A 72,089-nucleotide genomic window follows, 5' to 3' on the forward strand; every position below is an offset into this window, starting at 1 on the left:
AGTGTTTCATTACATCAATACAGTCCACATCCAACCAAGACGTTGTGTTCCACAGAGCATTATTGTATCATCACTAGGTAAATGTAACACTGTAAGCCTTGAGAAGCGTGATTATTTATTTTTATTATTTTTATGACTTCAAGTGCAAAAATGGCTCCCGACAGTCTTGGATTGGAACTAAGAAAAAAAATTATTGGCGATTACGTAAGTGGAATGTCACAAAAAAATATTTGTGATAAATATCGCTTGAAAAAATGCACCGTATCAAGACTATGTTCCAAATATCGTTCTACGGGGAAGTTGGCAGCAGATAACAAAGGTGGAAGACCGCGTTCCACCACTTCTAGAGAGGATTCTATGATCGTCAGATCTGTCAAGACGGATCCTTGGATATCATCAGTCGAGATACAAAAGCAATGCATGTATCGGACCGAATAATCAGACGACGTGCTGTTGAAGCCGGATTGTTTTCTCGACGCCCTGCGAAGAAACCGCTGATTTCACTAAAAAACCAGAAGAAAAGACTCCTGTTTGCTACATCTTATATTGACTGGAATGTGCAGATATTGCAAACTGTCCTGTTCAGTGATAAATTGAAGTTCAACATCATTGGGAGCGATGGCATTTGCCGTGTACGTCGACCGGCCGGAAAACGCCTCCATTTACGTTACTGCCATAATACCGTGAAGCATGGTGGAGGCAATGTAATGGTCTGGGGGTGTTTTTCTGCTAACGGTCTAGGTCCAATACATCGAAACAATGGAATAATGGACCGTTTCATGTATAAAAATATCCTGATTGATGTTATGTTACCTCATGCTGAATGGAATATGCCAATAAAATGGGTTTTTCAGCAAGACAACGATCCGAAACACACTGCAAAAGTAGTCAAGCAGTGATTTCAAGACAACCACCTATCGGTGATGGATTGGCCGCCTCAATCTCCGGATCTCAACCCTATCGAGAACCTGTGGGAGATTGTCAACCGCAGAATTTATCGTGAAGGTGTTCGTAATAAGGATCAGCTGTTTGAACAAATCCAAAAGGCCTGGGCAGCGATTCCACAAAGTTTCATTGATCACCTGATCGAATCTTTGCCTCGAAGATGCAAGGCTGTGATCGACAACAAAGGATTCGCCACGAATGATTGAAAGCGAAATACAGCTTGGTCAACATTTTGTCGAGTTGCACTTGTTTTGTCCAGAAGGAAATCAACTTTTTACAATACTTTAGATTAATTTATTAATTTTCGCGTACAAATAATGAACTTTGTGATGAATAAAACTTGAAGAACTTTGTCTCTAAACAGTTACAAAGTTATTTCTCTAAATTGAAAAAATGCAGCACTTTTATATAAAGAAACTAAATTAGCATTATTTGGTTGCACTCGTTTTGTCTGATACTGTATATATATGTATATATATATATATATATATATATATATATATATATATATATATATATATATATATATATATATATATATATATATATATATATATATATATATATATATATATATATATATATATATATATATATATATATATATATATATATATATGCATGGTATTATAGCAAATTACAATTGGTCATGCCCCATTCATAGAGGGTGCTTCCTGCTTATTGTGACATAGATTGCCACAAAAAATAAAATTATCTTTTTTGCAAAAATATTGATTTTTGCAATAAATTTAGTTATAAAGTAAAAAAATTAATTTATAAGAACAATTCTATTTAAATGTTTGTTTTTTGACTTTTAATAACTTATTAACCAATATTTTGAAAATTTATAAATAGCTTAAAACCAGAAATATTTATTTGAATTTAAAATATCTTGCCCTAATCTACCCTAATAATAAAAATATAAATTTTTTACGTTAAGTTTTAATTTTTTTGTTATACCCAACGCAATTATAGGTAGTTGTAAAAATCAATTATTTCGTGAGGTAATTTTTGGAACTATTGTTGACTATAGAGATTTGTAAAAAAGTATGTGGACAGCATCAAAAAACTTGTTTTTTTTTACAAAAAACTAGTTTAAATCACATTCTTTTAAATTATAAATGACATTTAACAATTTCCAATACTTGATTGTACTTTTCATAGTTGCAAATTATTCTTAACGAGTGCTTGATCAAGAATTTTTTCATACACAATGTCCTGCAGCTATCGCAGCATGTCCGAAATAATATTTGGTTGCATAACCCTACGCAGCTATTACACCAGCGATACGTCAAGGTATGCATTCAACCAAAGTGTGCAATGTCTCCAAGTTGACTGTGTGATGCCAGGCACGTATTATTGCCTCTATGAGAGTGACTCTGCTTTTTGGCTTGGTGTTGCTGATGTTCCTTTTCAAGATACACCACAGATTTTCAATTGGTTTTATGTCTGGTGACTGGCCTGGCCAATCATGCATCTGAGTCACGCTGTGTTGTTAAAGCCAGGCTTTTACCATCTTTGAGCGATAACAAGGAGCTCCGTTGTCTTGAAATATGAAGTCACCAGTTAGATACAGAGCTGATGCTCTGGGTAGCATTCATGTATTCAATATTTCGAAATACCTTTCTGAAGTGACCGTAGTGCCCTAAGGAACCACGTACAGACGCCCTGGTCCATAAAATAAAAAACAACCTTAAATCATTACGGTTTTGAAGTATTTAACTGTTGGAGCAATGCAACTTGAAAGCAGTCTCTCGTTAGCCCGACGTCTGACATGAGTCTTTTTAGTCTGGATGTTGAATGCGCTATTATCGGAAAAGATGACCAGCAGCTAAATGCTGCAGTAATAACAAAATGGAGAGTAAAAATAAAAATAACATATAAAAATGGCGCATGGATAAAGATATTCAAAACATACTCAATTAGTCGTGTTTAAAAATTGCATAGTAATACTGTACACTGTGCACCTTTTTCCAGTCATCCACAGTCCAGAGATTGTGTGCTCTTGCAAAATCCAGACGACTTTTTCTCTGAAACTTGGTCAGCATTGGTTTCTTTGCTGGACGATACAATTTCAGGCCATCTGCGATTAACCGTCTCCGTATTGTACTTAAGCAGGCTTTTGATCTTGTTGCTTCAAACAAATCGCTGGACAGTTCAGTTGAATTGCAACTCTAGGTCGATTCAGTTCCTTGAATCGACCTAGAGCTGCAAGGCGAGATAGAATACGATCAGCGCAACCAGAACTTATTATGAGACGTCCAGGTCGTTTCTTCGATGTGGTTTGACCAGTATTCGCAAAACGTTTAATCACATTCGCTATACCACTCTTCTTCCTATGACCTTTTGCAGCTGTTTCACGGATGCTAAGACCTACTTTATGCAAAGCAATTTATGCATGTACGCTTCCTAGGCGTATATTCAGGCCCACGTTGACCCATTTATATGTAAATACAGTATCTAATAATTTGGTAACTTTTGTTTACAATTTAAATTGTTGTTTACAATGGAAATAGAAAAGATGATGTCAATTTTTTTCTATTTACTTTTTTTGGTGTAGCTAGTGTAAATCCTTCAGTATTTGTAACAATTAAAATACAACAGATACATTAAGAAATATTTCTAGGATAAATTTATCGAAATACTCTACTTTTTTCATACTGTCCACATATTTTTTCACAGATCTGTATATGAGAAAAACTTACTTTAACCTTTACTTTGGCTATCGAAACTTTTGCATCGGTGGACTTGAGGATATTTTGAGAACAAAATAATTTTATTAGTCTATAATCATATACTTTTGCTAAGAATATAACGCGTTATAACAGCACTGTGCGCTAAATTTGTTTTTATAATACTGAATAAAACAAAAAAAACAAAAACAAAAAAAAGTAAAAATGAGAAAAGGTGATGGTTTTAATTGAGCAATCCATTTTTTTAGTTAACTTTTAAGTTTTTTTAAAAACTCTCTGAAAAAGGTTCACACAATTTTTTCAATAATTCCTTCCGACTCCTTCTACCTGTTGTTACTGCCCTGTTAAATATAACTTCAATTTAGTATACTACACTGTTTTATAATTAAAAATATATATTTTACTTAAAGAACATAATGTCAGTGATACCTGAGTTTTCTCATTTTCAGAAAAAAAAAAAGATTTAAGAACTATGTCTTGCAGTTTAGTATAAAGTTAATTTGATGTTTTTGTTAATGGTTTACTTTTGTGATAAAGCAGTAAGAATTTTATTATTTTTTATTTTTTTATTTTACTTCGGTGCCCCAAGAAGTCCTTACGGTCAATTCACAGAGCGCGATTGACCACAGAGCACAGAACAAGATTGCTTAGAGAATGCTAGGAGCATCCACTATAGCAATATTGCTATATCATTTCAAATGTTTATTTGGAAAAAATATGAAATCATGTAATCACTCTTTGCATTTTCTATCGCATTTTTGATTGTTGCATATATATTTCATTAAAATTTACGCTTTAACTGAATTTTTCCAATTAAAGTGAAAAATTTAAATGAAGTATAAAAAAATGAATTATTGTTTCTGTTTTCTGAAAGATTTTTCAATATCAAAGTGCTCGAAAAGTAAACATTTTCCTAAAATGTACAAGTTAGACATCCTTACTGCCATGTACTCATGCATTTTTTTATTATATTTTTTGTGAAAATAAATTTACAAAAATACAAAAATTTTGAGATCAATAAGTCATGCGTTTATGCTTAGTGTTGTGGTTTTTTCAATAAACATTTTCTTCTGATTAACAAAGAGAACACTTTCTGCTATTGGAAACTATTAGTCTTAATTATTTTTTTACGACCTATAGAAAATAAACAAAATAAGACCTCGTTGCGTATTATCTGCTCCTTATCTGCTTGTTTTTACAAAACAACTGATCAAACTAAAGAAATGTTACACAAAGCTTACAATAGAAAATATACACCGAAAAGAACAAAACTGTTTTAATAATAAATGGTTTTATAAGAAATTTGTTTAGATGAAGACAACATATGATTTTTCAACGTGTTCTAAAAAGAAACATGTTTTTTCAGATATATTTACCTTTATTAAGTCTTGAAGAAAAAATTATAAGGTGCTTTAACAAAACCATGTTTCAATACATAATTTAAGGGTTTTTATATATTATTCAATTAAATCAACCCTAAAAAATCGTTTTACAATCAAGTTGACGTAAAGCGTTTAACCAACATTAATATGACGTCGGATACCCATTCCGTAGATTTAGCATTTGTTTAACTTTTATGACAAGAACTAATGAAGAAGCTAGAAACTCTTTGACCTTACGTCTGGCTTTCTGTTATAGGTCTAACTTTTGTATTACGTTTGGTGGGCAATAGATTTAAATAATGTTTTTCCCCTGCTGTCACAAAGAATTGATAACAATAATTTATAAAAATGTTTTTTATTTCATTGCCAAATAATGCAAAAATAATAAGTAATAAGTTTTTCATATGTTTTATGGAAATGAAATTTAAAAAATTATTACTGTTTCAAATAAAGTAGGGCCGTGTATAGAAGAACGAAAAGAAAAATCACAATTACAAACAAGTAATAAATTAAATCAATAAGTTTCTAAAAATAGTTAAATAATGATTTCTGAACACTGTGCTCTTTTTTTAACAAAAGTTTTTATTTTTAAATCATCAAGAAGTAGCATTTTTTAACTTCCCAGAAAATTTAATAAAAAGTTTTGGATCATTTACTTTTTATCAAAACATTATCCGTACTGTGAAGAGCAGGTTAGAAATATGCACAATTACAAAAGTTCGTTGCTTGGTAGCATAATTACTTAACGAACCATAAAAATATTCTTCACTCGATTTATTCACATTATGCTAAAAAGAACTTTTTTGAACCCCTCGTCCTGTTAATTTGAAAAATATTAATGATTAGTGTTACAGCGTAAGAAAAAAAATAATCAAGTCAAAAAAAATAAAAAAAAATTTAAAAAGCAATTAAGTAAATTAGTTATTAATATATAAATCTTAATTGTATTTAGCGATAGGGCATATGATAAGGGGGTTAAAACCAACAATTTTTCCCTTACCCTTTACTTTTTATACAAAATTTTTATTAAAAAATTTTATTTAAAGAATGAATAGCATAGCAGTGTTTTTTTTTTTGCTTTTAAAATGTTTGACAACGTTTGACACTTTCGATAAAACCGTTATAGTATAAAGTTTCTTGAAAGGTATTCGTATTTATTTGAGGTAATGAAAAATAACTGGAATAGATGCACAAAGATACACAAAAAATGCTTTTAGCGCATGCTCCCTAAATTGTAACGCATAGTAGTTAAATTGTATTCCAAGTTTTCAATATATTTTTTTAAAAATATTATGGGTTTATAAATGAAATGTTTATACGTGCTTGGGATGATGGAAAATAAAAACTTTATTCTGTTTATAAGAATTAAAAACAAAATCATTTGTATTTATTTATATTTAATGGGTAACATTAAAAACAAGCATCTTTTGCCCTTTTTTCATTTTCCCGCGCGTTTTACATGAACAATAAAATTTTAACTAGCGGGAAAATTTAACCAATAGAATGAATTAAGCTGGCATTGTGTGCAATTAGACCGAGATCGATAACATTTGTTAAAAAAACGCGCGAAACTTGAAGATTACGCTACTTCTTAGCAAATATTTGTTTTGATGTGAGATATCTTAAAAAATCGTTTACATCTCTTAGAATGACTTAAAGTTTGATATGTTTTTGAATATCTTAGTTATTTATATTAATTTAGGAGATAATATTTTGCAAAATTTTTTCAATTAGTAGAATAATTCCTTATTTTAAAATTTATTTGTTAGGCTAAAAAGAAAAAACTTAATTCAAATTTTTATCTGCTTATCTAATTATAATGAACACAACATATCTTGATATTCCTGAGGTTTTCGAAGGTAAAAAATCTTCTAGGTCAATGTACGAGTTGACTCAATTTAATTCTTCTCCCGGAACACCTTCCGATAGTCAGTTTAAACAATCGTTTTCAACACCAGCCAACGACAGATCGAAAAGAAATCAACCAAGACCTCAGGTACCGAATTTTCCTACTATGTTATCCATTTTAAACGCACCGTAATGTTTTGACGTATATTAAAATATTATAAATAAATGATGTATATATAAAAAAAAAATTTGACGTATTTAAAAATAAGTTAATAATTACTAATCCTATTTTCATATAATCTCATCATTATAAAGTATGAAAATTTCGTTTTGGTTAAATCTCTCCCTTGATAATACGTTTTAATCAGTTTAATTTATTTCAGCAAAATTATAACTTGGTAAATTAAATAAAAAAAGTTAACATATGTATAGTTGTTTACATTACAGTTAAAGATAATATGTATGTTTGTACTTTTATTGTCTTCAATAAATAAGTAAATTGTGTACTTATAAACTTTTAATAAGAAGCAAAGTATATACAGTGGATTTCTGAGAAAGTTGCATTGGAATTTATATATATATATATATATATATATATATATATATATATATATATATATATATATAATTAAGTGTATATATAATTAATAGTCTTAGCAATACTTATTGGAAACATGTTGGTTTTCACAAATAGAGTTTTTCAGAAAAAAGCTTTTTTATGTGCTTCATTTAAAAGACGTTTCTATAATATTGTTAATATATAAAAAATTCCATTTAAATAAATTGATATTTGTATTCAGAGATATTTTTTAGGCTCTAGCAAAATCAATAAGTAACAATATTATTGTTACTAATAGATCTTGTAAGAGTTTTTATAATGAAGAAATAAGTTATCATAATTTTTTTTAATTAAGTTTTGTTAATCAATCTTATTAAACCATATTTTGTTACCAAGTATTTGTGGATCTTAATGCATGTTCTGAATGCTCTTAATTTCTCTGTTATATATATATATATATATATATATATATATATATATATATATATATATATATATATATATATATATATATATATATATATATATATATATATATATTCACACAATATTACTGTTCCAAGTCACCTAGACATAAGGTTGTTTAAGACTATTATAGCTTAAGAACTGTTAGATGATCAATAGATTTTTTTTTTTTTGTCTGCTAAGTGGATTTAAGGATATTTTTCAGATGCATTGCACAATGACATGTCTAATATAATGTACTCAGGAACAGCTATTTTGATAAAATTATATAAAGTTATGAGAAAAGTTAGATTTAAAATAAAAAGGAAAATACACATTTTATGTCATGGCTATGATAATGACATGATTTTTACATAGTTGTCAACAAGTTTGAAATAAAAACTAATTTAATATTATTTATTTTGAAATTAATGTGTGACAATGTTAAAATGTGTGCGTGCGTATAAATATGTGTGATATATACATGTGTATGTATATATATATACAACATGTATGTGTATATATATATATATAAGTATATATTTTGTGTTAACTCAATGCAGTTAAGGAGAGACTCGAAGAAAATTAAGGCAATTTTACTTTTTTGTTTTTAAAATACAATGAATTTTTTTTGTATGTTTTGATTGGTTCATTTTAAAACAAATTATTGAAGTTTATTGTTTTCTTTTGTTTATAATTGTTTAGTGATTTAAAGTCATACGAGTTTTAATTACTAGAGATATAAAATTTGAAGTTATACGAGTTTTAATTACTAGAGATATAAAAATATGTGAAAGCTGAAAGTTTTTTTATATTTATTTAAAATGACTAATATGAGATTTTGAATATAAATTATCTTAAGTCAAAATTAATGTTAAAATTTCGATTTCAAACTTTTTTACTTTTACGGGAAGGTTAAGTATGAAGTTTTCAGCCATTTATAGATTATTTTATTGTTGGACACAAAGACACTTTATTTTTTAAAATAGATATTTTTAAATTGTAAGTACTTAGGATCTTCCATATTATATTTGGTTTATAAAAAAATTAGATATAAACATAAGATATAAACATTTTTTATCTAATTTTTTTAATTTAAAATATTTGATCATTGCTAAATTCCTTTAGACTGTTGTGATTAGTTTTTGTTTTTATTTTATACTACATTGCACTGTTTTGGTGTATTTTTCTAGTTTAATCAGATGATTTATTTAATAAATTTAAATATTAAATTTTAGATAATTTTTAATAATGATAATAAAGATATTTGTTATAATAGTGATAACATTTGCTATAAAAAAAATTTTATATTGTAGTTTTCATATCATTTTTTTTATATCTTAGTTTTCGAGATCGATATAAACATTTTTTATTGAATAACAACTACTGAGTGATAACAACAGTTTACGGTTTTTTAAAATTAAAATTCGAAGACCAGAAGCGTTTCCAGATATCAGATATCACTTAATATAATAAGCTTACATGTGCATACAAAGGGGAGGGAGCCCCTAATCAGTGATTTTACTGTGTCTGAACTTTTTAGGTGTCTCTTTAAGGTGTTTGTTTTAACTGTTTTATAAATGTTGCCCCATCTCTTTTAATGTTTTTTATTTTTTATGATACTTGTTCTGAAAAATAATTATGTAAGAAGAGCTTTAACTCTACTTTCCAAAAATATATAATAGTTAAAAACACGTGTTAATCTTGAATAATTAAGGCAAAAACGTAAATTTTAATTTTTAAGAAATATGAAACCTTTAATCTCTTTAACTGCATTGAGTATTCAAATAAAAATTAAATTTAAATTATTTTCTGTAATTAAATTAAACCAATTTTGCTGTGGTTACTTTTTATATACTTATTGCTTTATTTTTATTTATAACAGAGCAGTAAATTTGTAGCTTTGTTTATAGAACAGCTTTTACACTAATAAAATAAGAAAAGAAGTTTTTGTTTAGTTATTTACTGTTTGTTTTTTAATTATTTTTACAGGTGAAACGAAAACTTGATCTTGAACACAAGGCTGTTTTACAACAGCAAAATCGTCAACAAGAACCGGTTGCCATGCAACCATTGCAACCTATTATTTTTACAACATTTAAAACACCTTCAAAGGTTTTTATGGCTAATTCTCAGACTAAACAAATAATCAGATCTGCTCCTCAACCAATTGCACCTGCAACATTTAAAACAAAAGTAAATTCTCCTGTATTAGAAGAAAAATTAGGTTTGTTGTACAATCATCGCTTGCTTTTTAATTTGAATTTTTTATTTGAGTTTGTTTATGTCAATACTAAATAGTGTGTGTGTATGTGTGTATGTAATAGTATTTGGTTATTAGGTTATTTCAAATTTTCAGCTGTAAATATATTTATTACTTGCTTGTAGCAGTTCAAAAGTCGCCAGCATGTGAGCGACGTTATGAAACGTCATTGGGTATTCTTACTAAGCGATTTGTTTCACTTCTTCGAAACTCAGTCAGTGGAATCCTTGACCTTAATCAGGCTGCTGAATTACTTGATGTTCAAAAAAGAAGAATTTACGACATCACAAATGTTTTGGAGGGTATTGGTGTTATTGAAAAGAATTCTAAAAATAATATTAAATGGGTGTAAGTCTTTGTAGATATAGTCCTCCTACATTTATTTTAAAAAATATTCTCCACTTGAGCATTGTATGTAAAAGAATTTAATTTAATGCAATAAAAATAGTTCACTGTTGCCTTTCAATATTTTAATCTCTACTGGATTATAATAGAATATAACCAGAAATATATTTTACAGGTTTATGTAAGTGCACATTGATATGTTGCAATTAATTCAATTTAAAATGATTTTGGTTAAATTTTTTTTTAATTTTTTTAAAATAAAGTGGTGCAAAGCATTTGGAAAATCAAAATGATAATATTGCTGATGTAGAAAATCAAGAGGAAGCAATCCTTGCTACTAATTTAGTAGATTTGCATCAAGATATAGAGGATTTAAAATTGTCTGAAGCAAAACTTGATGAACTCATTCAGCAATGTCAAAATGAAATGAAGCAATGCAGTGGTGCTAAACATTACAATAAGTATCTTTTCATTCATGTTTTGAACCAGCACATTTGATAATTTTGAACTATTTGCAAAAACAAAAAACTTATGCAATCAGCTAAAGCATTTTTTTTTCTTTTTTTTTGCCTTTATGCTCTTTGACAGTATTTAGACATTCGTATGTTACATACCAAGATATTCGTGGTATTAAAGATTTTAATAACAAAACTGTTATTGCTATTAAAGCTCCTCCAGAAACCAAGTTAGAAGTTCCTGATCCTAATGAGGTGTTTTTTATTTTATATTTATAAATGTATTTATAAATGTATATATATATGTGTGTGTGTGTGTGTGTGTGTGTGTGTGTGTGTGTGTGTGTGTGTGTGTGTATGTATATGTGTGTGTATGTATTGTTTATTGTCTACTAGATCACTAGATAGGTAATTGGTCTCTCCACTGCACTAATTTCTCAATCAATCAATAAACCAAGAATAAATAACTAATAAAATTGAATAGTAACTAGCTTTTTTTCTAAGCCTATTTCTAGAAAATGCTTTAAAGAGCTACAAAAATTATAACTTTTTAAAAATCATTTTTATTTTTAAAATGTAATAATAACTACATTTATCATAGACTGATTCATATATCATGTGAATATTATATGTGTGTCAAGTTATTATATATGTGTGTCAGACATGTGTATATATGTGTGTCAAGTTATATTATATGTGTGTCAGACATAAACCATGACATAGGCCCCATAAAATGTTTAACAATCTAATTGAAAATCAGAAAAAATTTTATCTTCTGTTTAGTTGGTTTACAGAAATATGTACACATGAAAATGTAAATTATTTCTATAGCAAATGTTATTGTCTCTGGTGCCATCCAAATGTGTTACAGGCTGTTAAAAGCATCTTAGAATAGCGTTAGTATATGTTAAGGCATATAATTTAAAGCTGTTATTGAAAACCTATACTATTAATGATATAAATTATAAAACATTGTAATATAAAACCTATAATATAAAGCGTAATTTTCAGTTTTTGATTCATAATATAAGGTTAATAAAAGCAATATATTTGATCTTGAAATATATGCAGGAAAAAAGATATATTTACAATTCAAGAAAAGGTAAAAGAAAATTATATTTAAAATGAGGTTATTTTATATTTTTATTACCATTAATGATGGAATCAATTAAGTTCCACAATAAGTGGAAATTTTGTTTAATAAACTCGAGTCAAAGATCTTTTTTTTACCTTCTAAAGGCTGATTTATTAGGTAGGACAGGTAGCTATCTGACTGAGGGTGACACCTTGCCCTACAATAATAACCCTACAATAATGACTGACAGGGGTCACTCTAGTTAGCTACCTGCCTTTTCTGCTGAATAAGAGTAATCATTTATATAACAACTATAAGTGCATACTAAACTATTACTGTGTTTTAGTAGGGTACTGATAATATTTTTCACTTGTATATCTCTGCACACTTCAAGTTTTAAAATTTTATTTCATTTAATATACCCAATTTGGGTACTTGTTTTAGGAAAATAGCAAAAATCCTCCTTTTTTTAATTATTCTGTAAAAAATAAGTGTAACCCATTGTCGATATATCGTCATTGTCAATGTAATCCATGTAAATCAATGTAACCCAATGTTGATGAATAGTCATATCAGTACAAAACATGTACTGATATAACTATTTCATCATGTAATAACTTCTTTTATTTTTTTAAAGTCGATTCAGATTTGGTTAAAAAGTTCAAATGGGCCCATTGACGTTTACTTATGTCCAGAAAATAAAGAGAATATACCACCTTCGAATGATAGACTTGATGAATGTGGTTACTCCGATTCTACAAGCTCCGTTTCTGAATTTTCACCATTCAATAATGAAAATCTTTGTTCTCCGGGTAATCTTAGTCAAAGTTCAGGATATTTTGATGAAAGTCGGTTTTCAAGCTACGAACCCAATACAACACTTTCTTCGATGAATTGCGATGCTCTCCACATGAATAAACTTGATTCAGAGGACTTTATTGCATATAATGAAAGCTGTTACCAAAATGAACTTTCTATATCTCCCCTTATTTCCCTTGAGCCCAACTTCAAAGCTGAAGATTATCTTTTTTCTCTTGACTGTAACGAAGGTATCAGTGACCTTTTTGATGTAGACACGTTTTTATAAATTATTTTTATCAGCATTAAAGACTATTTATATATTATATATATGTACATAAATCATTCTTACTGCGTCTATAAATCATTCTTCTCTCGCTAAAATTTTGTTTTATATTTAAATCAAGTAAAAATTTTGTATCAAAAAACTCGATTCAAATATCTTTTTTACCTTTAAAATTGTTACAAAAAACCTTTTAATTATGAATCTTCTTTTTGTTTTATTAACTCATCCTATAAATACTTGAATGTTTTTTCTGTATATAAGACGGTTTGCATATATATATATTACACACTTACTTTTATTTGTAAAATAAATTATTTTATAGTATAAATACTTAATCAATTATCTATTATTAAAATCTATTATTAAAGCTCCGCAAAGGAGATAAAGCCATAGTTTTATGCAATATATGATTGTGTTAAGTCAAATGATATATAACTTATTAAATCTTATTTATTAATCAATTGTATCTGTTAATTTATCTCATGTATCAATTGTAATAAAATTTTATGCGCCTCTTTTTAATTGGTTCATACTTCATTCACAGGCGTTTAGAGCAATTATTTACCCTTTAACAGTATCAGATTTTTTAATGTACAGAAAAATTAACACCCATGTAAGTTAATTTAGCGACGACGTTTATCCTTTATTTATCTAGTCCTTGTTGAAAGACGTTTATTTGGCGACCTAAATTTCATTATTTGTCCGCTCGAAATGTCTTTCAATTTGGCAATTCACTTCATCCCAAAGTTTAAAAAAAAAGTAAACAGCTAGTAGGGATCAGTATTTATTGTTAATAATTGCATTTATAAGATGTTTAATTAATGCGTATTAGCGTAACGACGAAACATGGTCGGCTAGGGTCCTTGATAACTCCTAGATCTAATCGCTGCTTCGGTAACTTCGCTACGTTACTGTTAATACAATGCGAAATTAATCATTAAAGATGGATTTGAAAAAGAATGAATATTTCGTGTTACTGTTAATACGATGCAAAATTAATCATTAAAGATGAGTTTGAAAAAGAATGAATATTTTGTGAGTAAAAATTCTAAACATTGTGATTCGATATTTCGGCGGCGGGTTAGGACGTTTCCGTGTCTAATCAAATGCTGGCGATAACTGTCTAACATTTATTCTTTTTCCCAGCAAACTCTCCATGCATGGCTCATGATCAGCAAACGAGCATAGTTCGAGTGTTACTCATTGCTTAATGGATGGCAGCCGTTTTTGGCCGGCATTTAACCATTGTTTCGCCGTTGCTAATTTTTGTTATTTTTACTTCATTTTTACTTCATTTTTATTTTTACTTCATTTTTCTTGCTTTTCACGTTTTTAATAATGACCAATACAAACCCTAGTGGAAATATTACTTACGAAAAAAAAAGTACACAAGAAACTGATTACATTTTCGAAACCACCGTACCTTGTTCTGTTATGACCTAAATTTTGCAAATATTCTGTCAACGCCTTTTATAAAAAACGGGTTAAACGGGTAGGTCATGAATTTTTGGTGCTCAAAATAGGTAACTTCCAGAGATGGTGCAAACTTTAAATTTTGTAATATTGATACTGGTATCAAATAAGAAAGTTTTTCAAAAAATTGCATTGATAGGAACCTGGGAACAATATTCATTTGAAAAACCACTGTCCCAAATGTGGAAACAAGACAAAAAATTTTTTTTTTTTTGCAGTATCTTAAAATAGATCAAATATCATCGGGAAAATTAATTTATCTTTAAAAAATTTCTTATCGTTCATAAATGGCGACAAATGAAAGTTTGAAACCCCCTCTATTTAAGGGGGTTGTCAACTTTACGAGGTCATAACTTTAGAACGTTGAAATAGTTTTTTTACTAAATGCAAATTTTACAGATGAACTTTAGTCGAGTTCATAATGGTAGAATTTTTTTTTTAGTGCTATCATTGCCTCCTTCCCTAAAAAATATTTTGACTTTAGGGCTCTAATTTGAGGATAATATTGTTTCCAAACTCTGATCACCATGATTTTTTTTCAACATATTATTTGTGTTAATGTGAAAATGCATATCTGGAGGTTACTTATTTTAAAGAATAAAAAATCTTGAAATTGATCTTTTAGTATATATTCAATTGTCTTTTTAATTAGAGAATGGTTTAAACGACACGAATTAATGCTTACGTTTATATTTATTTCCATTTACAATCAATAAAAGTTTATAAAAGATACGCATCTATTTTATAAGATATTTAATTTTAAAGTAAAACTATTAAATAAGGTATTTCGGTAGTTGTGCGTAGCCGTGGCTTTAAGCAGGCTTAGTGGATAGTCTTTAAGTTTACTAGAAACTTTGTATTCACTCTCCCAAAACTGTTTAAAAATCATAATGAACAGATTCAGAGGCCTATTCAGACCAAAAACATAATCCTTTATTTGGATTGGAATTTTACATAAGCGAAAGAAATTCACATATATGCTTGATAAGAGCATGCACTTTCAGTGACACTCGTATACCAAGTTTAGCATAAGCATCTTTGTATTCGTTAATGGTTAAATCATATTCAGGTAACAAACTAAACCAAGACATGCAACTTCAACAGGTTTTCAACATTTAAAGGAATTAACTATAGAAATAATATGTTAATCTCTTTCAAGTTTGGAAGGTTTTATTAGTTCTTTTAACTCATGAATATTTTTTTAGCAGTTTTAAACAATCTCCACCTTTAAATTAATCATTGTGTAGCTTAGGCCTTTGAAAACCTAAAATTTGGTTCCACTGGTTTGCCAATATGGTAGTATCCATAAATTACAAATTTTTTTCAAGATTATCGTAAAATCTGTTTGCATTTCCACTAAGTAAATGAAGTTCCATTGAAGCAAGAATTTCAATAACTTTTATGTCAACAGGCAGATCAACCAGTCGAAGGTTAACGCAATCAATATAAGATGCAGATGAAAGCTTGGATTTTTTAAAAATCTTTAGAAGGCTTTGTAAGCATTAGAACGGATACTTCCTAGAGTTCTGAGCTCACCATGATTTTAAAAATTTTCCTTTTTTTTTTTTTTTTTTGCTGTTACATCAAAGGCAAGGATGTGTTGATGCTGCACTTTCCAAAAATATTAGTAAATATCATATCAAATGCGCAAAAAGTATTTTAAACTATTTAGCTATAAAATAGTGATAATTTTTTTCAAGATTTGAATGAGATTCAGCCACGTTTTCTGTTTTAAGCCAATAATAAACAATTAGTTTACGCCACCATCTTTGTTTTTTTCATTACCTATTCCTTCCTCATAGCTAAAAATTTATTTTTTGACATTACATTTTGTCACTTTTTCTATAATATTTAAATAAACTGTTAAAATTCCGCCTCCAACATCAATGCCCACCTTTAAAATGTAATCTTTTGACAATTTCCTTTCCTTTTTTACTGTCTCAACAGGTCCATTAATATTTTTACAATAAACTAAATGTCTGCAATCTTTTTCAAAAATCATTTCCTTAACGATAAAATTATTATTTAATCTCCTTCACTTAATTTCTCTCTTACATTGCTTTCAAATAATTCTCTTCCCTTCCAGCTTCTAAATATACAAAGAACTTTGGCTCCCTGTGTATTATTAAGTCTACAAGTGTTTTTAAATTTGTTTATTTCCAAAATTAGGATTTTTTCAACTGGAAAAAGCGGTTTCAAACTTTCCTTTGTCCATTTATAAACGATAAGAAATTTTTTAAAGATAAATAAATTTTCCCGATGATTTTTTATCTATTTTAAGATACCGCAAAAAAAAAAAAAAAATTCTTTCTTGTTTCCACAATTGGGACAGTGATTTTTCAGGTGAATATTGTTCCCAGGCTCCTATTATTGTAGTTTTTTGAAAACTTTCTTAATTGATACCAGTATCAATATTACAAAATTTAAAGTTTGCACCATCTCTGAAAGTTACCTATTTTGAACACCAAAAATTCATGACCTACCCGTTTAACTCCCTTTTTTTGAAAGGCGTGGACAGAATATTTTCAAAATCTAGGTCTTAACAGAACAAGGTACAGTGGTTTCGAAAATGTAATCCGTTTTTGGTGTACTTTTTTTTTCGTAAGAATTATTTCCACTAGGGTGTGAATACTTAAACAAATCCAAGAATTTAACTTAAAACTTTATAAAAAGCCTGAAAAATTAGTTAAAATAAGTCGACGTTTACCAACCAAAAAAAGAATACAATTAATAAAAATAGAATGTATACTATTAAGTTTATAATAATATGATACAAGGTATCAGATTATTATAAACCTTGATGTTTGGGTTAAGGTTATCTAAGTAAAGTTAAGTAAAGGTTATCAAAGTAAAATTAAGTAAATATTGTGACTTCAAAAATAGGTCATCACAGATGTAATGACTTGCAAAGCTGCTCAGTTTTATGGGTTTTTATTTAAAAATTTGTGCTCGCAAATAATCAAAAAGAATGTACAAGCAACAAACTCTTTGGTTTCATTTTGTATTTAGATTACCTCTCAATTTCAGAAATCATATTTATTCAAATTAATTAATATATATTTTTAGACTTGGATTTTATTTACATCATTTCAAGATATTTTCATTTAACCTTTATAAAAAAAATAGCATATTCAAAATGTGAAAATAATTTATTTCTATTAGTTTTGATTAATATTACCTCTCATAAAAATATCAATAAGATGACACCTTTCTTAATATTATGCTTTTTATTTTTTTTGAATAATTAATTTGTAGATCTATATAAAAGTTCTATTGGTTTAATGTTAAGTTATTATATAGGCTTAAGATTAAATTGTTCTTTTGGTTTAAGATTAAGTTAAGGTTAGCTTTTTAATCCATAACATATATAAAGCATGCGAATTACAATGTGTATAGATTTACATATAGATTTACAATTAGAATTTACAAATTGAATGAAAATAGAAAAAGAATGATAAACTGATACGACAGTAATAGTTTTTTACTTTTGTTTTTTAGGTATTGGCAGGCTGTACTTGACAAATTTAAATGAACCTTCAACTACAAGCCAATTTAAAATAATTTACATAGCAGCATCTATGTAATCTATGTATTTCTAAGAAGAAATTTTTCTTTTATTTTATTTACTAATTAGATTACTTATATTTCATAATTTCTTTAAATTATTTTTGGAGATTCAATTTTGGAGTTTTACAAAATTTTAAGTTAAAAAAAATTCTTTTACATATAGATTTTTAGTTTTTTAATACATAGTTATATATAGTATATAAGTGGGGTGTCCAATTTTTGTAATATTTTTGCTGCAAATATCAACTTGGTATTATGTTGTCAATGTAGCATGTAGCGCAAACTGGCAATCGGGAGATTTTTGAACAAAATTTAACGCGGTGTTACTCATACGTGCAATTATCTAACCATATTGGTGCATCATGCTAAAATGGTCATCTGCAGGGTTGTTATTAGTTTCGGAAAGTCATACATAAAAAAACTAAATTAAAATAAAAAACGACAGCAAATATATTTGCAAAAAATGAATAGGAGAAAATGAGCAATGCACTACTGTTTCACATTCTGCTATTTACTGCTTACAAAAATATTTCAATCTTATATAGGATGTAATAGCTACAAACTCGCATGCTCACCTTTTATGCATTTATATGGAGTACTCGTAGATTTACTTTTTTCTTTTTTTCCATCATCGCTAAATAATGCCTGTATTCTATGATAACATTCAAAACATTTTTAACTGTTTTCCATGGAGTCGCTCCTCCCACTCCTCTCATTTGAGTAACCTTAAAAGTTATTAAAATAAATTAAAAGCATGATTAAGTATTGAAACAAATTTAAATACCATATAGAGTCACCGCATATTGTGAGCAAATTAATCCACTCTTTTAACAATTTTTTATAAGTACTAATATATATATATATATATATATATATATATATATATATATATATATATATATATATATATATAATAGATATACATATATATATGTATATATATTTTTTAAACATATTTGCTTCCAACAAGGCTGCAAGCAACCACTAATTAAAGTTGGAAGTTACAGAAAGAGAAAAGATGAAGCAGTTTGTAGAGCAAAATAACGATTGACGGACGACTTTAAGTATTGCAAATTATATGAATCAGGAACGCAAGATGAAAGAAGCGAATTCCAAAGAACTGATGTTCAAGGAAAGAAACTAGACGAATAAGAGTTTTCGAAGCACTTACAAACATTCACAGAAAAAGAATGCGATTTAATTGAATGACGAGTAACACGAGAATGAGATTTGGTATATGACACTAGAGACGCTAGCTCTTTAGAGCAGTGTCCATTTGTAGAAAAAAAAAAGAGAAGCAACATTACAACGATGTGGTAATGGTTAGAGGTTGACTGCAAGAGCAGGTCCAACTATGTTTAAAATGCGTTTTTGTACCTTGTCTAAAAGAGAAAGGGCATCATTAGAAGATCCGCACCAGATATGGCAATAGTATTCCATACAAGGCAGGATTTGAGATTTATAGAGATAGAGAATAGAATCCAAAGTAAGAATGTGTCAAGCTTGATAAAGAGATGCAACATTAGCAGATGTTAATTTTGCAACTGATTTGATATACGGTTTCTAAGATCGGAGGTAAGAGTTAATCCTAGAAGATGGAGTGTAGATGACTCATCGTGTACATCACCGTTCATAAATAGGAAGATCTAAATTATTGCGATAACGATTGTCTGAAAAATTTTTTTGTCTGAATTGAAGTTCACCAGCCACTGTAAGCCCCGTGCTGTAGCAGAAGTGAAGTCCTTTTTAAGCTCAAATGCCCCCTCCAAGCAATCAGAAAGTGTTGGCTACTTATTGGGACAAGAATAAATGGTAGTATCATCAGCAAACAATGCCACCTTAGGTGTGAGAATATCTGGAAGATTGGTAATGTAAATTAAAAAGAGTATGGGCCAAGGATAGAACCTTAAGGAACCCCTGAAGTTACAGGATATGAAGTCCATATTGATGGTCAGAAAGTAAGTTATTAGATTCAAGATGAGAATTTAAGTGTTTGGTAATTAAAGATTCAATAACCTTGCTTATGATAGGAAGAAGACGGTAGTTAGACGAAGTTTTGAGAATATAGACGACAGCTCCGGAGAACACTTCAGCAAGACAATAATAGGTATATATATATATATACATATATATATATATATATATATATATATATATATATATATATATATATATATATATATATATATATATATATAACTTTTTTTTATATAGATAGATATATATATATATCTATATATATATATATATTCATATATATATAAATATATATATATATATATATATATATATATATATATATATATATATATATATATATATATATATATATATATATATATATATGAATATATATATATGTATATATATATTTTTTGTTGTGGTTGGTGTTTAAGTTAAGTGTTCAGTTAAAAGTTTATATATATATACATATACATATATATATATACATATATATATATACGTATATATATATATATATATATATATATATATATATATATATATATATATATATATATATATATATATATATATATATATATATATATATATCTATATATATAATATATATATATAAACTTTTAACTGAACACTTAACTTAAACACCAACCCTGACAAACGAGGACGCTGTTGTTAGATATCCTTGTTGTTAGATAAAAAGCGCTTGCTTTATAAAAAGAAAATCCAAGCTATTACTTTTATCAATACAGCTATTATTATTTTTACTAAAATTTTTACACATCTAGGCATCACTCTTCAGCAATAATAAAAATTGGAACACAGATTTTTATTGTCAAAGTGAGTGAACATTAGAAGTTACCTTGCATTTTCTTGCATTTGAACTTGTTTTCAAAATGCTTTCAATAATATTGAATCTCTCAAATAAACTAATTAGTTTTTTTTTTTATTGTCATTATTCAAAACAAAATCAACATTTCCACTTTGTTCAATCGTTTTAAGCCTATCAAGGATTTGGGCTTGCAAATCTTAAATCCGCTGAAAATTTTGCTACAAATTTTACGCAGTGTATTGAAATTCTAAGCAAAGAATAAAATCAAAAAAATAGATACACAGATACATTCGTGTATCAACAATATGCTCGATCGAAAACTAAAATCCTAAGAGGGAACGATAAGCCATTTATGACTAAGAGTTTTAGAAAAGCAATTATGCTTTGCTCAAAATTAAAAAAAAATTCCAGATTGAAAAATCAGAAATTTCTTTGTCTCTTTATAAGAAACAAAGAAACTGCGCGGTGAACTTGAATAAAAAAGCAAAGAAAATGTATTTTAGTGAGAAAAAGTTATTCAAGTCTTCCACAACATCTCTGTGGAAGATATGCAAGCCTTTTCTCTCTAAGAAATCTGGTAAATCGAACGATCGTATAACATTGATTGAACATGGGGAAACTATTTCGGATAACTTTCAAATTTCAAACATTTATAATATTTCACAAACGTTGCATCGTCTCCTATAAATAGATGAGTTATCGTCCTTTAACATCTGCTGAATCTACGATTATAAGATATGCAACCATCCCAGTTTTATAAACATTAAAAACAAATCCAAATTTTATCCTCAAAATTTTAGATTTCATAAAATTACTTCCAATGATATAAAAAAAAAATTTTCAAAAAGTAAAAAGAAAACTAGTGGAGATACTCCAACTAGTGGAGATATTCCAACGTTTACGTTAAAAACTTATGTTATGAATTTTAGAGAAAGTTTCACTTCTTGCATAAATAATTGCATATCCCAAGGCGAAGTCCCGTCCTTCTTAAAAATGACCAATGTCATACCATATTTTAAAAAAAATATGGTATGATTTTGAAAAAAATATGGTTTGACCCTACTAATAAGTGTAACTTCCGCCCAATAAGTATTCTGCCATTTCTCTTAAAAGTGTTTGAAATCGTTATTTACGAGCAAATACGGGTTTTTATAGAGCCAAGCCTTAACAAACTACTGTGTGGGTTTTGGAGAGGATATAGTGCACAGCACGCACTTTTTAGTTTAGTTAATAAATTGCAAGAATGGATAAAGGAGGTATAGTTGGCGCTATGCTCATGGATATATCAAAGGCACATGATTTAATTCAACATGATTTGCTTATAGCTAAGTTAGAAGGTTATGGGTATTCTTACGAAAGTCTCAAATTCTTATTACCTTACCTTTCTGTTCGCAAACAGAGGGTAAGACTAAGATCGTCATTTTCTTAATACTTAGATATGGAACCTGGTGTACCTCAAGGTTCAATTTTGGAACCAACTTTCTTTAATACTTTTATCAACGATTTATTCTTATTTATAAAAGACTCTGAAATCTGAAACTATACTGATGACAACACCTAAAGAGTGTTATTGTGACAACAACCTAGAGAGTGTTATTGCTCGTCTTTAAATAGAAAAATTATGCAATTTCATGGTTTACTTTGAATAAAATGGTTGCAAATCTGGACAAATTTCAATTTTTTTTAGCTGGCTTAAAAAATTGTAATGATAAATTTTTAATGGTCGGAAATCATGTAAAAATCATGGTTTCCTCTGAGGTTAAATTTATTGGGGTTACAATTGATAAGGATTTGAAATTTGATGATCATATTAAAAGTCTATGTGGAAAAGCGAATAGTAAATGCTTTGCTCTCTCACAAATAAGGAGCTTCTTATCAGTAAAACAAGCTACTGTTTTACTGCTATTATACTGTCAAATTTTTCATATTGTTTTTTGATTTGGGTGTTTTGTTCAAAGTATAATAATAACCTGATTGATAAAATTCATCAAAAAGGACTTCGCATTGTCTGTAGAAGATTTGATCTCTTATTAGAAGGAATTAAAAAAATAGAAAATAACCCAAGTATCCACCTTATTTATTTAATGCTTTTATTAAATGAAGTTTTTAAATCTATAAATGGTTTAAATCCAGAATTTTTGTTAAATCTTTTTTTCAAAATATCACTGACGTTAAGTCTTCGCTGTTGTAAAAGATTAATACTCCCACCCATAGTCTCCAAAATAAGTTCATAAAAAGTAACTTATATAGAGCAATCTCACTATGGAAATCCTTAGACAATGAAACTATGTCAATAAATTGTCTAAGATGTTCAAAAAAAATATTTAAAGATGGTATGGAAAATCTTGTTTTTGTAAAATCTGTCAAAAATAATTTTTTTTATTTTTTTATTTTTTACGTCAAAAAATAACCAATATGTTGAATTTATTGACATTTATATGTAAATTGTTTTTAATACATTTTTTTCTATGTAAATTATTTTTAATACATTTGTAATCCTATGTAAATTATTTTTATCCTATGTAAATTCTTTTTAATCTTATGTAAATTATTTTTAATTCATTTGTAATCCTATGTAAACTATTTTTAATACATTTTTTTTCTAACTCGCGGTATGTATGTTTGTTTGTATTGTTTTTTACAGTTTATACAGTTTAATGTGTTGATTTTAATTAGTTTATGTTGATTGTAGAACTATTGTAAACAATCAACTGAAAATAAAGCTTTCAATAAGTTAAAAAAAATAAGATACATGAATGTATCCCAAATATAAGAATGTAACAACATTAAAAAATATATTATTTTAGAGTTTTTTTTTTTTAACAATTTGATAATAACTGTTCCATAGTTGTGTGACTTAAATAGCCTTGCTATTTAAGTTACACAACTAATAATAGCCTTGCTGTTTCGTCTTTTAATGAAAATGTTATTTAACAACTTTTTCAATCATCATCGTCATTAATTTTACAATAATTAGAAATCACAGGTTACAAAAAATAGCTACTATTTCTTTTTCTTTAACTTCCAACTTGTTTAAACCTAAATTCATTATATATATATGTATATATATATATATATATATATATATATATATATATATATATATATATATATATATATATATATATATATATATATATATATATATATATATATATATATGTATATATATACATGTATAAATTAGTAAAAACACTTATCTAATCTTTTTCAACAATTTGTTTCGTCATCAGTAGGCTCATAAGAAAGAAAAAATATTTCACAGGAACTTAGGAAATGTTTTAATTATTTATGTAATAACTGTAGTTATTTTGTAACCAGGAAGTTGCATCAACTACATTAAAATTAAATAATTAATCGTAAAAAAAATTCTTTAAAATTAGGATAATTTTAGTCTCGGATTTCTTTTTGTAATAAGGTACTTATTTTCATGTAAACATTTAGAAATTACTTCAGATTTATTGTTTAGTAAAATTTCTTGATCCAAATGATTAACAATTTCAAATTATTCTTGTAAACACAGTATACATTTTTTGGAAGTATTTATATTGGCAGGCGCAGTTTTTATAATAGACCAGTTTAATTTAAAATTAAAATTTTTTTATTTTTAGTTGCCAATTACGTTTTGACAGCATTGTCTCTTTTGAGTATTTTATATGTTTGAAAAATTGTTTGTTTTTCTTTTTTCATTCGCCTTCGTTTAAGCCAATATACTTTATTTATTAGGGTTGTTTTGCGAGGAAACAATGCATTTGTAAATAATATTTTTTGATAACTATTTACCGTTCATAGGGCACTTAATTTTTTGTTTGCAATTACAATTTTCAGTATTTTTTCTTTTAGATATTCATCTTTAATATTCAATGCAAAATTATGGCGTTTTATAATTCTTTCAATATTTTTTGTACAGCTATAGCTTACTTTAATAGTGTTTCTGTTAAAAATTTTTTTGCAATTTGATCGAGAGAGGGACATGTTTGTCAATTAATTTTAAAAACGCACCATTATTTGCCAACCTAGAAAACTTTACTACACTTGATTAAAACAATAAAATTTCGAAATTTTAACAATGATTTTCAAAAAGAACTCAAATTAATAATAGAAAATCAAACCCTAATATTTTAGTTTTTGCTGATAAAACAAGCAACATATGTCAAATTACCCCCAGATAATCATAATAAAACACTTTGCGATAATATTATTAATAATTACGAAAAAGCCCCTAAAAACTTGAAAATACAATTATATTAGAATGGTTACGACATTTTATACAAATATAAAACAATATATAATTACAAACCTTAATAACAATTCTACAAGCACAAAAAGCTACTATACAAATCAAAAAAATGTTGTGTTCATTTAATTAATGCGTATTATAAAATTATTATGCTTTTTTAGACAAATTAAATTAAGGCTAGATATTCTCTTTCTATTTACCGATGTCAAAAACGAGCAATCAAGTTTCTCTTAAAGACACTTGATTGCTCATTCTTCATACAGATTTGTTCTGAGATTCCAAAACTTTTTGTTTGACGCTTTTTCGTGACCGTGCAAGCAGCTTGATAGCTTCCAATAATCATCTGTATTGTACATTTGGTCAGTAAACCAATGGTCAGTAATCACCTGAAAGAGATGAACGTCTTGGTAATTGACTGACAACCCCATTCCCTTTTTCCAATGTTTACATTTGTAATGTCCGCTACAATCATCTTTATACACTTCCATAAATTGTATTCATCGAGAATAGCTGTTATATCTTTAACAACAGAATATGCTTTTCCGTCTGGTAGATCTCGTGCTTGTACCTTAACTTCCCATTGTTTAATATTCCACACTAACACCTGATATTCTTGGTGACTAATACTTTTACCATCAAAGTGCAGTAACCAGCTTTTTAAATGTAGTGTTTTCTTCATTTGTTTAAAAGCCTCTCTAATTATCAATCTAAATATACCAGGCTATGAATGTATCTGAATGTTGATCCCACCTTGAGATTTCAACAAATGGTTGCTGCTTTGCTGGTTGATAACTTTGAAGATTTTATTAATTTGATTGCAGTTTTGGTTTTGCTGTAGTTCGTGCTGGTACTTATAGGTTGATATTCTAAATATTCAGACTTTTGATATCTGCCTCAGACTCGGATTCGAAAGTTGATATTGTTGCTGTTGCCGTTACTGTTTTTGAAGTAAGCATCAAGGACATTTTTCTTCTTTTGGATTTATAGCAGACTTCTATTTGAATACCCGACCTGTCTATTGCTTTCAATCTGAAGATGATACAATCTTTTGTCTACAATGCAGAGATATTGATCATCTATTTTAGTGATGTCAAAAACTTAATTCAATAGATCGCATTTTCTTTTACATACTTATTGTACGTCTTCAGCACATGATCCAGTTTTGCCTGTACGACTTGAATCAATAAATGTAAAAAATTTAATTTCTTTTCACCATAAACTTATTACTTCTTTCTCAATTGGCTTTATGCGTTCTCATCTAACTTGATGGTTTCTCCCAGAAACAGAGAGCAATCAACATTTTGGATTTTAAGTGGTATTATGCTTTTATCTTCCAGTGATTGTTCTTCTACTAAAAACAGTTTTTCTCTTCATACGTGACTCATGAAATCGTACAAGATTTTTCATTCAGATTGCTTTGTTTCTTTAAGTTATGGAAGCACTTTTTTATAATGGATATTATAATTGAAGATAATATTTGAATATACTTCTAAAAAGCAATAATAATAAATACTTGCGCTATTGTACTTCTAAATTACTTGACTACCATCTTTCAAATACAGATATACAACTATTAGCGTTGCTCAACCAGACAGTTTGTAAAGTATAAATCTTGCTAATTTTTTTTTTTATATGTATATATTTCGCCGTTTAAAAAATGCTACAATACCAAAATGTATAAATAAATAATTACATGGCCGGGGCAAAAAGAAGACAAAAATAGTCGTATCACTAAGCCCCTCAGTTTACATCGTATTTTTACATTATAAAGCAGTAATTTTATAAGATAAACATTTTATTATACCGTTAAAAATTAATTGAAATATATTTTATTAAATTAACAAAAACCAAAAAACAAAAAAAACAAACAAAAAAAACCCAAAAAGTATGACACAATTTAATAAAAGAAAATAAAAACCTCAAGGTGTACAAAAAACAAAACAAAACAAAATTATATATAAGAGCTGATTTGAAATAAAGTTATAAAAAGAACTATTCCTTGAAATAATTTATTTGATTGTTAATCAATAATTATTAATAGGATATCAAATATATTAAAAACAGAAAAAAGCAAACCAGGTGGCTTGTTCGCATAAGGACAAATAAAGAAAATAAAAACCAGAAAATAATGAAAAAGAAGATAAAGATAAAATTAAAAAAATAAAAAATAAAAATTTTTTTAGAAATAACTTAATTCATTGTCAATAGTAAGAAGTTTTTGTTTAAGTTTTATTTAAAATTTATAAAAAAAAGCAGTAGTTTTGATGTCGGTATTAAATTTGTTTGTTTATGCGACACAATGGTCGCAAAAAGTGACCAACGGAGCCGTCCAGTTACGTAGACCTGGGAGATGTGAAAATAAAAACAGATTGTAGGTGGTGTCATTGAATAAAAAATAAAAATCATAAGAAAATATAAAATGTGTGGCAAGACTTTCGTGAAGTAGAAAAACGAAGAATAAACGATAAGGGGGTATGGGGAGGAACAACTAACGCTCTAGTCACTCTGAGTGTTGAACATATGCAACAAAGAACAAATATTTGATATACTGATTTTAGAGACTGTTGATGTCTACAGGTGTGATGGTGTAGTGCATTAGTATGTATCGTTTGGTCGTCTCGTCTGGTCTCGTTATGTTTTCGTTCACTTTCAAATCGGGTGAATAGAAAGCTAAACACACTCACTCCTTGCGCTTATGGGCTAGCACATCAGAGCCAGACGTAAGACCTACAGAATGGATTTCAATTGATCGAATGCACACATTAGTCACCATAGGCCACAAGCCATCGCTCTTAGTCAAAAGAGCTACTGCCCCGTGCTGGTGTGGAATGATGTGCTATGGAGTGAGATTTTAGATCCGAGCACATAGTCAGCGAGCGCTGATCCGACGTGCATTGTGGAGCTTCCGAATGAACGTGTGCGTGAGTGTTAGCGTAGCCATTAGGTTATTGAGCGCTGTAACCACATCCAGCGGGATAGCCTAATGTCCGTTTTGTCGTTGTAGTGTACATTGGAAGAAGTCGGGGCTCACCAGCCACAAAGAATAAATTTGTTTGTTTATGCGACACAATGGTCGCAAAAAGTGACCAACGGAGCCGTCCAGTCACGTAGATCTGGGAGATGTGAAAATAGAAGTAGATTGTAGATGATGTCATTGGGTGAGAATCATAAATGAATGTAAAGACTATTTTGTAGGAGGAAGAAAATTTTAGGACTCAGGGACTAGGTGAACAATAACTCACGCTCTAGTCATACTAAACAAATGATAAAACAATGGTCTATGAGTAAACAAGTCAATATCGATCCGCTGGTTCATTAAAGGCAACCATGGCTAAAATTATCGCACCATACAAAAACAATAAAATAAGTAGATAACAAAATATAAAGTAAAATGATAAAAAATATAAGTACGAGCAATATAAAAAGAAAAAATAGGCTAGTAAATGTGCTACTATATATGGTCTAAACTCTAGATAACCAACTGAAAACTGATAATCACCTGTGTGAGATAAAAGTATATAAATGTCATTAATGTAACAAATTCATAATATAAAGCTCACAAAGCGCTATAATACGTGGGTGTAAGAGGTAAAAAAATGTTGGTGCCATGGTAACCAATCAGAATTAAGTAGTGCATAATGGTGATCCCCCTCCTCAGGAATGCACTGCGATCACCAATGACGTTTCGGAGAGCCCGAGACCTGCACTAACGCCACTCGTCAGGGGCGTGTCCTTGCAACAGATCTCACCGCCTGCACTCTACGTCATGCTAGTCAATATTGCAATATAACAGGACTGCACTACAAAAGCCAAAAATCCCAATCCCTATCCCAGTTTTTAATACAGCTCCAACATTCTTAGAGATCTCATGAGGGTGGTAAGGGATGCGCGTGGTGTAAATATAAGCAAATATGTTGATACATATAAATATCATGTACACTTACATTAGAAAAGACAAACGTGTACACATGCATGTATGCGTATGTATAAAAATAAACAATTTAATGTATAGAAATAACACAAAGCAAATAGAAAATAGAAATTAATAATTATGAGTAACTTACCGTTTCTTTTATGGCTGAAATGTGTCTTAAAAATATAATACGTAAATATCACTCATAATCATCGAAACTCAGAATGTTTGTCGTTAGTATAAAAGTAGTTAGTTGAAAATATGGTAGAAAATCTGGTGACTCCAATAGTATGAGAAATATAAATCTTGCCTGATAAGTAGAGACAAAAGCTATCACACAAAACAGACTCAGATAAATTAAAAAATGATTGGCCAGAGATAAAAAAATACAGACATATAATCAGTAGGCAGAGAATAGTGAAAAAAATAAACAGATGAGACAATAAATGCGATTTTATACTAATAGCTTATAACCACTGAAAAACGTAACGTTTAAAAACAATATTGTTGACAAAACGACCTAATGAATGTTAGTGAACACTGTATAGTGCAAACCACAACAAACTAACTTAGCGACGTCAGATCAAGAAAACTAGATAGAAACAAAAAAGAAACAAAAAACCTTATGAGATTGTGATATGTCTAAACTTATCTAGTGGTATAGTTCAGTACATACAAACCAAGTATACATTTGTTTTAAAAATACGCTAATACGTAATTTTGTGAAAAATTTTTTTTATTTTTTTATTTTTTTTTTTTCGCGCTCTTTTGCTTCTCACAAATATGCGGTCTCATTCACACGTAATAACACAAATCTGAATAAATTTACAAGGATAAGGTCAAAAAAAAAGATTAGGAACAAAATTATATAATACAGAACAAATATTTGATATACTGATTTTAGAGACTGTTGATGTCTACAGGTGTGATGGTGTAGTGCATTAGTATGTATCGTTTGGTCGTCTCGTCTGGTCTCGTTATGTTTTCGTTCACTTTCAAATCGGGTGAATAGAAAGCTAAACACACTCACTCCTTGCGCTTATGGGCTAGCACATCAGAGCCAGACGTAAGACCTACAGAATGGATTTCAATTGATCGAATGCACACATTAGTCACCATAGGCCACAAGCCATCGCTCTTAGTCAAAAGAGCTACTGCCCCGTGCTGGTGTGGAATGATGTGCTATGGATATCAAATATATTAAAAACAGAAAAAAGCAAACCAGGTGGCTTGTTCGCATAAGGACAATAAAAACCAGAAAATAATGAAAAAGAAGATAAAGATAAAATTAAAAAAATAAAAAATAAAAATTTTTTTAGAAATAACTTAATTCATTGTCAATAGTAAGAAGTTTTTGTTTAAGTTTTATTTAAAATTTATAAAAAAAAGCAGTAGTTTTGGTATTAAATTTAAAATTCCATAACTTGGGTCCTCTATTTGCAATAAAGAATTTGGTGGCCGTATAATAGGTTTTGGGTTGAATGTAGCTATGATTTGAAAATCTAGTAGAGTAAACATGATTTATTTTGTTAAAAAGGTAATAAATATTAGTAGGTATCATTTTATTATCAATTTTATACATAAAATTAAGTATCTGATAAATGTTTAGTTGAATAAAATTGAGTATATTTAGTTTATTAAATAAATCTTTTGAGGGCGCTAAACTGTTTACGTTTGAAATAATTCGTATAGCATGTTTTTGTCAACTGAGTAGTTTTTTTTATCTTGGTTGCTCCCATAATTAAGGTAGCTGTGAAAAAAAGAAAAGTATATGATTTTTAAACAGTTTTGGTTTAAAAACCTTTTAGCTTTATATAATAAGCCAATATTTTTTGATATTTTGTTTTCTATTATACTTATGTGTTCACGCCATGAAAGATTTTCGTCTAGAAATACTCCTAAGAACGCGCACGAGTGCTCTCTTTTTATAATAGAATTATCAATACAAAGATAGTGAAGTTTTAATGGAATAACTTTTTTTCGTGGAGTTTATGAAAAAGAGTGTGTTTGGTTTTAATTATATTTAATGATAGTTTATTCGACTTGAACCATTCAGTTAAATTTGTGAGTTCCTTATTGACTGTTTCAAATAAGAATTCGATGTTACTATTAGAGTAAAACAAGTTTGTGTCATCGGCGAATAAAATTGAAGTTAAAATATTAGAAAACTTATGTAAATTTATATAAACAAGAAAGAGTAGTGGTCCAAGTATTGATCCTTGAGGAACACCGCATGTGACTGTCGTATATTTTGAATTTCCTTCCTTATACGATATTTATTGTTTTCTATTTGTTAAGTAACTTTTAAACCAATCATTGTTTGATTTTTTCATGCCATAATGTTTTAGTTTAGCTAGAAGAATGTTATGATCAACTGTGTCAAACGCTTTATTGAGACCTATAAAAACTCCTACTGTATATTTTTTTTCATCAAACACTTTGAGTATGTCATAAATAAGCTGAATAATGGCATGGTCAGTGGAGTTTTTTGACTTAAATCCGAATTGTTTGTTAAAAAGAGTGTTATTACTATTTAGAAAGGAATAAAGTCTATTGCACATAACTCTTTCTAGTATTTTTGAGAAACAAGGAAGATATGAGATCGGCCTATAGTTTACAACGTTTGAAACATCACCAGATTTGAAAATTGGTACAACATTTGCAATTTTAAGTCTTTCAGGACAAACGCCTTGTTTTAAAGATAGATTAAAAATGTGCAATAGTGGAATAGTTATATATTTTATTAATTTTATAATGACGCGACTACTAATATCATCATACCCTAAAATTTTTTAGGTTTTAACAAAAACATTGCATCCAACAGTTCTCTTTCCGTAAGTTCATTATTGTCCATTACATTGGTATTATTAGAATTTAAAAAAGATTTTTAAATTCTAATAATACCAATGTAATTGTATTATTAGAATATACCATAATGTAATTCGAATATTACTTTTGTGTTTTCTATTTTTGATGCTAAGTTTGAACCTACATTCCCAGCCGGCACACAATGTTGTATTTACGTTGTATTTATGTTAAAATTGCATTTTACGTTACTTAACGTTAATCTAGCGTTGTGTAAACGTAATCTTTTTAACGTAATATTCTAACGTTGAGCTTACGTTGACACAACGTTAAAAAAACAAAGAATTATTAACGTAACATTCTAATGTTGAGCTAATGAAAAGACTACGTAAAAAAACAAAAAAAATATTAACGTGCGTTAATATCTTCTATATCTTTTTATTGTTAGCAGAACAAGGTTGTTCTGCTAAGTATAAAAAATTTTTTGCTTATTTTTCTTCTTAAAGATGGCGTAAGAGAAGATATGAAATAAGTTTAGTTCGAAGGTAATTAACCAAGTTTATAGGTTTTAATTGTCTCTTAAAAGACAATCGAGGAATTTTGAAAAAATATTTTTAAATAAACAGCATACAAGTAGTAAAAACTTTGAATTGCTGATAATAATAAAAGGTAATAAATTTAATAAAAGGTAGTGAAATTTAATAAAAGGTAGTGAAATGTCGATTATAAAGGTTTGATTTGATTTTTTATTGTTGTCAAAACCTGTTCTATAAATTATAGAACAGGTTTTTTTTATGTTATAGAATGTTTTATTATGATATTGAACAATTTTTTATTCCTTAATTATTATGTACAACTATTTCTGAATCTACTAGTTTTCAGGTAAATTATAAATACTTAGCTCGATATCAGTAAATTTGTTCAAATTTTAATTTTTTGAATTTCATCAATAAAATTTTGTATCCAATTATTTGAAATGTTCAAACAATGATGTAACATTTCTATTTGGGTATTCATTATTACAATTTCATTCTTGGAAAACCTGAAATATTTTTATTTTTAGATTTTGTTTTAAGCTAGTTTTTATTTTATCCTTTATAACCATAGTTAATAAACACAAGCAAGCGTTTTTACTGTCTTTCCAGAAATTGTTTTCAGCGCAATTAATACTGTTAATTATTACTATTTCATTAGACTATTAACTGTATGATTTTAATTATGATACAAACATTCAACTGTATGATTTTAATTATTATACAAAAATTTAACTGTATGATTTTAATTATTATAAAAACGTTTAGCTGTATGATTTTAAATATGATAGAAACATTTAACTGTATGAGATTAATAAGCAAGCAAGTAAAAAACTTACTTTAAATAAATGTAGTTACCTTTTTTTTATTAATAAAAATTTAGGTTTTCTTATTTTTTATTTTTTTATTATGTTCAGTTTTTATTATCATCTTGTTATTGTCAAAACTACTAAAATTTAGGTTTGTTTCAGAATAATAAAAATGAATAAACAAGCGAAAAATCAATACTTAAGGGAATGGCGTCAAAGTAATCAAGCCTTAAACAATCTACTTGTAAACGAAGAAATTGACAACTCATTGTATGTCAAATCCAATATTAATGAAGTTGATTTCCAAAACATTGAAAATGAGAACTATAACGACTTTTTTTGTGTGTATGATCATAAAGACACTCCTGGAACTGAGAGTTCTGATTTAGACTCCGAGGTTCTTATGAGTGATGATAATGAAGATCTAAATGATGAAATACGTGTTACAGAGATTGCCAAATGGATTTTAAAACACAGCATAACTAGAAATGCAAGTGATGAACTGTTAACCATTTTACACCAGTATGGTCATCATGTTGATTTACCAAAATGGTCAAGGACAATTTTAAATACTCCTAGGAATGTCCCAAGTGAGTTAAAATGTGGAGGTGAATATGTTTACCTTGGTATTTCAAACGGCATATCAAGAACTTTAGCAGTCAACCAGCATTATAGATTTGAGTCGAATACAATTTCTCTAGTTGTCAATGTAGATGGACTTCCCTTGTTCAAGTCATCAAATACACAGGTTTGGCCTATATTATGTATGTTTGATAAAGTGACACCTTTTATTGTAGCAATATTTGTTGGTGATAACAAGCCAAATAATCGTGATGATTTTTTATACAATTTTCTGCATGAGTATGAGTTATTATTGGCAAGTGGTTTTCAGTACAACGGCAAAGTGCTGGATATAAAAATTTCTGCGTTTGTGTGTGATGCCCCTGCAAGGCAGTTCTTAAAGGGTATTAAATCTCATCGCAGTTACCACGATTGCGAGCGCTGTGAAGTTAAACGGACTTACGAACATTTTAGAAAGACTCTTTTATGATGTTGATTGTATTTCAAGAGATGATGATTCATTCAAAAATGAAGTGTATATTGGTACTCATCAAATTGAAAGATCAATACTAGCTGAAAAAGGAATTAAATGTGTTACAGAGTTTCCCTTAGACTACATGCATCTTGCCTGTCAAGGTGTTACTAAACGAATTTTGTTAGCATACAAGGAGGGTCCGCGAAACCAGAAATTGTGTCCAGCACAACTGAGGAAAATATCCACAAAGCTCGAAGAATACAGTGGGAAAATGCCTACTGATTTTGTAAGACAACCACGTGGCTTAGGAGATTTAAGAAAATGGAAAGCAACAGAGTATCGACAATTTCTGTTGTACACTGGTTGTTTAGCATTGAAAGATGTACTGCCCTCTGAAAGCTATAAGCATTTTCTTACTTTTTCTCTTGCAATGCGAATATTTCTTGATGAATGTTTTGAAATCCGCAACAACTTTTCTGGTTTTGCAAAAGATCTTTTACAGTATTTTGTTTCTACTTGCGTTGATTTGTTTGGTCCTATATTTACCGTTTATAATGTTCACTGTCTAACACATCTTTGGGAAGATAGCAAAAAATTCTCTACTTCTTTAGATAATATTTCCAGCTTTCCATTTGAAAACTACTTACAAGTTGTAAAAAAATATGTAAAAAAGGCTCAAAGTCCTTTATCGCAGATTTTCAAGCGTACACGAGAGTTAGAAAGTTTAGCAATGAGTGGGATAACCCAAAAGCATATTGTAGCAAAAATTTCAAACAGTGATAAAGATTCATGGTATCTACTGCAGTCTGGTAATTTTGCGAAAATAAAGGAGGTCAATGTAGATGATACGTATGAGTGCGATATTATTAAGAAACAACATTTTAAAAGCCTTTTTGTCGAACTATGTGGCTCCAAGCTTTTTCAAATTGTTTATGTTAAAAACTTTGACAATATTTCAAGAAGAAAAAATGTTGAAAAGTGTTCTTTTTTAAGAAAAGCACTTTGTCTTCTACACAAAGAAGGTTTTGTCATAATGCCTTTATTACATAATCTTGTTTTAGCATAAGTTTTAAATATTTGTTTTAGTTTTTGTTTTTGACATTTTAAAATTAATTAATTTAGGTAACTTTTTAGCTGTACATCCTATTCATTGAAATAAAAATGTGTCTTGTTATTTCTTTAAAAATGTGTTTCATCATTTTCATTTTTTATTGTTTGTTAAATTAAATAATTTTTTTTTATATTTATATATCTAAATATTCTGTATAACATTTATACATATACATGTATACTTTATAAGTATATAAATGTACAAGTATTACTAATATTTGTATGTTTGTATGTGTATAACTTTTTTTTTGCTTTTTGTATATTTCTTTAAAGACGAATATTTCATGAAAAGCATAACATTTGAATTTTTAATAATAGTAAAGTCATGGACATCTTTCATAAATGAATAATCTTTATTTAAACTTAATTTGTAAAAACTTTTTTTGTGTACTTAATAATATGCGATGGGTAATGTCATGAAGGGAATCAGCTATAATAATATTTTGTTTTATTCATTTTAGTAAAAATGACTCAAAAACGCAATTTAAAAAAGGCAAAAATGTGATTTTTGGAAAATGATGCTTTTGCAGAACAAAAGACAGTTGTGCCAAAGAGATGGATTGACGAAGAACTAATGTTGCTATGGTGGCCAAATGGGGTTAATGTTAAAAATAAAAAGTCAATTAACCCGAATAAAGATACCTGGAAAAAGTATGATTTAAAAGAAGTTGTTATTGAAGGTCAGTAATGAAATAATATTTTTCAATCAGAACATTGGATTAAATGTGTAAGTTCACAAATATATTGTTTTCTATTTTTGTGATTCGTTATAGGTGAGGAGAGTGTGTGAGGAGAGTGTGTGAGGAGAGTGTGTGAGGAGAGTGTGTGCCATGAATTTCTTATGCATACAAGTTCTTCAGAAAGCGATGTAAAAAAAAAGAAATTTGAAGAATTTGACTTTTCTAAAGGTATATTTCAGTTGTGGCGACTTTTTTTTATCATTTTTGTCAAAAAATTCATTATTGTCTGTTTTCTGTTGTTTTCTTTTATAAAATAACCATACCATAATTTACATTACAATTTCATATACATATGCTTGACCATAATTTAAACTGTAAAAAACCTTGCTTATTATTTTAATTTTTTTCATTATTCTGTGTTTAGGTAAAAGTGTTCCAAGCAAACCAACATTTTCAATAATGGAAGTGATAAAGAAAGCTAAAAAGGTAAGTTCATGTATTATATCACATCCACCTCCACAATCTCCTTTACCAATACAGTATTCACCTGTTCATCATCATCATTCAGAATCTCCAGATTCTTATGAACCTCTACCTTGTTTATCTGGTGCATCTCATTATCCATTAAAACGTACATCTAGTTATTCGGCCAGATCACTGTGCGGCCCATCTCAAGGTTTATCTGAAGGTCTTTATTATCGCTCCCCTGTTCATCTTCAGATAATCCTCTACCTTCTTCGAAAACAAAATCAGTAAGAAAAGATTCAGGCAAGCTTTTGAACCAGAAATTTCCAATGGATACTGGAGGTATGATATTAATATTACTGTCTTTTTGTATATAATGATAACGAAGTCTTATTCAATCGTACTAGAAATAAGCGCATCTTAAAATGGGGAATTATTGATTGGTGATAATGTCAAGATGTACATGATAAGACTAAAAGTTATAATAAAATTCAACAACCCGTTCCATGGCAATCTATACTCAATATAAATTCTCTGTTGACTTTAAAACTACATATTTTACCAAAAAATATCGTGTGCTAAGTTGAGCTAACATCTATTTTACAGATTTATAGAATCGAAACTATTAGTATAGTAACAATTACTAATGGAACATTAAACTAATGGCGTCTTCAACTAAAAATTGAACTTGAAGTTGAAGTAATAGGTGAAAAATTAAATGTTTGACAATCATAAAACTTTTTCTATTTGTAAAAAAATACTTAAATAAGCAACAAATCTAAAATCTAAAATGAATAAATAGAAACCAAAATTCATTTTGGTTTACTTATACTTTAGTTGATAATTGTTTAAATCTTTTCTATATAAAACATTTATTAACAATTCAACTGAAAAATTTAAATAAAGATTATAAAATACAAATTAAATCTTTTACAATTAAACATTTTAAAGTAATTAAAATGTCAAACTTCAAAATAAGTTTTAAAATTAAAAAAAAAAATTATGCTGTAACATTTTTTTTTTTTGCCAAAAAGGTCTATTTATATATTTTAATATATTCTAGTTTTATATTCAATATTTTATTAAACTTGAAGAGGTGATTTTTTTTAGAATTCCAAAAACTAGTACTTCAATTGCTTCTTGAGAAAAACTGTTGCAAATGTTACAATAAAACGTCAGAAAATGTAAACGTAACCATTTTCAAAAAGATTGAGTCCCTTGATGAATTTTATGAACTTGAAACCAGATTAAAAGACAACAGTGAATACAGTAAATTGGTTATTTGTATTTATAATTTCTATTTTAAAGTTTGTCTGTTAGATAGAATGGTATTTAAGTTCATTGTTTTCTTTATGAACCTATTTAAACTGCTCTCACATTTTACTAGAATATGGTGTAAAAAGTAAATTCCTACTTATAAATTGAGAACTATCTTAGTGATGGATAGCCATTCACATTCTTTAGAGTTTTTCACAGTCTTGTATTTTTCGTTTAACAATTTTGTCTCATTCAAACATGCACTTTTCACTCGACCTCTCTTTATGTTTTAGCTATGTCACCTCAAGAAAGCAGGTGGAAAAACTGTTAAAGAAAATACTAAAAATGATATGGTCAGGTATGTATTTTTGTTTAGCTCTGGATAATCAAATCGTTTAAATTATGAGTAAGTGTTATAGAAAAATCTAACAGAAGGATAGTAATTTAGAAAAACAAACAATCTAATATTAATGTATGGGCATAACCTTAATGAATGGGACCCTTATTGAATGGAACAAAATCAAATTTGTATACAAGTATTTAAGGTTGGTTGGTCCAAACACTTGTGGTAAGATATTTTAAACTCAACCATTCAACAGACCAAATCATTATTTCTATTATAGTCTAAACATAACATTGGCTAAACAACAATAGAGTTGTGCCATTTATGGGAATTAATAGCACATTCATCTTGGCGGAACCAATTTTTTTGTTTTAATGTGAGGAGTGCATCGTAGTGCCAGAGTTAATGGTTATCAAACAATTTTCAATATATAAATTATCAACTTTTAAATTATCCCATTTATTTAGGTTCTCCCATACAAGTTTCAACTTCATTTCGATGAAGCTTTGAATAAAAAACATTTAAAAAAAAGTAACCTTGCGTAATTATACTTTGTGAATTATTACTCTAATGTGTGTTTAAAGTTATTTCAATAAGTTTGCTGGAATTGCAGTATAATTCCTTGTTATTTTTGATTTATTATTTGTTGTCACGTTTTTATAGAATTATGGAGCATGATGTTATGGCTAAGTTCAATATGAAAGGTAAGCATCGTGGTGATATAAAGAAGCTATCATTCGAAGATAAAAAGTTGTGTAAAGCAATAATTGGTACGTTAATAATATGTCAATATTGTTCTATCTATCTTTTCTTCCTTACATATGTTTTGTATACTTAGATATATCTTAGTCTTGAATCTTGAACGTTAGCGTTAAGAGAAAATCAAACAAATAGTCAGTTATATGAAAAATGTATTTTTAACTGTTTTTTTTAACATCCCATTAACAGTATCCCATGTTGTATTTTAGAAGTCATCTTGCTAATGCACGAGTCTTCGACGGAAGCACAAATAAAAGGTCAAATAAGAAGCATCTTAAAGTTCTCACCATTTGTAAATGGAAGCAAAAAAAAAAATTAATTGAGGAAGCAAGCAATTGTTGAACAATTATTAATTTTGAGTTTTTTTGTAAATTTATTATATATGCTATATAATATACAAAAGAATACATAATATATCTTTAAAAAAAGTCTTTAAAAACATTTATTGTATTTTTAGTTTGAGTATCCCCGAAACTGTTTTTTTAACGCCTTGTTAAGGGGTTAAAAACCCTTATATTAACGTTGAATATTGATTGTAATTGTGTAAAACATTTTTTGTTATATATACGGTATATTAACATTAAATGTATATAATACGTTTATATACGGTTATATTTATATAATAACCATGACACGAAGCCATAGGCTTCGGCAGGGTTATATGAATATAATAGTATATTTACATTAAATATTAAACACAATTACAATTAATATTTTACGTTAATATATAACGCCAATATTTTTCCAACTTAAATTTACGTTAGTACAACGTTAATCAAACATTAGAATTTTACGTTAGTTTAACGTTAAAATCTAACGTAAGGATTTTACATTACAAAACCTTTCCATTTTGCCGAACAGGCAACGTTATACTAACATAAAATCAAACGTAAATACAACGTTAATACAACGTTGTGTGCCGGCTGGGTTAACAAAGTAGTGATTAAATTGTTCTGCAATTAAAGATTTATCTGTAATAAGTTCATTATTTGATTTAAGATTGATTGGAAGGCTATTACGATCAAGATTTTCCAATTACTTCTTTAATTATGTTCCAGATCTTTTGCGTTTCATTTTTCTGTTTACTTAACTGTTCAGAATAATATTATTTTTTAGAACGTCTTAAAATTGATTCAAAAAGACGTTTATAGTTTTTATACTTGGTTTCATTTTCAAGTGTTTTTTTTTCAATAAATTTATTATATAAACGTTGTTTTTTTTTGGACGACTTTAGAGTACCCTTTGTTATCTAAGGATTTAATAGCGTTTTTGTTTTGACAAATTCTCTGGAAAACATAGTCTCTGGAAAAACTTTGTTATAATATTTTTGAAACTTGTTAAGGAACATATCAAATGCTTAATTAAAGTTTGTAATTTTTAAAAGATGATTCCAATTTATAAAAGATAATTGGTTATGAAAATAGTTTATATTAGTTTCATTGATTACTTTAGTTGTTCTTTTCATTTTTTGGGCACCAATATTATCGCACTTTAGTGACACGAATATTATCGCACTTTTGTGACACGAATATTATCGCACTTTTGTGACACGAATATTATCGCACTTTTGTGACACGAATATTATCGCACTTTTGTGACACTAATATTATCGCACTTTTGTAACACTAATATTATCGCACTTTTGTGATACGAATATTATCGCACTTTTGTGACACTAATATTATCGCACTTTTGTGACACTAATATTATCGCACTTTTGTGACGCTAATATTATCGCACTTTTGTGACACTAATATTATCGCACTTTTGTGACACTAATATTATCGCACTTTTGTGATACTATAAATATTGGAAAGTGGTCAGAAATGTCAGGTTCAAATATTCCTGTTTTAATTTTGGTATTTATAAATTCATTAGTGATTATTTGATCAATTGCAGTAGCACTTTCTTTGGTAATTCGAGTGGGTTTATTAATTAGTGGAATGTAACTATGCTGGAAATACACTTGAAAATGTTTTTTATTTTTTTATTTGCGTCATACTCAAGAAAGTTGAGGTTAACATCGCCCACGAGGTACACGCTTTTATTTGATCTTGATTCGGTTTTAAATATCTTTTCGACGTAATCTTCAAAAAAGTTTTATTGTTCCAGAAGGTGGCCTGTATATAACGAAGACAATATTTTTAAGGCTTTGTTTGCGATTTCAATGCGCAACGACTCATAATTGCTTGTGGTTAAGCATAACTCTTTTTTACATTCATAGGACAATAAGTTATTTATAAAAATACATAATCCCCCACCTGTTTTCTCAGAGTTTCTAAACTGATGAATTGCTTTATAATTTTGTAACTGATAATTTGAATCATTTTTAATATTACCATCGTGACGCCAAGTTTCGCTAAGACAAATAACTTTAAAATTAATTTTGCTTTTATACAAAAACTGCTTGAATAATTCAAAAAATTTTTGTAAGCTTCTTATGTTGAAGTGTAAAAGTGAGAACGAATTAATATCCAAGCATTCAATAAGGTTTTCCGATTCTATATCATAGTAAATTGGATTGAAATTTATCATTTGTTCTTTATAATAGTTGATATTAGGATCAGAATCTTTATTTAATAATATTGTTTTTTTATTTAGAATTGATTTAAATTCAGTGTTTTGGAAAATAGTGTTTTGACTCATTGTAAGGATAAATGTATCAAATAAAAAAAAAATAATAATGAATAATAACGTATTTATTTTATTAAGTATAATAAAATGTGTTTACTTAAAAGTTAAAAGTAGAAAATGTGATTAAGCGCTGGTTTGCTTTCTCCTAAACTCTTTTACAATGAGTTTATCCTAAATAATAACAGAATACTTACCATTCTTTCATCTTGTTTAGTAATTTTTTTCTTACTTCACGTGTTTCGCTGGAAAAACCTTCATTTACATAGATTCCTGTCCTTTGAGTTTATTTGCTGCCTGTAAAACCTTTACTTCGTCCTTATAGTGAAGTAATTTGACAACTATGGTTCTGGTCTTGTTTTCTTCATTTTTTTCCGTTCTGTGAGCTCTTGATATTGCAAGACGTAGATTACTCTCGAACAAATTTTGAACTTCTCTTTCAGTATCATCCCAATTTTCAAGTTTATTTTCGATAACTCCATCAATCCGAATATTTTTTCTTCTTAGTCTGTCCTCCAACTGTCTTAATTTTTTTTTTACCTCCATCATCGATAACGTTATTATTTTTACTTTTTATCATTTTTTCCAGTTCACTTTTTTTTCTTGAATTTCCTGCATGATATTTAAACTTTCTTCAATATCTTTATTTATATGTTCTCAATTTTTTATTCTATCGTTGATTTTTTTTAACTCAGCTTTTATTTTTCCGCTCACTTTTTCTAGCATTTCACATCTTTCTTCAGATTTACTTGCTTCTTTAAGTACCTCGTCAATTCTATTATTTGTCAATTTTAGATTTCCGCTTAATAAAATATAATAACTAATTAATAAGATATTTTTTAGATAAATTTAATATATATTTGCTTTTATTCTCCTCAAAAAAAAAAAAAAAAAATGCTTCGGTATAAAACGCGTCTGCTCACAACATAAGCCTGATGTGAGGTTAACCCCAGAAAATTCTAAAAAGTTACAGAGATTTCTAAAAACATCCAGAACAGTCCAGAAAATTCTATAAAGTTCCATAAGTTTCAATAAAATTTTAGGTTTTAGAAATTCATAATGCTTCTGCCTGGAAATACTACTTACACAATTTTCAAAATTTCGTCGTGGGTGACCTTTTTCAGTATAAAACCTACTTTTATTACTTTTAAGCAAAAGTTCATCAATTTATGACACAAAAAATAATTTTTTGAAAAAAAATTACAAAATTTTTAACCTTAACTTACATATATATAATGACAAAATAGTGTCAACAAAAGAGTATTAACAAAACTCTTGTTTGTTGAAGTGTCAATATTTAGGAAATTTATTTGATTATAAATAAGTTTCAAAACAGAGCTCATCGACCTCCACTTTCCAGCTAACCACAGACTTCGTAAATTTTTTATTAGAAACACAATCAAAGTAAGTTATTCCTGCATGCCAAACATAAAACCCATTATCAACTTTCACAGTAAAAGCATTTTACATAAGGAGGCAAAAATTAATGATATGAAATGTAACTGCATTGACAAATCCAAATGTCCAATAAACAATGATTGCCTTTTCAACAACATTGTTTATCAGGTCACCAATTATTCAAACAATCCGGAATACAAAGAAAAAGTGTATTTTGGACTCAGGGAAACATCTTTTAAAGTTCGGTATGCAAACCACTTATAATTCTTTAATGCGATAAGATTTAAGAATGATACAGAGTTGTCGAAAGAAATATGGAAATTAAAAGAAAAAAACTTTGCACCTTTTGTCAGATGGAGGATTGATAAACAATTCAAACCATACAACCCAGCACCAAGAGTTTGCAACCTCTATTTGAACGAGAAGTTTCAAAATATGATGTATAAAGGAGATACTTAATATAAGGAGTGAAATGATCTCAATGTGTAGGGACAAAAATAAATTTTTTATTTCCTTATTTGATACCGAAGATTGATCCGGGTTGGTTAAAGTCACGTTTACGCCACGTTATACTTTTAAAACCTTTAAAACTTTGTTTCCATGGAGTTATTAAAACTCATGCCACCGTAATTCTAATTGTAATTTTAACGTTTAATTTTTAATTTTGTAATATATGGCTGATAATGACGTTAGGCATGAAACTTCCATATAAAAGTTTTTTCATACAATCATATATATACGATCTATCATATATATATATATATATATATATATATATATATATATATACATATATATATATATATATATATATATATATATATATATATATATATATATATATATATATATATATATATATATGTATATATATATAATGTTATACTACTGTTTGTAGTAAACAACTGTGTTTTGATTGAGTTAAAGTTCATAAGCCACTGCATGCCTTAATTTGTTACAAAATTGAGATCAGATTCAAGATGTTCTTAGCAATCAAAAAGTGATGACTTTTTTTCAAAATAGGAGTATAAAGTTGCCAGCGAATAGTGCCACTTCAGGTGTAATATTGTCAAGAAAATCATTAATGTAGATATGAAACAATACGGAACCAAGCACGTAACCTTACGGTAAAACAGGAGTTAACCGCAAGTTTTCATTCTTGGTTCTGTATTGTTTCATATCTACATAAATGCAAAGCATAAAATGGTATATATGTGAACTGGTCTGTGCCTCAAAAGAATTTGAAAAAACTGGCATAAAAGCCCCAAAATATTTTTAAAACATTAGAATAGAATTCCATACATGTGCCAATTTACACTTGTACCAGTTCACACTTATGCCAATTCGCGCTTATGCCAATACTTGCAAATTTAATTGGAGCACTTCTGCCTATTTGTACTTATTCCAGTTCATATTTATTTCAGTTTGCACTTATGCCAATGTTTGTAAATTCTTTTGGCGCACTTATGCCAATACGCACTTTTGCCAGTTCGAACTTATGCCATTTTTTGAAATTGCTTTGCAATTATGCTAGTTTACACTTAAGTCAGTTCGCACCCATGCCAATTTTTGCAAACTTTTTTGGCGCACTTATGCCAATTTGCGCAAATGCCAGTCAGCACTCATCCCAGTTTTTGCAATTGCTATGCACCTATGCCATTTTGCACTTGTTCAGCCTCCAGGTTAAAAGGTAACATTTAAAATTTTTTTTCTGATATTAAACTCAGATTAATAAAAATCTTTCTGAAACTAAAAATCCGAACTTTGAACCTAAAAATGCATCTGATTAGAAGATATTTACTAACAATATAATATACTTGCGTAAAACTATAAAATTCTTCAATAGAAACCCTAGCAAGTTATGGGCTGCTATTGTTAAAATTCTGCAGCAGCCAATTAAATATCAAAAATAAAAATAAATAGTTTCAATAAATATTCACTTAAACATCACAATCATTTAAGTACAGAGTTCTCTGAAGTAGCTTGTAAATCAAGGGAATATTCAATAGACATACTAGCAAATAAAGGTCAATCACATAAACTCTAGCAATATTACTTCTTCTACTTTAACTGAACTCTTAGACGCAATACAGAGAATAAAATGTGATTCATACAAAATAAAAAAAAATACGCTACGTATTTTACAAGACAGCGGAGAGTTTGTTTTTTGAGAAGCTCGATGACCATAATATAGTTACAAAAAAAAGTCTTAAAAGACAGTATTTTTTACTAAATTTACGGAAATTCAAATATTCCAAAAAAAATGAAAAACTACAATTCAGCAGAACATAGAATTTCCATTAGAATGGAAATTCTATGTTTATCCATGGAATTTCCATAGAAATTATATGGTTCGCCCATGTAAATTCTATTCGTGTGTTTTACTGTATTTATTAAGACTATAAACTATATGTTCTTTATAAAAACATATAATTTATAGTCTTATATTATAGGCCCCGAGATGTCCTGAGGCTCATTTAACTGTCTTGGTCTTAGTCTTGATATTTAATTAAAACGTCTTGATCTTGGTCTTGGTCTTAGCCTTTATTTTCTTTACGTCTCTGGACATTATCATATTATGATGCATTATAAAATGCATGTATTTATTATTTGCATGTTTAATTATATATTCTATTTACTGTGAATGAATTTCATTTACAGATAATAGAATGATATTTGAGCGCGGTGTTTTAGCATTGGCTCAAGTCGGTGAGGTACTTTTTTTTATTGTAAATGTGCAGCAATATTTGACGCAGCCACCATTTTAGACAAACGTGTCAACAAGTTTCATATCAATACCTTTCCCCCAAAGAGATCTGATTTCTTATCTACCGTTAAACTTGCTGGGTGTACAGGATTCAACTGCGCCTCTCATATAGTCAGTTTATTAAAAAGAAATTGCTAATACATTTGTAGAGTTCTTGAATTTTGCAAATGTATTGGCAAACCAAGAGAGAGATTTTGGACATATTAATTCTAAAAAATCAAAAGTTGTCTGTCAGACAGAGCACTAGTTAAGAGTTATGCAAAATAACATGCTTTATGAGGAGATGGGCATTCAATTAATGCAACTGTACTGCAATTTTCGTCCACTGGAGACTTTTGCTTTAAAGACATTATTAGCTCTAAGAACAAAAGATAACGAGATAAAGGTAAAAAGAAACTGATGGCCGTCGACACGAGTTTCAAATTGGAGGGGCACAATTTTCAGTTTTTAAAAAAATAGTCCTAAAAAATATTTAGGGGAAGTATATGTTACTAGGGCCTCCTAATACCTAGGGCTACTTTGTTTAAAAACTATAAAGTTTTAAGTTATTCTTCTCAGCCAGGTTATTCATAAAAAATTATTTTTTAATCCTATTGTGATTCTCAGAGAACGTTGCTACAGCAAATTGTAATTAGAAAACGCTTTTTAACGGCCTATATTAAATTATCGCCGCTGTTATCTTAGATTGTTTCACAATCCTATAGGAAATGCTTTTCAATAAACTTTTATATATTATATTGTTTGTTACTTAAGAATGCAATGTTTGATAAGTTAATGTTTGATAAATGCAATGTTTAATAAGTTTCCACTCAATCCGGGTTTGTTAATAGATGACATTTTTCATGAGGCTATCAATTCTTCTACCAAGTGGCATATGCTCGTAGAATTTGTTCAATAACGAGGTAGATTGTTGTTTTTTTATTGATACAGAGTTTTTTTTTCGCGGATATTTTGAGATTATCATTTTACGCCTAGACTTATTTGTCGATTTTTCGCAGAACTATTAGTCAATTTCGTTATTTATTTAAGTATTGCAATCATGTAACACTTGATAAACTTGTTGAAAACAATCTAAGATTAAATAAATTTTGAGTTAAATTTATGTTTCTATTTTTGCTGTCAATTAATTATGGAGTTAAACCTATTTTTAAGAGAGCGGCACAATAACTAGTGGTAGTAGTTAAGTTATTATACCTTTATTAATACATAATAATTAGTATAGATATGTGATCATATTAGTTTCACCATTTTTAGATGAGTCTGGGACCTTAAATTTAGGCATTGAAAAAATTCGGCCCTTGGAACACGAACTTCCCCTATAACTTTAATACTATTACTTTTTTTTATTTTTATTTTCTTGTGTTTCTTTATTATTTGAAAACTGTTGCAAAAATTTGTAATTGTTTTTATCTTTGCAAAAATAAAGTATAGTTTAAAAAAAATATGCTGAGTTCAAGAGATAAGTAATAATGATGCTTGTGCTAATGCAAGGATTAGGCCATAGAAAATATAATAGCTAGGCCATGAATCTGGTTAATTAGGATTTTAGTCTACTTCAAAAAGTAATCTAGAATCAATTCTTCATATGGATGTTTTTAGTCAAGTATTGAATGTTAAAGAAGGTGAGGTACACCAACCACTTTATCATAAAAAATAAAACATATTTGGTAAAGATTTTATCCGCTTTAATAAGCTCCACAGAGACAGTTATTAAAGGACAGGTGGTAAGGTATTTGACTGGTAGTCTCTAAAATACAACTAAAGAAATCATACAAACCACGCTGTAGTTTTTATCATTTCTTTAGATGAAAAAATCAGCTCCACCACATACAATGGAGGCTGAAAGAATCTTAGCCATGTTCGATCTTTTTTTTTGCGTCACGCCTTTTGTCACGTTTTGATTCCTAGATTCAAAATTAAAAGCCAGAGTAAACAAAACATTAACATGGCTAGACAAGAAGACATTTTCAGAACAAGAAGACCTTATTCATTAAGTATAATAGACATGGATTTGCAATAAATCCATTTCTCATTTTTAATTGTGATGAATCCGGCATTCAGTGTGATAATGCAAAAGGTAGTATGTCGAAAAGGTTCAAAAGAGCTAAAGAAACTTTGCAGTAGAAAGAAAAAGGTTTCAGTCACAACACCCGTCTGTTGTAATACTTTTGGGATATTCTTGCCATTCCAAAGTCAAATGTAATAATGTTTATTTGGGTTTTTTATTTTGAAAAGCTTTTAAAACATACGCGCAGAGAATTTGGAATTCTCCGGAAAACTCCGCATTTTATATACTACTATTTAATCATTTGAATTTTTAGATTCATATCCAAATCGCTTCTAACTCAGGACCGGCCAAACAACGCTCTCTATTGTGTCACGCAATCTGACTGGATGGAAAGATCTGTATTTGCTGGATGGTTTAAATTTTTTCCACGTTATTTCACGTTGCAGCAAGCTTGAAGGTTCCAAAGTCCTTTTTCTAGACAGCCATGGCTCACTTGCAATGCTGGAATTAATTTACTAAGAAAAAAAGGAGATATTATTTTTAAGCTATCGACTCATACATCGCACGTGCAACAGCCCTTTGGTGTAGGCGTATTCCAGACAGTAAGAAGTAAATGGCGTGGAATCCTAAACAAACAGTTCGTTTAAAACGGTTTCAATGATCTCACAAAACCTAGCTCAATAAGTTGTTTGAGTAACCCAAGTTACTCAAACCACTTATTTACCATGTTCAGCAATAGGATACGTTACGGCTTCAAAGCAAATGGTATTTTTCCGTTGTGTTGGCAAAGATTAACTCCAAATACTCAAGCCTTATCAACACTACCTATACCAGTCACCGCAATTACAAAAGTTTCTTCAAGTATACAAAAGCAAATAACTTCAAGTACACAAACTTCTTTAAGCACATTAAAATAAAGACCTTCTGTAACATGCTGCACAGCTTCTTGTTAGGATTTAAAGACATCTATTTTAAATGCTTTGCATGCTGGCATCCCTAAAGCATCCGTAAGGTTGCTTTGACTCTGAAACGTATCAGAGTCAAAGATAAATGTTCCTACTAATAACATGCATCTAATAAAACGTTACATCATGACTACTGAAGAATCTGAATACATTTTTAATTTTATTAACCAGTGGCGTAGCGAAAATGATAAAGGTTAAAGTGATAAAATAGTTGGCTAATTATAAAAAAAAAAGTAATACTATTTATACTTAAGAAAGCCTTTTTTCATGTGCTCTTTGTCGTTTTCTTTGGCGACCACCAAAAACTTTTTTTTTGAACCTGGGGCAACTCCCTCCTATGATACTGGTATCAACTGATATTATATCATCATTTTACAATAAAGTAACGTTTATTTTATTATTTGAGACGTTAGGTTTGTGATGTGTTATCACGACTTATATAACAACCGAACTTATGAAATGGTATTGAAAGTTCGCTCAAAGTCGATGTTCTTATCTGAAATTAAATATCAAGCATTAGTTTCTTTTTTCAAATTTTTAATTTTACAATATCTACTATCAATATAATTTCTAAATGTTTCAGGAAAAATAGTTTAAAAATAATTTTTATTTATGCCTGATAAACGAATAATGCCTGATAAATGAATGTTTAAAGCTCAGGAACATAAGTTTTACGAACTAAGGCGATTTTACGGTATTTAAACAAATTAAAAAAATTGTATTTACAAGCATATATATATATATATATATATATATATATATATATATATATATATATATATATATATATATATATATATATATATATATATATATATATATATATATATATATATATATATATATATATATATATATTTATATCAAGCATAGTTTTAATGCTAAGTGTGGAGCTTTGTTCTAAATTGCATCAATATGATATGAATGACAGTTTTTTTCCTAGCCACTACACCATTGCTGCTTACACTCTTGTTAGTTATGAAATATAGTGCTTGTACTGATACCGCACTAAACTATAGACATATAAATACGTAAAAAAAAAAAAAAAAATACAACAGGAATAAATTTTCAGAATAATAACAGCTGCTTTATATACGCTTATTTAAAAATGTTTTTTTTTTTTTTTGTATGGTTTAAAATTTCCGCGCATTAAAGTAATTTAAAAACGCTACTTCGCAAATTTCGAATAGTTAATGCTTATTTCATTCACTATCTTTTTAATTAGAATAAATAAATAAAAGAATAAATAAAAATAACTTAAGAAAACGAACGCAAAATTTTTGCCTCGTTTTTTGTTTCTTTTAATTTTATTTTAAAACTCCTTTGTTTTGTTATTCCTTAGATAAGGTTTAAAATTTTTAAAGAAAAATATATTAAGTAAATATTGTTATTAAACGGATGGATACATACATTTTTAAATCAATTTTCCAAGATTTGAAAAATTTGAGGTTTAAAAAAAAATTTTAATTTCAAACGTTCTTCAAATCAATGTTTACAGCATCAAATTTATTTTTTTGTTATTTTTTGCAATTTTTATTAGAAAAACATGCTTATTAATTTTTGAATCAATTTTCCAAGATTTGAAAAATTTAAGATTTTGTTAAAAAGTTCATTATTTCTTTAACACAAACCTATAGAACTTAGCGCAAAATATTGCGGTAAAGATAGTTGTCGTTTTTGCATAAGGAAGTATAACTAATGCTTTAAATATGTGGCTTATAAAAAAAAAAAAAAAAAAAATTGGTATACTTTTGTTTGAAACTTTGAAGGCTATTTAAAATGATGTAATACTTTTAATTTTAGTAATTTTTATAATAGACGACTATCAAAAAATCTTCGAAATGAATGTTTACATTCTTGTAAATGATTAGCACGCTTAATCATAGAGAAACAAATTCCATTCAAGATAACGAAGTATGTAGGCATCTTTTTTATACAGTAGCGACTGGTAATAATGTCACTATTTTCACCGTTTTATGTGCAATTAACATTTTATTTATACTTATATCAAATGTTGCCGTTGCATTCGGGTTAATATATTCAAAAGGAAAAAAGAGTTACACGAGAAACGAAAAACTAGTATTTTTATTATCTTGTAGTGATGTCTTAGTTGCACTGATACACGAACCATTACAAATAATATTGGTAAAAAATCTTAAAACACTTGGTTGCGCACTTATTTCTGCCAGAGGATTTTGGCACGTTTTTTTATTGTTATTCTCTGGATCTATTGTACTCTTAATATCTATAGAACAATATATTGCTGTCTTCTACAATAACCGAATATGGGGCTTTTATGTTAAAGAAATTTATTTGGTTTCTGGTATCGTATTCTATTTTATTGCATCGATGATGTTTAGTCTTTGGTATGCAATTGATATTGTTAGATCAACAAACGTTTATCGTATGTCTATTTTCTTTTTCAGCGTTGCAACTTACACAACATTTATATTGACTGCAGTGATAATAGTTAATACAACATTGCTTAGAAGCACTTTAAAAAGGTTGGGTGAATGCAATATTCGAGTTCATAAAAAGAACCAAATAGAAAGACGTCTAACGGTAACTATTATGTTTATTTCAATAACTCTAGTTGTAACGTATGCTCCATCAGTAATTACGAACTTCTATACCGCCATAATTGCATCAAAAGATAATAAATCCGATTTGCAAAACGTAATAAAACCATTTATGTGGACACTCTTTGTGTGTGAGTTAAACTCTGCATTTAATGCTTTGATATATATTGGCCGAAACAAAAAAATTAAAAAAATGTATGCTCTTCTCTTTAACCAAATCGTAAAATGCAAAAAAGAAAACTGATTAAATGTTATAACATAACGTAATTGCTTATACAAGCTTATGCTTGTCATAAAAATTCTTTCAAGTTGTTTTATTTTTTGCTAGTGTTTTTAATGACAAAATTATTGTTTATATCATCAAAGTGTTTTCACTTTATTTTGTTTATTTAATATTAATAGTAACAAAACGCGCGACCACACTTGTATGTTATGCCTAAACACAAAGTCAAAAACATTTTTTACAGCAAATTTTTACTTTGTTTAAATTTAAACTCGCTTTTCTGGAACTCTTGATTTGCACTTGAGATGACACCAAAGAATGAATAAGCCATAGATTAAATAAATCAAAGAACAAGTTATCATATCTTACATTTTAGGTCAACAGAAAAAGTCAAATAATAAATATATATATATATTTATATATATATATATATATATATTCATTTTCCGTTATAGCTACTCTATACAGATGATTGGTAGCTAATTACAAAGACAATACAATTAACTGAACAAATAATACTATCAGTTCAGTGTTGGAAAAATGAAATGGAAGTAAAAGAGCTTAAAATAGACATGAATAAGAAAAAAGCTATCAATTGTAAAGCCAAGAACGAGTGAGCCAAAAGAGGCAAAATATTTAAGAGTGTTACGATCAATGACAGCGATAAAGCATAGAAGTACAAAAAAGATTGATGATGCCCTGCGTTTGGAAAGTACAGAAAAGATGATGATCTGATAGATGTGTAGAATAAAAAGCCCCTCTAGCCCTCGTCTACCCCAGGTAAGAACAACCGTAGCTCAGTGGTTAGAGCACTTACTTAAGAAGCTCCGTGATCCGAGATCAGTGGTTCAACGCCAACTCTGGCCAGGTTTCATCGGCAAGGAAGGAGGCGCGAACTTCCTTTCAGATACTCTTCCGCGGTACTCTGTGATAAGCTCGTAAGGACTTCTTAGGGCACCTAAGATAAATAAATATATTAAAAATAAATAAATAAAATTAAAAATACCCTATATTTATATATATATATATATGTATATTTATTTTATGTTATTGTAAAAAAATACTTTTTTTACAAAAACATAACTGGGATGTCCTGCGGGACCTCAAAATTTTAAAATATCAAGTAGTGAATAGTTTTTTTCGTATATACCTAAAAGAATTTTGATCTTAGTTACAACAATGGAAATAAGAGTGGCAAAAACTGTAAAAATATTTTATATTTTTACAGTTTTTGCCACTCTTATTTGCCACACTTATTTCACTCTTATTACAGTTTTTGCCACACTTATTTCCACAGTTTATAGCAGCTCTTATTTCCACAGTTTATAGTTTATATTTGCCTCAAGCTAATTCATAAATTATTTATAATAACTTTTTTTTCATAAAAAATTTATAAAATTATTATTGTAGTATTTTTAAACATATTCTTTCATTGTTTAATTTTTAGATGTAAACAGTGGGTCATCAACAGTCGTAGTAAAAAATATAGACAAAAAATATTTTTTATTTTTTAAATAAAAACTTTTATTTGTGCAGTAGTCATTTTGAAAATACAATTTATTATTCTTCAAATAATGGCTTTGCAAATTCACTTTCATAGTCCTTAAACTTTTAAAAGTCTTGCGAACAATATTCTGTTTACAAAGTCAAACCTGTTTATTATTATTTTTGTCCCGTGTATTTTTAGGTCTTCAAGAAGGGTTTTCTACTCGATTGTTTTCTACTCGGTTTTACGGTATGAAAAATGGAAAACTTTTAAATCAGACTCTTATAATTATTCTTAGTGGCTTAAAGCCACTAAGTAAGCATCTTATTTGCTTAGCAAATAAACAACCAATAGCTTATTTTTATAATAACTCAACAGAGTCAACAGCTGAATTGGCTTCTTTACTACGCGAAACCATTTCTAAGGTTCAAGAAAATGGTATACACATTAGGTGTGTAGTTTATGATCAAGGATCTACTATTATAGCTGCCTTACGTTTGCTTTGTTTTTCCAAAAACTTACTATACTTTCCTAATCTTTCCAATGATAAAAATGTTTATGTTATTTTTGATCATCCGCATTTAGTCAAAACAAGTTGCGAAGAAATAACATTGACACTAATGGTGAATTTGTTTCTTAGCAATACATCCAGTCTCTGTATAATTTAGACAAAATAAACTCTGTACGTCTAGCGCCAAAACTAACAGATAGACACTTAGACCCTTGTCTTCTTTTTTCTATGAAGGTCAAACTTGAAACTCAAGTTTTTAGTTATCAGGTTGCTTCTGCATTATATTGCTGCTCTAATACAAATTTACTTCCTTTAAGTGTATTAACAACAGCAAGATTCATTGAACGCATGGATACTTTATTTGATATATTGAATTCATATAAGTTAAATGCAGATAAACCAGCACGTGCTCTAACTTTAAAAGGAGTAAGTATTTCTCAGTTGAAAAGTTAAAGCGTTGGATTAAGAAATGGAAATTTTGTAATGTTAGAAGTCAAGGAAGTATATCATGTCATTGCAGTTTAAGTGTCACAATTAATAGTGTTCTAACCTTAAGGTGAGAGCTACTTTCTAACTTTTCAGTTTGTTTGTAATTCTTGTTTTAATCAAGAGTGGATTGAGAATTGTTTTTCCATTATTTGAAGCAAAGATGTTTGGAATGACCGTCCAAATATTATACAATATCGAGCTGCCTAAAGAAACGCTTTATTACTTTTATCTGTAGAAAAAAGCAAATCCAATAACAACAGTATAAAGGATTCAAATTTTGAGACAGCTTTCAATCTAAATGATTTTATGAAGGGTTGTAACCAAACAACCACTAATTGTGGAATTTATTAAACAGAAGTTAACATACCTGAAGGAATATCTTATTTTCGTCCAGGATCATTTTAAATGTTTACTGGAAAAATTTAATACAACCAAAGGATCAAGCCCTTTTACACATGGCTGGATGGTTTATTCAAAAGGTTAAGTTATGTCATAGGTGAGCAGATGTACTTTTTCTTAGTTCAGCTGACAATCCATCAGCTTTTGTGTCAGCTTGTGAAATTTTGTGTCACTAGTTTTTGGAATGGAAACAACTTGTGTGAAATTTATTGATAATTATCTTGAAAGAGATGGACTGGTCATGATTCTCATCAATAAAATTTAAAAAAATCATTTTCAGTTATGGCACAACCAACATGAAGTGCATATGTTTTATTTGGAAAAAAACATTGTTCTGTTTTTTGTTATTACAAAAAATTTTTATTTTTTAAAATCTTTAAACAGAGACATAAACCCACGCAATAAGTCAAAATGCAAAAAAGATTGCACGTATTATTCATAGTAAATATATTATGATACCATTTTTTCAATTTTTTATTTATTTTTTTTTTATTTAATATTTTTGTTCTTTAATCCTTACAAATTCTTAAAATATAATAGAACCTTTACAGAGTAAAATTAAAAAAAAATAAATTACAAAGTTACGTTATACAAAAAAATATATAAAATAAAACTGTAATGTATTAGAAATTACTTCAAAGAAGGCGGAAAACTTGCAGAAGACCGACGGTCTTGTCATCAAGAAACCGCTATGCGTTACTAATATTTTTGGATGCTTTTATTTAAAATAAGTTTGTTTTTTTTTAAAAAAAAAAAAGGTTTTAAAAAGGTTTTAAAAAGGTTTTCGGCAGAATGAGAATAAAAATCCAAAACGCAAAAAACAAAGAATGCAGAAAAAAAGAAGTTTTTAATTTTTTAATTTTATTTCAATACACATAAATATAAGTAGGTACACGATTTGCTAAATAGGTAATATATAGTCGTTCAAGTGTTGATAAATAAGTCTATTATTTGTTTTTGTGTTTTTGTTATTGCTGTTGTTTTTGAGTTATTTAGAGTTTTTTGAGTTATTAGAGTTTACATTGGTTTCGGAACAAAGTTAGTTTTATACATAGTTTTAAATGTTTTTGGATTAATAAAAGTTCAAAAAGTTGTTATTGTTTAAAATGAGACCTTTTAATAACGTTTTCAGAGTATTTAAGTTATTCGATTTTTTCAGTTGAGTATTTTTTGATATTAATTTATTATATAGATAAGGACCACGGTACGAAACGGAAAAGTGCGAGAGATTTGTTTTTTTAAAAGGTACGTTGAAGTTTCCCGTTCCTCTGGTATGGTATCTATTTTTGCTATTTTGGAAAAAATTCTTTGAAAAGTAAGAAGGAAAAAGTCCAAGTTTATATTTGAGCATAAATAACAAATTTTAGAATATATTGATTTGATATACATTTAATGCTTTTAAATTTTTTAAAAGTGCCTCAGCATGCGAGAGTTTATCCATATTAAAAACTATTCTTGCAGCATGTTTTTGTTTTCGATATAGTGTGGTTAGTTTGGATCTATGAGTACTCGCCCATGCAAAATTAGCGTATATGTAGTAGCTTTGTATAAACGAGAAGTATAGAAACTTTAAATTACCAAGAGACAGTATAGAACTAGCTTTGTAGAGGGTACCAATGTTTTTGATATTTTGTTATTTAATATATCTATACGTGATTTCCATGAGATGTTCTCATCAATAAGTATCCCTAGAAATTTAGTTGCTTGGGTTCTCTCTATTTCTTTAGTATCTATATTTAGCGAAGATAAATCGGGTGGTATTTTTTTAAGGTTAGAATGAAAAAGAATGTATTTGGTTTTTTCTGTGTTTAGCGATAATTTGTTAGATTTTAACCAACTGTTTCTTTTTTCAAGTTCAGTATTTGTAGTTTTATAAAGTTCTGTAATTGATAAGAATGCATAAAATAAATTGGTGTAATCTGCGAACATTATGAAATCCAATTTACTTTTTTCTTTTTTTTTTTTGTAATAAGATGTGCTAATAACTTTAAAAATATTTTTTGTTATTACAAGAATTTTTTATTTCATAAAATTTTTAAACAGGAACATAAACCCACCCAATAAGTCAAATTGCAATTTCAAAGAACTTGTACGTTTTGCCCTTTGATATATTATGATATTTTTTTTTCAATTTAACTCTTTGTAATGAGACTGTTATGTTACAATGTATAATATTTATAGCTTTTGTTAATGTAAAATGTTAAAATCTTTTATGTATAACAAAATGCTTTTATGTTTTAAAAAAATTACAACTTTATGTTCTACAGAACTTTTTTTGTTCTACAAAACGTTTTTTCCCCATTATTTCATTCTTATTGAAACATTCTAATGGTAATCTTAACAAAATTGATTTATCCTAATGTTGCAAATTTGATATATCTTGAATACAAAATTGAGATATTTAGCAACAAAGTTTATTATTAAAAAAAAAAAAAAACTATTTGTGTGAGTTGCAGAAGAGGTCCAGCAAGACATTCCAGAATGCAACATCGATCAATTAACCGTAGAGTCTCGGAGGGAATAGGCTTTGTTATTGTTATTGTTATTAGGGTTGTTTACTTTTGCAAAAGTTGAATTGTCGATTAAAAAAATACTTTTTGATAGGTTATTTTTATTTGGGTAAGTTTAATACGATTTCTAATTGCTTAACTTTGAACCGAAATGAGTTTCACTTTTCGAAATTCACGAGATTCTATCGATACATTTTTAAATTATCGAAATCCTAAAAATGGCTCCGAAACTATTTTTCGCTGTTGAAATTCTGAAAATGTACTAAAATATATTTACATTATCAAAAATTTACCAAAACAATTTTTCACTTTTGAATCTCTATAATTTGCTTCGAAATATTTTTATATTATCGAAATCATGAAAACGGTATCGAAACAATCTATTATTTTCGAAATTCTGAAAAATTATTTCGAAATATTTATTCTATTACATTAATTCTGAAAAATTCACCTAAGTGAATATTTAAAATATTAAAAAATTAAAACTCTAAAAATTAGGACAAAACAATTCTCAAAACCTCCTACTCCTTTTTTATAGGCAGTTCAACATTTTTTTTTTTTTATGCAAAATGAAGACAAAACAAATACCATAAATTAAAGCTAAATGTAAACGTTCAAAAACTATCAAACTTATTGTTATATTATCATTAGTTGAAAAGTTATGCAACTTTTATACCAAAATATTAATGATTTTTTTTTTAATGACCTTTTAAGTTTTTAGCAATTATCGTTTTTAAGAAAAGCATTAACGTTTTTTTCACGTCCGTTTTTTATCAAAAGTAACAAAAAACAAGACCATAATTATTCAAAACTCCGTTTGTTTGTTGTTGTTTTTTTTGTTTTTTTAAAAAAAATACTATAGTAATTGTACTCTTAGGTGCTTAATACACGGAAGGGGATGTTTAATAATTTTTCCCACCCATCGCATGCTTGTTCAAACCCACTCCCTGCTTTTTAATTTTTACTTGTTATTAACAAAAAAAACTACATCTGAGAACTATATATTTATAAAAAAATCAGACAAAATGTATATCAATCACTGATAAAAATAAAAACTTTCAGTGTAACTAGGGTTTAAAAATCGTCGACCTTTCAAAAATCTCGTAAACTTGAGTTTGTCAAAATTTAAGTTTTCGTTTATTAATGATGTTGAAGCAGCTGTTTAAAAATGCGTATTTGACCACAAGCCACACTAGAATTTAATTGTTTAATCGTGTTATGTAAAAAAATTTTACCCTCCCTTTTTCATGAAATCCGAACTAAAATTCTCACCCCCTCCTATTATTCCCCCCCTACCCTCCCTTGTATTTAACATCCAAGAATAATGGCTAGGACACAACCCACCTTTAAAATAATAAATCTGCGACAGTACTTTTTTAAAAATATTTTAATAAATGAAAATACAAAGAAGATTTTACAACAATATAAACGTATAGTTTTTTTCTGAATTTCATATCTATTTTTATTTCACAAAAGTTTTAGCTATCTCCCTCGATTTATGTAAGGAAATATTTACTTATACTATTGACTAAAAAAGAGTGAATTTTTTCATTTTTATGTAACATCTTGAGTAGTTTTAGCGTCTACTACAGCAACCAATTGATTTAAAAATAAAAAAATCATCATTAAGAAATCAACAAATAAAAATAAATGACAAAGCACATAAAAATACAATATAAATAAAAGTAAATATACAAAAAAACAAAATATACATAAAAATAAATAACAAAAAAACTTATAAAATTTTAAAATATAACAAATCTCGCATAATCATATCAGTCAAAACAATATCTAAATTTACTTTACTTTATTAAAAATTATCTTTACTTAAATTTATCTTCTGTATTCTCTTCTTTTTCTTTAATTTTCCAGCATGCAATAATTAAAGTTTTTGTAATACCTATACCAGCTTTGATATTCTAAACTTTTATAATTTTTTCTCTTGAACAAAGCATTGCTATTGTTAAAATATGTTAAAATATGTTAAAATTGTTAAAATTCTAAATGTGAATATAAATAAGAGTTTTTCAATTGTGTTAAATTATTGTTAAGAAGTTTTTCCAGTTTTCCGCTTTGAAAACCAGTTAAAGAATTAAACAGTTCACCATCAGCTGTTAAAACATTGCTTAAATCATTTTTAATAGCTTCAGAAAGTTTGTTTCTTACTTCCACATCTCTATTTTGAGCTTTCTCTTTTGATTGATCAATCATAATTTTTTGATTTCTTAATCTATATTTTGCTCCTTGCTTAATGTAAAATGTAAATATTTTTTTCTCATATGACTGCCTATTTTTTAAAAGCCAATCCACAGCCTTAACTTTATTCCACAGCTTTAGCACTATAAATAAATGTTATTTAAATGCGAGTGTAAAAACCTCGCTGTTTAAAATGGTTTCTGCAACTTGGGGTGTAGCTAATATCCCCACTTCACGACGAATCAGAGAACTTGTTTACGGTGTTGGTATATCAATTATAGAATAATTTGTGAGGAGTGATATACACGATTGTATTATTTGTATTGAAACACTGTCAGCAGAAACATTACTTTCAATACACCTGTCAATAGCAGCTCTCATGTTACAGTTATATTGCTTATTATTGCATTCTGTTACAATATTAGTCTTGAGTTTTTTGTAGTTTCATCTTTCTCAGCATACAAATTTACTGTTATAACATCCGTGTTTTTGCTTTTAATAATTTGATCTTTGATAGTATCTTGTAGATTTATAATTTTTGATTAAGTCTATCTACTATTTTATTTTGTGGTTTTAATTTATTTAATAATTTGGAGCATTTTGTGGTTTTAATTTATTTAATATTTTTGTCTTTGAATGAAGTTTATGTATTTTTTTTTCTTTTTGTAGACTTATTAAGTCTATTTTATATTTTAAAATTCTACATTTATTTTTAATTTGATTTGTTTTAGTTGCTTTACATAACTTTTTGATGTTTAAATTCTCTCTTTTCTTTGTTAAGCATGCCAACTTGAGTTTATCATTTACACTTTTCAGCTCATCTAATTTCTTATTTAAACAATCAGGGGTTGTCTTCGCTGTTAGTTGCGATTAATAATTTTGAGGACAGTTGAGAATTGTGTTTTTAGTCGGGATTTTATCATGAACAATAGCCGTGTTTCAGGAAATTTTAAATATTGATAAAAAATTTTTTTTTTGGTCAGTATGCATTTATTTTTTTTTTCAAAATCTTTACGTGTTTATTTTAACAAACAACTGAAGTTCTAAGTAAACATTTTGGTAATATGAGGAGCAACAAAATAAAGTTCTGTAGCAGTTTTTGATGGATTCTTACTTTTTTTAGTGAATATGTTGAACACACCTATTTGTATATTGCTTATCTTTAAATACTTTTTCAAGAGAATATTGAAGTCCTGAATTGTTTTTACCATCTTCTGAAAACTTTAAAAATTAAATTTCCGTATGTTTTCTCATAAAATAAAAAAGTTGTCTCGAAAATTGACGAGTGTTAAACGAACAAGTAGTAGAGATTTTTTTTTTCAACAGTTTGGTGGGAAGCATATTTTTAGTGTGGTCAACGTCCACTATTCAAAATAATGCACACTAGGGTAATATAATGCTCTAACTGATTTAGTTATTAAATTAAAAAAAGACCAAATACTTTCAAAAATATTTAGAATATAAAATGACCTTAATTTTTGAACTAAATTATCTCTAAAAATAAAAAAAATCTCAAAAAAATATTTTAATACTATTGTTAAGCTTCAATAAAAAATCGTAATAAAACGCGTAATTCGCTAATAAAATTGATAAGCAACCAACAAAAGTAGAAATAAAACAAAAACAGATTTATGAGAAATTATTCAAAGTATCGCTAACCAAAAACGTTTCTTATATTTTAAAAAATTTCTTTTTTTGTTAAAAACTTGAATGAACTTAACGAATTTACCGTACCTTTGAATCCTTTTTGAAAAGTATTCCATACTTTTGGACCTCGATATAGAATGCTGTACTCTGAATATTTGTTTATTATCCGAGGCAGTTTATATGTGTTGGACATATTCGCTCTAAGATTATAGCTATCATTTTTATTTATTTTAAACTTGTTATTAAAGCTTGTAGGAGAGATATTGTGATTATAACGATACATGAAAATTAAATGCTGGTAGATATTTATTTCAAACACATTCATCATTTTCATATCTTTCATTAAGGGCTTAGCGTGTTCACGCCTATTTTTTGAGTAAATGATTCTGCAGGCATTTTTTTGTAGACTATAAATTTTTTTAATCTTTGCCGCTTGAGTACTTGCCCATGAAATGTTTGCATAGCTGATGAAGCTATGAATTAGCCCAAGGTAGATTAATTTAAGACTATTTTTATAGACGTAGGAGCGAACTCGATACATCAAACCTATTATTTTGGTGATTTTTGACTGAATATATATTATATGTGGAAGCCAGGATAATTTTTCATCAACAATGATTCCTAAGAATCTTATATTGGATTGCTTATTTACTAGTTTATCATTTAGAGATAGGTTAGGCAACTTGAGAGGAAGATTTTCTTCTTGTGTTTTTTTGTGAAATAGTTTATACTCTGTTTTCTCAGCGTTAAGTGAGAGTTTGTTTGCCTTAAACCAGTTGTTTACTAGTTGTTTACAGTGGTAATAAATAAATAAAAAGTTCTATTATTTAAAGTAATCGGTTGAGCAATGGAAGAACATACACGTCAAATTATTTTGTCGGCAAAAAACGTCAGATGTTTTTTCCTTAGCCATTTTTATCGATTATGAATAACGCGCTCTCAGATGTTGAAGAGCCTGTTTTAAATACTCACTTCAGAATGAATATTGATGGCTAGCTGTAGGGAAGGCCGGCGCTAAGGGTATGTTGAGAGGAGGGATGACGGTGACATCCCTCAGTTCAATTAATTACTCGGAAAGTTGGGACCTTTTTCATTCGGCAAAATAGGACTTGGATATTTATCACAAGTCAGCTAATTGGGAATTTAGAGGCCTTTTTTTTTTTTGTTATTGTGGGTTTTATATAGGTTTCATATGGGTTTCAGTTTTAACTTCTAATAATTTTTACTATCATCCTCATCGTAAAAATGCTAGAGATGTTTCAACTCCGCTTATTATTACATTAGTGGTCTGTTTGCGCTTTATTTTGCATAATAAATAGTAGTAATTGCATAATAGGAAAATTTTTAGATTTTATTTACAAGATTGAAGGTAAATTTCTACTTTTCATTTTTGATCAAAATTTGTTTTGCTTTAAAAGTTCATTTTTACTGTACTTGCAGTAAAAATAAGTTTTATGTTGCCAAAAATTACCTCTATTATTTTCCATATACAGTAAACTCCAGGTTATTTGAACCTCGGAGGGGAACAAGAATTTACTTCGAATAAATAAAAGTTCGAATAACTAAAGATCTTCTTTAAAGTGACCTATTTTAAGTTAATATCAAATGTTAATAGAAGCAGAGAGTAAAAAAAAAAGAAAAACTTTGAAAAAATATGTTGTTTGAGCCTTTACTTTTTAAAAAACAAATTTAAAATAAAAAAATTAAATCTTTACAATTTGTTGTAAAAATCGTCCTTATTCAGCTGCTTTTTTGCTTTTAAAGAATGTTTATCAAACATCTTTGATATTAAGCTTAGCGATTGTCGTATTTCGACGCCCTTTAAAAGAGACCAACATTCAATTCAAGTCCGTAGGAACGAAAATTGTATAGAGGGAAGGGGTATTGCCCCCTCTATACAGTTTTACCAACTAGTATTGCCCCTCTACATAAAAATTGTATTAAGGGGCAATTCTAGTCGGTAGATATTTTAGTGGGAATTAGAATAAAATCTTATGATTTTGCTTAGAATGTATAATAAAGATAAATCCACATATTTTCATGTTTGGGTGAATTTGCTAACATTTTTTAGTTAAAATTAAGTTTGGGAAAACGTCCAAAAACGTTTAGTTTTTCCAAAAGCGTGTTACTTTCCAATCAACAAACTCTTTCGCAATTTCAATCATATCAATTGCGTCAGTCCTATCTTTACGAATATTTGAAAACGTACGCATATAATAACTTTTGTTAGTTTTTGTTGTTTAAAGATACATTTTCACCAGTCTTAGAGCGGAAAATGATCTTTCGCTTACTGGATTAATTGCAGGCATAACCAGGAGAAGCTTCGCCAAAATAACAACTTGAGGCATAAAGCACCTTTCACCCGCACTTAAGATTTGTAAAAATGAAACTAATTTGTTTGCACTTACAACTGTTTCTTTCAAGCAGAACCTATGATTTTGCAGTTGAGAAACCAGTTCATCTGTTTTTAAATCATTTTCAAATACTTCTAAAACGACATTGAGTTCTCTGTTATAGGATTCGGCGTTGAGTGCATTCATAAAAACTTGAGATTGAAAAGAATCTTACTTCTGCTACAGTTTGGGGCTCACAGTGGCTGGTGAACTTCAATTTTAAATGGTTTTAATTTTAAATGGTTTTGATATTGAATTTTAAATGGTTTTGATATTGAATTTTAAATGGTTTTGATAACGACAGTTACACACTCGGAATTTTTCTAGATCTATCAAAAGCATTTGATACTGTCAACCACAAGATTCTAATTTATAAACTACACAATTATGGAGTAGTTCACTCCAATTTAAAGTGGCTGCAATGTTATTTACAAAATCGTAAACAAGGAGTACCATATGACTTAACATGTTCCCCATTTGAATCAATAAATTGCGGAGTTCCCCAAGGATCAATACTTGGACCCCTGCTGTTTTTAATTTATATTAATGATATTTATTTGTCTTCAAAAATACTTAATTATATTATTTTTGCTGATGACACAAATGTTTTCTTTTCTGACTCAAATTTAAAAAATATTTTTTATATTGTAAACACAGAATTAATATATCTTAATGAGTGGTTTGAAGCAAATAAACTTTCATTAAATATTGAAAAAACGAAATATATTTTGTTTGCTAAGTCATCTAAATCCGAGAACCTTCCACTCAAATTACCTGAACTAACAATTAACAATATTAAAATAAAAAGAGTTTTTTCAATGAAAATACTAGGAATAATTTTCGATGAGAATTTAAATTGGAAAAGCCAAATAAAGCTAGTCGAGAACAAAGTTTCAAAGACCCTGGGGATTATGTACAAGACAAAACATCTTTTAAATAATTTATGTTTAAAAAATTTATACTTTTCATTTATACATAGTCATATTAACTATTGTAATATTGCCTGGGCAAACAATCATTTATCTTTCCTAAAAAATTATTTATACAAAACAAAAGCAAGCAAGTAGATTAGTTTTGGGCGCAAGTAGATACGAAAGTGCCGAGCCGTTACTCAAGGAAATAAATGCTCTAAATGTATACAAACTAAATATATACCATAACTTGATATTTATGTTTAAACTTCAAAATGAAATGATTCCAAAATATTTTTTTAAAAGTTTCACTCGAATTAATCATAAATATGAAACAAGACATTCAATGAGTAATTACTACATCCCACTAACATCACTCAAAAAATCTGACTTCTCGACTATATGCCGGGGACCACGCTTGTGGAATTCGGTTCTTGACGAAAATATGAAAAAAATAAAATCTATTGCTACATTTAAAAGAACTATAAAAAAACACTTACTAAATTTAAACATTACGTACATTCTCTCATTTTTTTGAAAAAAAAATCGAAATAGTTTTGTATTTTTAATTTTTTATGTACTTTATTTAATTTTAATATTGTATTGAATATGTATATGCATATGAAGCGAATTAAATTTTTTTTTTTTTTTGTTTATTGTCTTTAATATGTATACGAATATGTACAGATTTGTAATTTTTTATTTGTTATTTCATATTTTAACTTTATCTTAAATTTCTTCTTTTTTTAACTTTAAGTTCTTTTTTTAACTTTAAGTTCTTCTCTAACCTTCTAAAATTTCTAACCAATTTTTTTTTTTTTAAACTTAATAATTTCACTCTTTTATGTAATATTGGAAAATGTAAAATTTAATTGTATTTTTTTTTTGTGTATTTCACAAAGGGGCTTGATGATAAGTCATTTTGACTTCTGCTTGCCCCAGTCAGCTTGTAATTATATATATTTGTTTAAATTTATAGATAACATTGTAAAATGTGTAAAATGACGAAATAAATAGAAAAAAAAAAAAAAAAAAAAAAATACAGATAAAACTCAATTTTTTTCAGCTAATCATTATCGCAATAGTTAGATCTTCCCATATTTATAAACCGTGATGTACTCGATGAATCATCTGCTCTTTATCTTCTAGGATTAACTCTTACTTCCGATCTTTCTTGAAAACCATATATCAAATCAGTTGCAAAATTAGCATCTGCTGAGGTTGCATCTCTTTATCGAGCTCGACACTTTCTTACTTCGAATTCTATTCTCTATCTCTATAAATCTCAAATACGTCCTTGTATGGAATACTGTTGTCATATCTGGGGCGGATCTTCTAATGATGCCCTTTCTCTTTTAGACAAGGTGCAAAAACGCATTGCAGACATAATTGGACCTGCTCTTGCAGCCAACCTCCAACCATTGTCACATCGTTGAAATGTTGCTTCTCTTTCTCTTTTCTACAAATACTATAATGGGCACTGCTCTAAAGAGCTTGCGTCTCTTGTGCCATCTACTAAAATTCATTCTAGTATTACTCATCATTCAACTAAGTCTCATCCTTTTTTCTGTGACTGTTCTTAAGTGCTCCAAAAACTCTTATTCGTCTAGTTTTTTTCCTCGAACATTAGTTCTTTGGAATTCGCTTCCTTCATCTTGCGTTCCTGATTCATATAATTTGCAAAAACCACTCCAATAAATCCATTAGCTCATCGTTATTTTCAATAATTGCTTGGTATGATTCCCGACGAATAGTCCAGCGGTTCAAGGTTCATTTATAAAATGACATACTGTAACTAAGAAAGAGTTTTTAATGCTAAAGCTGAAATTTAACAGCAAATTTCCTGAAAAATTCCTGAAAAAATAAAAAACTTTAATCAATAAAAGAGTAAAGCATACATCCCGCAATTTTATACGATGAATATAAGGAGAAAAAAAACTTAAAATTTGTATTTTATCGAAGTACAGATACATGAATGATATTTACAATTGAATTAGCATCAGGAGTGTCTTTTGAATGAAGGTCAATAAAATCTCCATGAATTTGTAAACTGTCATCTGCCCAGTGAAAACAGATAACAAGTTGTTCAAGATTAGATAAACCAACCATCTCATCCAACATGGTGGCGTAAAACTCTGCAAACTGGATTTTTGATGAGATATCGCGCAATATCTTATGTGCAATTATCTGAAAAATTTACCTTAATAGTTAACGTAACTTTTTCATATAATGAAAAAATGAAAGATGCATTTCAGTTGCTTGCAACTAAACCACCTTCGTCTTTATAATCAGAAACTATCATCATTACTTGATGAAAATTTGATTTTAATTCTAATCCAGATTCTTTGTCCAAGTCACCTCTCAGCGGAATTGCTTAATGTGCTGCTTAACAAACTTAATAATTCTAAAGTCAGCAAACGCATACAAAAAAAATATTTTATAATCAATGAAGATTTAAAAATCTAAGCTTAAACTTTTTTGATATTCAGTAATACGTTATGCAATACGCTGAATTAGTACAAACGTCATAATGGATCCATGAATAAGGTTGAAACACGTGGCTGAGAAATGGCGTATTACACAATTAATTATCCTTTTGGAAAATGGAAAGTCTGTTGGCTAGAAAGAATTAATTAATATATTCAATCCGTCTTCTAAAGTGCTATTTGATTCAATAGTAGATTTGTCACGTCAGCATTCTTTGAAGAAGATGGGCTAAAGTAAGTAAGTTAAATAACTTTATTATGCTTTATATTTAAAATTGCTTTTCATCTTTTTACTTTTCCGTTCCTGTTGACAAATAAATGGACAAGATATTTTTGAAATCTTTTCTACCAGCTCAGAAAAGGTTTTTAATGATAAAAAAACTAATGATTAAATGAGCACATACTTTTTTTTAAGTTTTATTTGTTTTAACTTCTTATCAATTTGACAATTTTACTTTTTCCCACTCAAACCAACTTAATTACTTTATTAGTTATATTCAAGTGTCACAACAATGCAATCAAATTTTTTAGGTAGTGTTAGCAATGTTGTAAAGAAGTTATTGGTAATTGCTTTACTTCTTAAAAAGGTGTTCATATTAAAATTTGAATTATTTATGTTAACGCATGATAACGCATGATAACGCATGATAACGCATACGTAAACATAAATAGTTTAAATTTTTTGTCAAGGAACTTACGCCTTTTCTTTTTGTTTTCCTAATTTTTATTCACTTGCTTTTTCTACAAACTAACTTAAAAAATATTTATTTGAAAAATTATTAGGGGGTGAGGGGCGAGTGTCCCTGCCACCCCACCCCAACCCCTCCTCCTCTCGGTTGCTACGGGCCTGCAATTAACTCTGTTGCACGTGCTATCTCTTATAATTTTGGCTTTTTGGGAGACAACTTGTTTGAATATATCTATTTTCTCATCTACCTCAGCATAATTGTTGATTAAAATGAAATCCAGAGTTTCTCGATCTGTGATAGCAATTGCTTCGTTTGTACAAATATCAAAATCTATGTTTGCGTAATTTTCAACAGCAAAATGTTTGTCTACTAAACCAAGTGATCTAAACTCGTTGACGTTCAATCTTCAATCAACTTGAAAGAATTATCTTTATTATTTACACTTGCAATTTGTATTTACTGTGAGATGCCTGCTTTTCTTAAACAACTTATTACAGTGTTTATTGATACAGCATCCTATGACTTGACCAACATGCTCATAGCTTCAAGAATGTTAATATTTGGGGTCGTCTTACCAGCATTGATGTATTTAATCTGATACCTCATTACATTTGTGAGATAAAAAGCCTTCAACACCCCTATGACTCCCTTGCCCATCGGTTAAGTTTTGGTAGTTGCGTTTGGTGGTAAAAATACTAATTCAGTTGCTTTAAGATAGTCAACATAAGGATGAGCTCGGCAGTTATCTATCATTAATGCAACTTTTCTACCCTCAGCATTAAACTTTGCGTCAAGCCTTTTTACAAAATCAATAAAGATTTTAGAGTCCGCCCAGAACTTATTTTGGGACTTGTACACAGGGTAGGCTTTTGACACCTTTGAAGCAACCTGGTTTTTTTGCCTTTCCGATTATACACAGACAGTTTTTCATCAACCCCGTTTTCTGCTGCTAAGCCAACAAATATTGGATATCTTTCACCTTTGAAATGAATGGTTTTCGTCGGATGCTATTGATAAAATAAACCAAACTCGTCAGTGTTGTAAATATCTCTCAACTCATAACTTGAGAGAATCGTGGGCAAACGGTTTTGCTCCCAACTTGATGTTTTTTCCTCTGCACACGACCTTTCCTCGCCAAAAATAGTTCAAAAAACAACTTATGTTTATTTTTCTATTAATCAAGCCACCCTTCTGAAGCTTTTAAATCCGCTATGTTGAGTCTTTTATCAAAATCTAAAGCTTTCTCCCACAATAATGTGTCCACCTATCGTTACATTTTGTTCATGGGCGTTTATAAGCCATTTATATTCAGCTTCATCAACGGAATCATGCTTTCTTAAACGTAACTTTTATCTCTTTGCTCAAAATTGACCAGACTCATATTTGCTGATTATGTCATTTTTTTACTTAATCCAGTAAGTTAAAGTATTTTGAGGAACACTAAACTCTTTTGCGACATTTATTTAGTTAGTCCTTTTTCTAAATCTTTAAGAACAAGATATTTTTCTTTGATTGTCAGAACTGTCTTCTTTTCTGTAGATGCCACGTTGAAATTTCTACTTCACTAATCTACAATAAAATTATTTCTTTTGTTATATTTTGATAACGTTCCGTAATGCTACGTTTTGAAAAGCAATCGGTATCAATCAAAAAAAAAAACTTTAAATAACTGACGGAGATTTTGTTAAGGGAAGTAAATGATCATTTCGAATAACCGAAATTTCGAATAACTGATGGATATTTGCATGAGTTTGTTAAGCAATATTCACAGGAAAGGAAAATTGCTTTAAATATCCGGGAAATTCAAATAAGTGCTAGTTCGAATAAGCGGGAGTGCACTGTATTCATTTTATAAAAGGAGGTGTTTCACGAACAGTAACAGCATTAGTTACAATAAAAGTTAAAAAAGTGATAGAAAAACATAGATGATTTAATGGGATCAACAATCACTTGGTTGTTGAATTTTCTGACGATAGTACACCTCAAAATAATAAACAATGACTATAGCTACTATGTCATTATGGAATTATGGCAGTTGTATTCGTAGTTGTGAATACCACTTTTATTTTCGTATACTATATGTTTTCACCCTGTAAAAGAAATGGCATATATGCACAATTATGGAATTAGCATAGTGAGGAAATGGTGTTAATTGGAGGTAATCTTTTCATTATAAACAATGAAAAAGTAACATTTTCCTTTGTTCCTGCTGGTGATACATCTTGGTTGTGTTTGGCAGCAAATGTACTTCCAAGGAGTGATACATGCCCATCCCCGTTCTGTAATGTTTATAAAACTAAACTTACTTTTCTGGATGGATCTATTCGCTATTTAAATTCTGATGCAAAATGGAAGATTTTCGATAAACATTTGTTGTAAAATTGTCATGTTAAGTTACAAGGTTTTCAAAAAAAATTTTCAAATGTATTGTCAGGAAACATCTAAAATCTTCAAGTTGTATGACTTAGAATGGATTGCGTTAATTAGGTGATTTAAGAATCGTTATATTTTTATACATTGCCTAAATTTATTTTATTTCGCAGAAAAAAGACAAACAGATTTGTTGAGTTTTGTAATATCTTAAAAGTATCAGCAAAACATTCTTCTGATTCTATTGTTGGCATTGGTTCAAGTTTTATTTAAAAAATGAAAACTATTACCTCGTACTAGAGAATCGGTATGTTATATATATATATATATATATATATATATATATATATATATATATATATATATATATATATATATATATATATATATATATATATATATATATTGTAAAAACAGATAAATTATAATAACTTTTCAAATTAGATTTTTTCAAGAATTTTTGTATCAAAATATCAAAACATTTATTAAATTTTGTTATTTATTCATTTCAAAGATCGAAGATTTTGTCTATCAAGATTATTGGTGCCCAAGCGATATTGATTATCCAATATGGTTATCGCTTAGTTGATATTTTGAAACATGATAAAGAATCAGAAGAAGAAAAATTTGTAAGACTAATTATAACGCAGATATTTAAAGCACTTCGTGATGTTGGAAGTGTGATTAACATAGTAGATGTTGTTGAACAAAATTATATTGAAAATGTTACTATTGTTTGTTAAAGATATTTTTTATTATTGGCACTTTTTATTCCCTCTAAACTGCTACCGTACCGTTTCAACTATTGTTTATGTTGTTTCATTCCATGCAGAAAAAATTTTCAAGGATTATGGAGTTGGTTATGGGATTCTTTCTATGCAAGGAAAAGAATCTAAACATTCATCTATTAAACAAGATTTAAAAACTTGCAGCAATAGATCTATAAAACAAGATGAAAGAGGCAAATGGTATTAACTGATGCGGTCTAGTTATGTACAAAATTTTAACTTGCACTTTACATCATTTTCCGATACCATCAACCTATCATTCTCAATTTTGACCTCGTAAACCTGTTCAATATGAAGAACGCTGTCACTGTTCACGTTTATTACAATCTAAGTGTTATGTCAAGTTTGCATCAAGTCTGTTCAGATTTTGGACTCTGTTCAAAAAAATATCTGATATTTTATATAAAGTCTGTGAAATGCAAATTATGTTGCAAAAGATTTACAAGATGCGAGGTTTTTTAAATAAACACATAACAAAAAATGAGTGCAATCAAGTTATAACTCAACTCATTCCGCACACATTAACTACTTACCAGCTACAAAATGAACTGAAAGCTCGTGAAAAAATTGTTATTGGTTCAAAAAAAGATTTTATAAGACGTTTAGATGACTCATTGTAGATATACATTAAAAACATGAAAGGCTTGTAAGCAAGTTAACAATAAGTTTTTGAAAAATATGAAATCACAATTCTTTGTATTTGTGAGTTGATGTTTGTATAAAAATAAAAGTTATTATTATTATTAACATATTGTTAATTTATTTAAACTTTCAAAATAAATTTATTTATCAAACTGAATTTCAGTTTGTGTTTAAATTGAATTGGAGCTTGTGTGGTGTTTTTTGAATTTTTTTTCCTATTTGCTTTTAGAAAGTGAGTATAGTTTGCTTTTAGAAAGTGAGTATAGTTTAAGTAAGCTTATGAATGAAAAGATTACTAAACCCAAATGAGTGTTTCAATTGAAGATAAATTGATCCACTTCAAACTTCAATTGAAATGGATCAATTTATCTTCAATTGAAATGGAAATTTTATCACCATGCAGGTATTATTAAACTCTTTATTGACAAGAGTTGAGCAAAAGTATCAACATCAAAACCTTTAACATTATATCTTTACATCCTTATGAACAGAAGTATCAACATCAAAACCTTTAACATTATATCTTTGTAAATAAAAAAAAATTTTCGAGACGGTTTAAATTTTGAAAGTGTTTTATACGTATTGGAGTGTTTATACTGACAACAACATTTCGTTCCCCAACATAAGATAACTTTATTTTTGCAATAACATGATCTTTCATTTAAGAATACTTGCGTTTTTTAAGGGGACAAGTTGGTAAAAAACGTAAAAAGTTGTGTGTTTTTTATTGTTTTATATTCAAAATTTATAATAGATTTCAAAAATATATATGGTTTCAATGTTTTTTTTTTTACTTTTTAATTAAAAAAATAGTTTTTTTTAGGTTATGGTAAAGACCTTGATTCAAAAAATTTTGCGCCACACAAAATAATTGAAATCGGCAAACTTACTTTATTACTATATTTATATTCAATTGGGATTACTACAAGCCTGTTTGTGGTTTTTTTCTGCTTTTAAAAAGCATTGTGGTGTAGACACTCCTTAAAAGTTATAGATTAAAAGAGCACAAGATTTACATAGGTACTTAGTTATAAAATTTAGCAGTGCTTTTATACGCTTTTTTTTACAACGCTTTTTGTATTTGATTGCTCTTATTTTGGAAATAAAATAAAATCAACATACAA

The 72,089-nt window shown here is 28.3% G+C and overlaps 3 protein-coding genes across 8 annotated transcripts; all 3 read left to right on the forward strand.

The window, feature by feature from the left end:
* Positions 1-6,612: 6,612 nt before the first annotated feature.
* On the forward strand, positions 6,613-13,600 carry LOC100201375 (transcription factor E2F6). Of its 2 annotated transcripts, XM_065796159.1 has the most exons (7): positions 6,613-6,632; positions 6,790-7,016; positions 9,864-10,098; positions 10,260-10,482; positions 10,743-10,940; positions 11,075-11,189; positions 12,647-13,600. In XM_065796159.1, the coding sequence occupies exons 2-7, from the start codon at positions 6,840-6,842 to the stop codon at positions 13,094-13,096; spliced, it is 1,398 nt and encodes a 465-aa protein (XP_065652231.1). In that variant the 5' UTR covers positions 6,613-6,632; positions 6,790-6,839; the 3' UTR covers positions 13,097-13,600. The 2 variants fall into 2 exon arrangements, with proteins under 2 accessions (XP_065652231.1, XP_065652232.1); XM_065796160.1 differs by lacking the exons at positions 6,613-6,632; positions 6,790-7,016 and adding an exon at positions 7,209-7,328 and having other exon boundaries at positions 12,647-13,117.
* Positions 13,601-32,293: 18,693 nt separating this feature from the next.
* Positions 32,294-39,318, forward strand: LOC136079784 (uncharacterized). Of its 5 annotated transcripts, none has more exons than XR_010638221.1 (8): positions 32,294-32,430; positions 35,835-36,053; positions 36,147-36,281; positions 36,478-36,539; positions 37,629-37,787; positions 38,069-38,133; positions 38,782-38,888; positions 39,087-39,318. XR_010638221.1 is itself a non-coding variant. In XM_065796161.1 (4 exons), exons 3-4 carry the CDS (start codon positions 36,215-36,217, stop codon positions 36,807-36,809), a joined length of 399 nt encoding a protein of 132 aa, XP_065652233.1. In that variant the 5' UTR covers positions 32,295-32,430; positions 35,835-36,053; positions 36,147-36,214; the 3' UTR covers positions 36,810-37,323. The 5 variants fall into 5 exon arrangements, 1 of the variants encoding a protein (XP_065652233.1); XR_010638218.1 differs by having other exon boundaries at positions 32,295-32,430; positions 36,478-36,860; XR_010638219.1 differs by having other exon boundaries at positions 32,426-32,554; positions 36,478-36,860.
* Positions 39,319-50,172: 10,854 nt separating this feature from the next.
* LOC136079785 (uncharacterized) lies at positions 50,173-51,604 on the forward strand. The gene has a single exon (XM_065796162.1). The coding sequence runs from the start codon at positions 50,510-50,512 to the stop codon at positions 51,467-51,469; it is 960 nt and encodes a 319-aa protein (XP_065652234.1). The 5' UTR covers positions 50,173-50,509; the 3' UTR covers positions 51,470-51,604.
* The last annotated feature ends 20,485 nt before the right edge of the window (positions 51,605-72,089 follow it).

Source organism: Hydra vulgaris, chromosome 04 (assembly GCF_038396675.1).
Source record: "Hydra vulgaris chromosome 04, alternate assembly HydraT2T_AEP".
Lineage (NCBI taxonomy): Eukaryota > Metazoa > Cnidaria > Hydrozoa > Anthoathecata > Hydridae > Hydra > Hydra vulgaris.

Coding starts and splice junctions, on each gene's coding strand:
- LOC100201375 (XM_065796159.1), top strand. CDS start 6,840: ATGAACACAACATATCTTGATATTCCTGAGGTTTTCGAAGGTAAAAAA. Junction 10,099..10,259: donor TGTATTAGAAGAAAAATTAG/GTTTGTTGTACA, acceptor ACTTGCTTGTAG/CAGTTCAAAAGTCGCCAGCA. Junction 11,190..12,646: donor AAGTTCCTGATCCTAATGAG/GTGTTTTTTATT, acceptor ATTTTTTTAAAG/TCGATTCAGATTTGGTTAAA.
- LOC136079784 (XM_065796161.1), top strand. CDS start 36,215: ATGCATACAAGTTCTTCAGAAAGCGATGTAAAAAAAAAGAAATTTGAA. Junction 36,282..36,477: donor AGAATTTGACTTTTCTAAAG/GTATATTTCAGT, acceptor TTCTGTGTTTAG/GTAAAAGTGTTCCAAGCAAA.
- LOC136079785 (XM_065796162.1), top strand. CDS start 50,510: ATGATTAGCACGCTTAATCATAGAGAAACAAATTCCATTCAAGATAAC.